Source organism: Pyrus communis, chromosome 1 (assembly GCF_963583255.1).
Source record: "Pyrus communis chromosome 1, drPyrComm1.1, whole genome shotgun sequence".
NCBI lineage: Eukaryota > Viridiplantae > Streptophyta > Magnoliopsida > Rosales > Rosaceae > Pyrus > Pyrus communis.
In genome coordinates, this window is record NC_084803.1 from 5,162,955 (window position 1) to 5,232,875 (window position 69,921).

At 37.3% G+C, this 69,921-nt stretch overlaps 6 protein-coding genes and 1 pseudogene across 13 annotated transcripts; 4 read left to right on the top strand and 3 right to left on the bottom strand.

Moving 5' to 3' along the window:
• Window positions 1-3,226: 3,226 nt before the first annotated feature.
• Window positions 3,227-4,870, bottom strand: LOC137715812 (patatin-like protein 2; annotated as a pseudogene).
• Window positions 4,871-10,182: 5,312 nt separating this feature from the next.
• On the top strand, window positions 10,183-16,448 carry LOC137711529 (uncharacterized). 4 transcript variants are annotated; one of them, XM_068451051.1, is made up of 10 exons: window positions 10,183-11,117; window positions 11,453-12,610; window positions 12,762-13,901; window positions 13,997-14,038; window positions 14,274-14,350; window positions 14,980-15,064; window positions 15,172-15,255; window positions 15,392-15,493; window positions 15,575-15,673; window positions 15,878-16,448. In XM_068451051.1, exons 1-10 carry the CDS (start codon window positions 10,362-10,364, stop codon window positions 15,986-15,988), a joined length of 3,654 nt encoding a protein of 1,217 aa, XP_068307152.1. In that variant the 5' UTR covers window positions 10,183-10,361; the 3' UTR covers window positions 15,989-16,448. The 4 variants fall into 4 exon arrangements, 1 of the variants encoding a protein (XP_068307152.1); XR_011065219.1 differs by lacking the exons at window positions 15,575-15,673; window positions 15,878-16,448 and having other exon boundaries at window positions 14,274-14,313; window positions 15,392-15,448; XR_011065266.1 differs by lacking the exons at window positions 15,172-15,255; window positions 15,392-15,493; window positions 15,575-15,673; window positions 15,878-16,448 and having other exon boundaries at window positions 12,762-13,845; window positions 14,274-14,313; window positions 14,980-15,053.
• A 479-nt stretch (window positions 16,449-16,927) lies between these two features.
• On the top strand, window positions 16,928-18,876 carry LOC137715423 (probable inactive heme oxygenase 2, chloroplastic). The gene is made up of 5 exons (XM_068455051.1): window positions 16,928-17,532; window positions 17,643-17,866; window positions 18,169-18,276; window positions 18,381-18,516; window positions 18,621-18,876. The coding sequence occupies exons 1-4, from the start codon at window positions 16,965-16,967 to the stop codon at window positions 18,480-18,482; spliced, it is 1,002 nt and encodes a 333-aa protein (XP_068311152.1). The 5' UTR covers window positions 16,928-16,964; the 3' UTR covers window positions 18,483-18,516; window positions 18,621-18,876.
• A 414-nt stretch (window positions 18,877-19,290) lies between these two features.
• Window positions 19,291-27,001, bottom strand: LOC137713311 (uncharacterized). 3 transcript variants are annotated; one of them, XM_068453532.1, is made up of 16 exons: window positions 26,653-27,001; window positions 25,643-26,031; window positions 25,272-25,497; window positions 24,899-25,141; window positions 24,613-24,728; window positions 24,359-24,457; window positions 24,162-24,249; window positions 23,342-23,571; window positions 22,188-22,372; window positions 21,896-22,095; window positions 21,037-21,369; window positions 20,815-20,916; window positions 20,335-20,632; window positions 20,042-20,190; window positions 19,685-19,969; window positions 19,291-19,597 (listed from the first exon to the last, which is right to left on the bottom strand). In XM_068453532.1, exons 2-16 carry the CDS (start codon window positions 25,939-25,941, stop codon window positions 19,388-19,390), a joined length of 3,063 nt encoding a protein of 1,020 aa, XP_068309633.1. In that variant the 5' UTR covers window positions 25,942-26,031; window positions 26,653-27,001; the 3' UTR covers window positions 19,291-19,387. The 3 variants fall into 3 exon arrangements, with proteins under 3 accessions (XP_068309633.1, XP_068309028.1, XP_068310117.1); XM_068452927.1 differs by having other exon boundaries at window positions 26,620-27,001; XM_068454016.1 differs by lacking the exon at window positions 26,653-27,001 and having other exon boundaries at window positions 25,888-26,017.
• Window positions 27,002-43,396: 16,395 nt separating this feature from the next.
• LOC137746822 (polyadenylate-binding protein RBP47-like) lies at window positions 43,397-47,339 on the top strand. Of its 2 annotated transcripts, none has more exons than XM_068486844.1 (6): window positions 43,397-44,019; window positions 45,313-45,793; window positions 46,299-46,366; window positions 46,453-46,583; window positions 46,683-46,779; window positions 46,937-47,339. In XM_068486844.1, the coding sequence occupies exons 1-6, from the start codon at window positions 43,633-43,635 to the stop codon at window positions 47,108-47,110; spliced, it is 1,338 nt and encodes a 445-aa protein (XP_068342945.1). In that variant the 5' UTR covers window positions 43,397-43,632; the 3' UTR covers window positions 47,111-47,339. The 2 variants fall into 2 exon arrangements, with proteins under 2 accessions (XP_068342945.1, XP_068342938.1); XM_068486837.1 differs by having other exon boundaries at window positions 43,398-44,019; window positions 46,934-47,339.
• Window positions 47,340-53,780: 6,441 nt separating this feature from the next.
• LOC137713337 (uroporphyrinogen-III synthase, chloroplastic-like) lies at window positions 53,781-57,510 on the top strand. 2 transcript variants are annotated; one of them, XM_068452629.1, is made up of 10 exons: window positions 53,781-54,025; window positions 54,635-54,722; window positions 55,000-55,069; window positions 55,160-55,278; window positions 55,610-55,705; window positions 55,949-56,004; window positions 56,488-56,573; window positions 56,673-56,807; window positions 57,017-57,090; window positions 57,189-57,510. In XM_068452629.1, the coding sequence occupies exons 1-9, from the start codon at window positions 53,828-53,830 to the stop codon at window positions 57,063-57,065; spliced, it is 897 nt and encodes a 298-aa protein (XP_068308730.1). In that variant the 5' UTR covers window positions 53,781-53,827; the 3' UTR covers window positions 57,066-57,090; window positions 57,189-57,510. The 2 variants fall into 2 exon arrangements, with proteins under 2 accessions (XP_068308730.1, XP_068308737.1); XM_068452636.1 differs by having other exon boundaries at window positions 55,003-55,069.
• Window positions 57,511-65,376: 7,866 nt separating this feature from the next.
• Window positions 65,377-69,185, bottom strand: LOC137726622 (serine carboxypeptidase 1-like). Its single transcript, XM_068465563.1, has 8 exons — window positions 68,795-69,185; window positions 68,395-68,505; window positions 68,003-68,277; window positions 67,077-67,349; window positions 66,317-66,426; window positions 66,042-66,128; window positions 65,825-65,933; window positions 65,377-65,535 (listed from the first exon to the last, which is right to left on the bottom strand). The coding sequence occupies exons 1-8, from the start codon at window positions 69,183-69,185 to the stop codon at window positions 65,377-65,379; spliced, it is 1,515 nt and encodes a 504-aa protein (XP_068321664.1).
• Window positions 69,186-69,921: the final 736 nt, after the last annotated feature.

Genomic DNA, 69,921 nt, shown 5'->3' on the forward strand with positions numbered 1-69,921 from the left:
AAGATACATAGGACGACACGTAATTGATGGTTTTATCCAATCATACTATATTTATTTATTTAAGGTGAGATGAACTATCTCTCTTCGTTTGGAAGTTTTGAATCACCCTCCCGCTGTTGAATTAGGACTTTCATCTCTTTATGTTTTTATTTTTATTTTTTTTACATTCACAAGAATTAAAATTGTGACATCTTACATCACTCAGGGGAGTGATCCTTATATATATATATATATATATATATATATATATATATATATATATATATATATATATATATATTTTCTCATCCCTACCTAGCACGAGGTCTTTTGGAAGCTCACTGGCTTCGGGTTCCGTAGGAACTCCGAAGTTAAGCGAGAAGGGGGGCTAGAGCAATCCGGGTGACCCACTAGGAAGTTGCTCGTGAGTTCCCAAAAACAAAACCGTGAGGGAATGGTAAGCCCAAAGCGGACAATATTGTGCTACGGTGGTGGAGCGGGCCTGGGAAGCCCCGGGCCGGGATGTGACATTTGGTATCAAAGCCTAACCCTGGTCGTGATGTGCCGACGAGGACGTCGGGCCCCTAAGGGGGGTGGATTGTGACATCCCACATCGCCCAGGGGAGTGATCCTTATATGTATATTCACATCCCTACCTAACACGAGGCCTTTTGGGAGCTCACTGGCTTCGGGTTCCGTAGGAACTCCGAAGTTAAACGAGAAGGGGGCTAGAGCAATCCCATGATGGGTGACCCACTAGGAAGTTGCTCGTGAGTTCCCAAAAACAAAACCGTGAGGGAATGGTAAGCCCAAAACGAACAATATCGTGCTACGGTGGTGGAGCGGGCCCGGAAAGTGATCCGTCCCGGGCGGGGATGTGACAAAAATTAACCAAATGTCCGGTATGTTGTGAAGGGGAGAGACAATATTTATTTTAGTTTCAAAAAACAATGGCTTGAAGTTTGAACTGCTATAATCTCCAAACAGTAAATTTGAGTCTAAAAGGGAATGCACACTATCTTGCCTAACCCAACATCAGCGAAAAGTTAACCAAATGTCCGGTATGTTGTAATGCATTCTTTCTTAAATGCATTCTTTACATTCACAAGAATTAAAATTAACCAAATGTCCGGTATGTTGTAATGCATTCTTTCTTAAATGGAAACGTGGAAACATTTCATTGTATAGTGTAAGAATGAAATTCATAATCAACTAAAAACCCTTATTTGGATTAGAACCGCGATTTGTTGAGCAATCTTTTGAGTATCTACATCTCTCCTTGTATCATGACAACTCCATAGCAAAAACAAATGATCTTCTACTCTCTTTCACTCATCTTATCACAACTCTATTCAATGGGGCTAGAAGGGTTATTTCTGGGTGCCGAATGTGAGAGCAGTGACCCTTGTTATATAGTAATAGAGGTAGAATCCGAGTAGGGAACTTCCCATCATGTAATTCTACTCAAACAAGACTTTATCGCCTAAACTTTAGATTCATATCTAATTAGGTTTACTAATCGTATCAGGACTTCTATAGTTATAAAAACCTAGTAATACACTCTCCTCATTAGCGTACAAGTATTATTAAAATCAATATCTGCAATCCTTAATCTATAAGAGACGTTACATACAAGTGTGCAGCTCTAATATAGTCTCACATATAAACATTATAACCAGAACCCTTCATTTTCATATCTAGAAAAATTCATTCAATTTAAAGACCGTTTAATCATTCATAAGTGTTGAACAAATCAATGGTTATGGTGATAATTAAGCAACGTACTTATGATAAACGGTCAATTTGTATGATCTATATATATGAATGCTAACAGTCTTCAAATTGAATGATTTTTTTCTTCTAAAGATGATCTTTAGATAATGATTATCAAAGAGAATGAACGGCTATGATTATGACGTTTATACGACAAAATGATGTTTATGTCATCATGTATGGAGGAGTAGCTTGATGTAAACTAGAAGAATGGAGAGACGTTCAATGAAGGTTATTTGTTGTTGCATATCCCGAAAGTCAAGGTTTTTTATTTTTCGGCTTGTTGGAGTTAACATAGCTTTAGTATGGCATGTCAATTTTGGACCCACATAACACACCTACGCTTTTTGAATTGATGTGCAGCCAAACTACAACAAACATCGTATTCATGCCATTTTTTCCACTTCACGCTAATCCATATCTTTAAGGTCTGTGTTCTGCCACAAAATAAGAGGTGATTACCGTGATTTGCACTGAATTAAGGAAGCTCGAAAATTTCAAAAATAAATAAAAAGAAAAGAAGAAGAAAGAAAAAGCTGTATGTGGGAGTTCAGGAAATTAATCCCAAAATCTCATCATTTCACTCTGCATATTCGGTTTAATATCCTCCAAATATATACGTAATGTTGCGTGACTAGGATGCCTGCTTCTTGTAATCGTATTTTTGATACTCTTGCGTACATGATGAAGAACTATAGTGTGGAGCCAAAAGTGATCAAAATAGGTATTTATTCAGAATCTATTTCATCCATCCTCATCAAATCCCCCCACAAGGTAACCTCCAAATATTCATTCAAAATAGGATTAATTACCTAAATTAATTAATTGATTTTCTAATTAATCAATCAATTTTCTAATTAATTGCAAGATATTATAATTACACCCTAAAACCACTAAATGTGGCCAGTTCCCACCTCTCCAAAAGGGGTCGGCCACACCCCTATCAATACCACTCCATTTTTTCCAAAAACCTAAGTGGAATCCTCTTGTAAAATTCTCTAAATTCTCCAAACACTTTATCCTAAAAAATTCTAACTTTGGCATCGGAGGTTCTTCGGCCAAGGTCCCCCCCCCCACCCAATTCATCGTGGGCGCGTGAGGCTCTTAGCCTTGACCTAAAGTGTTAATTGTTTTTGTAGGTGCATTTTCGTCCAAGAATAAGAATGAAGAAATTTGCATCCACATATAGACGGTAGTCCATGTTTTTAAAATGAAAGCTTAATTTTATTGAGGAACCAACAAACAAGCAACAAATTAACAAAAAGAGTGAATATATCGAATACAAAGAGATCTATTACAGTGATATCCCAACAGGATTTATTCGAACACAAACAAATATTGAAAGAGAGTGAAGTATATATGGTGGCCATTTGCCCCCATACCCTCGAACTATCAATAATATATTGTAATTTACATTTCCAAACAGTATAACTTAAAGAATTACAACTTGTTATCGTCTTAGGGTAACAATCAATCAGTAAGTATTTTCAGCATGCCCGTTAGTTGACCCTGCTTGACGACTCCTCTTCTCTTTAGTAGTTTAGCAAACCTGAAAATTATAGTTAATTATATAGTTAATTAAGTTACAACTTCCCACTGATCATCATTTACATAAATAAATCTGCAAGTTTAACGATAAATGTTCTACCTTATAAGAGCCTCTGCATTTGTCTCATGATTAGAAGCCTCAAATTTGCCGCTGTCCAAATTAACCCAAGAAACTTGTTGTTTCAATAGCCTTTCACCAACTTTCACAAGATTGGCCAAATTCTTCTTTGTGGCTATATCCACAGAAGATATGGTCCCATGAACGGTATCATCAATTGGCCAAAACTGTTTTTGCTGTGCTGTGAGAATAAGCTCATTTTTGCTGCTTCACGTTTTCAATTTTTTTCATCCAAAACTGTGAAAAAAAGTTCTTTTTAAGTATTTACCAAACACATTTTTGAGATCAGCTTTTTTTTATACCCACTATTTATAAATGCATTTCGTATGACAAGTTTAGTACCTGAATTCTAAGATAGTTTTTTTTTTTTTTTTTTTTTCTTCAGAAGGAAGGGCTTGGAAAACTCCAGAAAGGTGAAGATCAACCATGTCTGTGCTTGCTTGACTAAAAACATCAATGATTGGGGTGGAGCCACCGCTGGTTAACCAATTCAACAAGCTCAATTTTGCTGCAGAACGTGCATGGTATTTCAGTTCAGCTTTTGATGAGCCAATTCCTAATGATATCACTAGAAATCTCTCATAGTCCACAGGTTTCACGGGAAAGACGTCTGGATTCTCCTTCTTTATTTCGTTTGTCATTTCAAAAATAGCAAGTCTGCAAGACAAAGTATTTTAAGTTATTCTAAACGCTAAGTTTACTTTTAAAAGCAATGTTGTAGATTGAGAGTCTCTGGCAATATATATAACTCCTCCTCTAATATTATACATATCGGATTATTTGCAGCCACGCCACCATCTATAAGGTTGAATTCTTTATCTCTGCCTGCAACATCCTTGGTTTTAAAATAATGAGCTGGAAGATAAGTTGGTGCTGCTGAGGTTGCAATGCATATGTCAAAGAGTAAGGCATCGTAGAATGGCTTCCTTTTCACGTGTCAATCAAAATAATAAGCATATCATATTAAATTACAACCATATAAGTAATTTTCTTAAATAGTTTTTGGACATGAACAAATTTTACAGTGCTTCCACATACAATTCTGGCATATACTAAAAAATCTGGAAATAGTGAATATATCATAAAGAAGGTGAAGTACCCTATGGTTGGAGAAGACAGTTGGCTGGAGATTCTTGATGTCAAACGTGGGAATGACAACATTAGTCAATGTGTCGTGCAGTTTTTTGTTGCCCAGTTTTTCTCTGATCAAGCCATGCAGATATTTTCCTTTGTATTTTGGTCCTGCTAGAGCTTTGATAATCTTTATCGTATAACGAAAAATTGGCCTGTTTTCCAACTTGATGTGAAATCGGCCTTCCTTAATGGTGAACTACTTGAGCAAGTCTACATTGAGCAACCTCCTGGTTATGTGATAAAAGGTAATGAACATAAGACTGAAATAGACACCTCAAGCCGTGTACAGTTGTATAGAAGCACACTTTGAAAATGCATGTTTCAGCAAATGTCCATATGAGCACACTCTATTCATCAAGTATGGAGAAAGAGGTAAAATCCTGATAGTTTGCTTATATGTTGATGATCTCATTTTCACGGGCAATGATGAGGCTATGTTTGTTGATTTTAAGAATTCTATGATAGCTGAATTTGACATGACTGATCTGGGAAAGATGAAATATTTTCTTGGTATAGAAGTAATACAAACAGCCACTGGATTTTTTATTGGGCAACAGAACTATGTTCAGGAGGTTTTGGAGAGGTTTCATGTCACATCCCGGCCCAGGGCGGATCACTTCCCAGGCCCGCTCCACCACCGTAGTACGATATTGTCCGCTTTGGGCTTACCATTCCCTCACGGTTTTGTTTTTGGGAACTCACGAGCAACTTCCTAGTGGGTCACCCATCATGGGATTGCTCTAGCCCCCTTCTCGCTTAACTTCGGAGTTCCTATGGAACCCGAAGCCAGTGAGCTCCCAAAAGGCCTCGTGCTAGGTAGGGATGGGAATATACATTTAAGGATCACTCCCCTGGGCGATGTGGGATGCCACAATCCACCCCCCCTTAGGGGCCCGACGTCCTCATCGGCACACCACGACCAGGGTTAGGCTCTGATACCAAATTGTCACATCCTGGCCCGGGGCGGATCACTTCCCAGGCCCGCTCCACCACCGTAGCACGATATTGTCCGCTTTGGGCTTACCATTCCCTCACGGTTTTGTTTTTGGGAACTCACGAGCAACTTCCCAGTGGGTCACCCATCATGAGATTGCTCTAGCCCCCTTCTCGCTTAACTTCGGAGTTCCTACGGAACCCGAAGCCAGTGAGCTCCCAAAAGGTCTCGTGCTAGGTAGGGATGAGAATATACATTTAAGGATCACTCCCCTGGGCGATCTGGGATGCCACAATCCACCCCCCTTAGTGGCCCTACGTCCTTGTCGGCACACCACAACCAGGGTTAGGCTCTGATACCAATCTGACACTCCCCAACCCCGATATTCCCTGAGAATGCACGTTGTAGAGTACAAAACTGCTTCATATCTTCCAATTTTATCGGATGTCCTCATTTCACATGGAGAATTGTAATCCAGTTGGGACTCCAACTAAACCGGGATTGAAGCTCACAAGTGATCTTGATGGAGAGAGGGTTGATAGTACTTACTTCAAACAAATTGTTGGAAGTTTAATGTACTTGACAGCCACTGAGCCCGATATTATGTATGCAGTGTGTCTGATTAGCAGGTATATGGAAAGACCAACGGAGCTGCATCTTAGAGCTGCTAAAAGAGTGTTTCGTTACTTGAAGGGAACAACGGATTTCGGTATTTTCTACAAGAAAAATAGAGGATCTCTTTTGACTGGTTTCACTGACAACGATTATGTTGGTGATTTGGATGATAGGCGGAGTACATCCGGCCATGTGTTTATGATGGGTTCAGGTGCCACATCATGGGCATCCAAGAAGCAACAGGTTGTTACTTTGTCCACAACTGAAGCAAAGTTCATAGCTGCAGCAACTTCTACATGTCAAGTAATTTGGTTGGGAAGGATTCTTGAAGAGTTACATTTTTATCAACATGGGCCTATTGTGATTCATTGTGATAATAGTTCAATTATCAAACTATCCAGGAATCCAATTTTACATGGAAGAAGCAAACATATAGATGTGAGGTATCATTTTCTTCGTGATCTTACAATTGAAAAAACCATTGATTTGGTTTATTGTCGAAGTGAAGACCAAGTTGCAGATATCCTGACCAAACCTCTAAAGCTGGAGGCATTTGAGAAGCTGCGTGGATTACTTGGAGTTTGTTCAAGTTCCTTTTTAAACTGATTGCGTAGATGGCATTCAGTTTAAGGGAGGGTGTTAAGATATTTAGTTGTTTGTTTTTCAATAAATTCCTATTTGTTAGGAAGTATGTTGCTTTTACCTATTCCATAGGAGAATCCCAAATTAGTAGGAGTTGTTAGTTGTGGGATTAGATGTTGCTTTATTTTCTAGCTTTCAGTTATTGGCATTTGTATTTAATTAGACTTCAAGTCAATAATTCAGTATCGCATTCCATTTACTCATTCTGCAGCAAACTCAGTTTTTAGTCATGCCGGAATGAGGCCTCTTATTCCGCCCCCATCGATACTCAGAACTCGGACTATCTTTCCTAAGACTGGGGGGCGCTCTACGCTACCGCTTCTTTCCATCAGATGAGAGAGAGAGAGAGAGAGACAGAGAGAGATTTTTGAGTTATGCTTTGAGAGAAGTAGTCTTGGTATTTATAGACTGGAACTTTCCTGCATGCGTGTTTCTGCTTTGTAACCCATCTTCCAGGAAATATGCAACCTCCCTGAATTGCCGAGCTTTAACTTCAGAAATTAGGCGAATTAACTAATGTATAGCTATATTTAATTGACTCTTTAATTATAGGTGGGACTGACAATTAATTCTAGTCTTTATAGATTGAGTAACCAAACGTTACACAACAATCCGGCAAGCTCCCATATACGATTAGAGAGATACTTGACTCCAGAAGAATTATACAGAAATTTCCACACAAATTACATCATAGCTAATTCAAGGAATTTTTCTTTATGATCAGTAATTGTTTATATTATTTAACACTGTATAATAATCTCTATAAGGAATTTTTATTTCAGCCTCCCCCAGACTTGTGGTCAGGGGAATGCTTAAATGTCTCTGTAAGTTTTTCCGGCCCCTGGAATAGGTGGATAATCATGGCTTGCCACCAGTTATCCTCTTTCTTTTTTCTTTTTTTTTTAAGCAAAAAACTATAATAAATAAATAGATGGTTCGTATTACTTTTCTCGATTCCGATCATGTGGCATTATACATTTCGATGACCAGAATCTCCTACCAAATTTTATGGAGCCAATGTCCAGCTTGATGAGGCTCTTGCGTATGTAATATACTCCTGCATGCAACATTGACTTGTAAATGTTCATGTAGTGCCTCAAGGGCTTATTTATAGGGTAATGCAAGGTAAACCAAATTTATAAACTAAATGGTGTGCCCCAATAGTAAAATAAGTACATTAATCAACACTTAAGTAACAATCCAATTATCAACAACCATATCATTTAATTTACAAAATTAAGTTTCAAAATTTGGTCTCTCTAGCATCACCTTACCTTTATATATATGCTCATGCATAAATGGGAATAACTATTGACATAAAATTTGGGAATAACTATTCTAAAGCAAAAAATAATCCGAAAATTTTTAGAGTTGATACATACATTTTTACCAACGAATGACGATAATGCTCTTATTCAATTGGTGACGCCATATTTATTACGCACGCAATTCAACTTTGTTGAAGACTTGAACTGCTTGCAAGTGGCCCTTTACCACGGTGGTGGAGAGAAGTGCACCACGGGCGTGGGTTCAACCCTGTTGGCTTCCTAATATAACAAATCTATTGTTTGACGACCAAAAAAAAAAAAAAAAAAACTTGAACTACTCACTACAATCTCATCAAGCTCCCCAAGAAAAGTCAAACATATTAAAGATAAGATTAATCACCAAATCTTATCTTTAATTAAATGAAGACCACTCCCTCAAAAAAGTCAAGTAAAAAATCACAACCAAAATTCAGTTAGAGCCAGACTCTACAAAATATTATTATTCAATAATATCTTCGTGATAATTATTTTCTACTCCATCCAATAAATGATACGGCTTGGCGAATTAGACAATGACACGTGCATGACAAACCCTACACATATGGTGGGCCCTATAATCTATAAATACCTCAGTCTCCGCCAATTTCTGATAAGCAAGACATCAAATTTTTGTACCACAACTATACATTTCATTTATTCAATGTCATGCAGCCGTGTTTCATTAATTCAGTTCAACAAACAGAAAAAGCGATTGAATTTATTCCATGTCATTGTCAACCAATTGGTGTTACATATGCCAGTAAGCAGTAGCCAATTCAACAATATCAGGTTGACACATAGGTTAATATGTAATTTTATCCAATAGGACTTCAAAATCTTCTTTTTAAAGAGTGAAGAATGTCATCTCTTAGCTCGTAAATAATTAGACTCTAACACGTGCCCTAAAAAGGAACCAAAACAGTCAGATGTTGGTTTTAAATCAAACTATTGAAGTAAGCCAAACCCTAAATTCAATTCGGGGTTTGGAAAAAAGGAACAAATGAATTATTCTGTTGTAATTGAAGGATACTTTTTTTTTGGGTAAAACAATTGAAGGATACTTTCATCTTCTTGTTTAATTATTGGGTTTTTTTTTTCATTGAAAAAGACAGGTTTAAACTTATTATTGGTCTATATCAATTAGGGTGGAAATGAAGGTGCTCCTTAGGGTGAGGACATATTCTCTCTTACCCTCAAGACATAGTTTGAGCTGCGTCACCGGTCCAATAAATGTTAGCCGTGTATTTATTTAAACCGTCTATTAAATGATAATTATCTTTCTTAAGGTAAACCTAAGTATTTGTCATGTTTAAATAGATTAATGCATGCTACTAACCACACCAATATTATTCTCAGCTTACATAACGATAATCCGTGGGATTGATGGACTTCGTATTCTTTTCGAAATTGAAATCAAAATCCATATGACTTCTACATAAAATAAAATAAATGAGTTCCTTTCATTTTTGCCCTTCAACCTCAGAAGTTGCTCTAGCGACCCAAAAATCAAAAGGCAAGTGGTGGGCCAAGTCAAGCTTGACCAAATGCCTGTGCAAGATCTGCCCAATTTTTTGCAAATTGGCTTGGCTAACGTGAACCACGTTTGTTGTATTTTATGTCAAGCGTATGTATTACGCACGCATTAGAGAGAAAGGATCGACAACATCTATTGTTGTGGGCTCCCCAGATGTTGTTAAAGAAACCCAGACCCCCAACGGCTATGCACGTGGCGTTTATCGCCCATTGGATTTGAAACAGTCATAAGCACCAACTTCCGAAATTAAGTCGGTTTTAAAATTTTATTTAAAAAAAAATCATAAAATGGTTTTAAAAAATAGAAAATTTAATAATAATAAAATATATTTTATAAAATAAAAAAATAATTTTGCAATTTGATGTTCATGTTTTACGGGTGGAGTTCCCAAAGACAATTCCCTTTGCAAGGTGAAAATTCTGACTTAGCAAAGGGCATAAACTTGGGCTTCAAGAAAATAAAGAGAAAATTCTGACAAAAAAAAAAAAAAAAGGAAAAACCAAGCGTAGCCGAGGCCCATCAGGCCCAGTTTAGCAGCCCATACCGTTACTTGAGGCAGAGGTTCGCATATCCCCCAAGAAAATTCCTCTCTCCGTAGACCCTTGTTTTATACTGAAGAGTTCCCCGTATAAATCGCCAAATTTCCTCCCGCCATGGAAAGCCTCCCTCCCCAACGCCACCACCTTCACTCCCCTTCTCTTCTCCCCGTTTTCTTTTCTTTTCCCCCAAACTTAAAATAATCATTTTCCCACAATCCCCAAATTCCCAATTCCCCAAATGTTGCTCCGCCTCTGTTACACAACCCGCCGCTACTGCCACCACCTCTTCCCCCACCACCGCCGTCATCACAATCGCGCCCTTTTATTTTCCTCATCCGCTTCCAGAAACCACAACGAGCCCCTCAGCAATCTCAAGAATTCCAATCAAGTCCAGCATCCTCCTTCTGTTCTCCGCCGCCGCTTAAACCCTCTATATCCTATCCCTCTCTCTTCCTCTCTCCCTCGCACCGCCGCCATCGCGCTCTCTGGCACTCTCGCCTCCGCCCTGATCGCCTCGTACGTCTTCGTTTCGACGGACTCCGACGACAAGTCGTCAAATTCTCTATATGACGGCGTACGACACGCCGTCCTCAATTCCACCGAGTCATTTAGGAAGCTTCTCCACCACGCCAAACAGACCGGCGTCGCCGCCTCCGTTTTGTTGCACTCTCTCAGCTCCGTCTTGTCCTCTGCCAACCACGAGGTCCGCTCCGGCTTCGAGCTCCGGGTCGCCGCGCTCCTTGCCGATATCGCCGCTGCCAATGCCAGCCGAAGGTCCGCCCTTGTTGGGGCTGGAGGTGGCGTCGTTGTCGATTGGCTGCTCGAGTCGGTGGCGGTCCCAAGAGATGGCTGTGGGACCCAGGCCGAGTCGGCTAGAGCTCTGGCCTTCTTGATCGCCGATCCTAATGTGTCCGCCGCCGTGCTCGGCAGGCCCGGTGCCGTTCCCAATCTCTTAAAGTTCATTTTCTCCTGCCAGCCTCAGCCGTCTAAGAAGGTGAGATTTCTCCATTCTTCTCTTGAATTTCGTTAAATTCTTCAAATTAGGAAAATTTTGTGCCTTTAGCATTTGCGCATTGAGTTCGTTTTTCGTTATGAACGTTGGCATTGTCTTTCTATTGTGAATTCGGAGCACTAGAATAGTAACTGAGATCAACATGATAAAGACGATAACTTTCAATAGGGAAATGCTTTGAGGCAATTTCCAGTGAGTGAGTATCGGTAGGATCCTTTGAGCCCCATTTTAATTAAAATCACTCGAGCTTCATAACCGAGTTTGTTGATGCGTTTGGTTTTGTTTTAATATAATCAATGGAATTTCTGTCCGAGCAGCGTGCAAGACGCAGTTCACTCGATGTTTATGAAAACCTGAAAGGCAGGAGCATGCTTGTAGCTGCCATTATGGATATCGTCACAGCCAACTGTGATAGTTTAGGAAAAGTGTCCTTTAAACCATCCCTGTCAGCGAATGCTGAAACACGGGATATAGCAGCTGCCATTCAAGTTATTGAAGATGGTGGCATGTGTTTGGACGAGTCACGTGAAAATGATGACGAAGATGGGGACACTGGAATCAAGGGGATTGGTATTAAGGTTCTTGGGGGTACATCGGTTTTAGGCCTTTCAAGAACAAATAGAGTTATGAAGCTGGGAAGTGTTGAAACGAGTGAGGTGGGATCAGGAAGGGTTACTCCTCATAATCTTGTCCTGCAAAATACGCATGAAAGTTCGATTGCACAAAGTAATCGGTCTTCTGCTGTTGTTCCTGGCCTCTGGGATGATTTGAATTGTCAACATGTTGCTGTTCCTTTTGCTACTTGGGCATTGGCTAACTGGGCGATGGCATCGGAAGTGAATAGATCGCGAATACAGGAACTGGATGCTGATGGGGAAGCTATCATGACTGCTTTAATGGCGCCTGAGAGATCAGTTAAATGGCACGGAAGTTTGGTGGCTCGCTTGCTATTAGAGGATCAGAAACTACCCCTGATTGATTCAGTTTCTGATTGGAGTTCCAGTCTTCTTTCTACTGTTTATCAGGCAACTAAAAATGAAGACATTCCTTTGGCTCGGGTGGCTTTGTCAGCATTCTTGATTTCTGTTGAGAGGAGCCCTGAAGCACAAAAGATTGTGATGGAGAAGGGTCTTCATCTGATGAGAGACACTGCGAAGCGGACGATGAAGCATGATCATGTGCAAGAAGCATTGTCAAAGGCATTGGAATTGCTTTGTTCTGGGGACTTGCATTTACCTCTTGAAGAAGGCCAAAGGTGGTCTGCTGTTTTGCTTCCTTGGGTGTTTGGAAAATCTTCCTCTGACACTATACGTTTGTCAGCGATAAAAATCCTTTCTCGCATTCTCGAAGATTATGGACCATACTCTGTACCCATTTCTCAGGGATGGTTAGCTATTCTTCTTACTGAAATTCTGACTGAGAAAAAGGCATCATCAGTTAAAGGAACACCTCAGGCTAGATCTGTCAAAGTGAAGGTCAGCATTTTTATTTCCAGTTTGCAAATTCTTTTGTACCTTTAAGAGGGTTGCTTCCAATTTTGCATTATGCTTAAACCAATTAAAGTTTCATATCTCTCATCTAGTTTTGTTTAGAATGTACATAGTAACCTTAATTTTTCTTTTGCAGACTCAAATTGATCAGTCAAACATGCTTTCAGCTGCACAGACTTCTAATCAGTTAGTGGTAGCTGTTGTTAATCTAGCAGGAAATCAGCTAGGAACAACCACTGATTCTACTGATACATTTCCACTGGCAGATCTTCTTTCCGCTGAACCTTTTTCCGGGCCATTTAAAACTCTAGAGAAAGATAGTTTGCCTAAGGTTAATGCGGCAGATTCTGCAGTGGCAACTCTGAAGGGAATCAAAGCACTGACTGAAGTTTGTGCTGACGATTCTTTATATCAGGAGAAACTAACAGATTTTGGAGTCTTAAGTTTGCTGAGACGGTTTTTGTTACGTGATGATTATGAGAAACTTGCTGCCATAGAAGCGTATGATGCTTCTAAGACGCTTGAGGCACAAGAGCGAACCTCAATTGTTCCTAAAGAGTCATCTATTCCAGATAGTAATGGTCCATCTAGTGTCCAAGTTCCACCTACAGCTCACATCCGTAGGCATGCAGCTAGGCTGTTAACAATTCTCTCGATACATCCAAAAGTCCAGAGAGTCATAATAGCAGATAAAACTTGGTGTAAATGGCTCGAGGATTGCGCTAACGGTAAAATCTCAGGTTGTAGTGATCTTAAAATTCAAAGTTATGCTAGAAAAACACTCATAAATGTATTTTGTGGTCGCCAAATTAATAAAGATTCTGCAAATGGTGACGTTGCAAACGGAAACAAAAATTGTCCCCGTTATGATGACATGATATTCTTAATCAATCCTGAACTTCCCCATTGGAATTGCCCTGAAAAAGGTGACCAGGACACAAGTCCAAGCGATGCATCCTCTTCGGATGAGGCAATTTCTGTTGAGGGTGTGGATAAATCTGTGACCAGAATTTCAGATGATGTTAACATATCCAGTTCTGTGAATGGATCTCAAAGTAGTGCAGACACAAGGGAGCCTCTTCTGGATATTGTTTTTGTCCATGGCCTCCGTGGAGGCCCTTATAAGACTTGGCGCATATCCGAGGACAAGTCATCCACCAAGTCTGGCTTAGTAGAGAAGATTGACCAGGAAGCAGGAAAGCTAGGTACATTCTGGCCAGGTGAATGGCTTTCATCTGACTTCCCTCGAGCTCGTATGTTTACCCTTAAATACAAGGTTTGGTCTGGTGATGGTTGTAATAAATTTATTATTTCTTTTATAGGCTGGCCCCCTCATTGGCATCTAACTCTATATCTGAATGCTATATGCAGACAAATTTAACACAGTGGTCTGGTGCTAGCCTGCCTCTTCAGGTTAGTGTTTTTGGTTGATGAAAATTGGTTTCTATAGGGTGTTAAGGGCGCTAGTGCTTCAGATTCTATTGACTTTGGGAGTGTATTGATTTGTAGAACATATGAATCTGTGCATGAGTTAATTTTAGGCAATGATCTTTGGTTTCGCCAACAACTCATGTTTGAGTCTAGCTGATGGAGATGTTTTTAGCTCCTTCCAGTTTCCAATTGTCTTCTTTTGTTTTGGATTGTGCAGGAAGTTAGCTCAATGCTGTTAGAGAAGCTTGTTTCTGCAGGTATTGGGAATCGACCTGTTGTTTTCGTGACTCACAGGTCTGTACAGTGTTGCTTGTGTGTTTCAATCTATCCCACTGATGTCCCATTTTCGGTTTTCTCACACTGTGGCCATAAGATAGAGATATATATATATATAGGAAAGTGTTATTAGCACTCCAAAAATCTCATTCTACACTCCTCACAAGTGTATTTTTTTTTTCCAAATATAGAAAGTTTGGAGTGGAGAATGAGAATTTTGGAGTGCCAATAACAATTCCCTATATATATATATTTCACTCATCACACACACATATAAAAATAAACTCCTCTTTGTTTTTTCAATTTCGAGTTCTAACTTTGACCAATTTAAGGATGTCTTTGAGGTCTTGTGTGTTGTCATAGAGTTTTTTGTATCCCAAAAGAAAAACGAAACGAAAGTAAAGGGAGCAGGTGCTGCGGATGTTTTTTCTTTTAAATGAACTTTCTGGTAAAAACCAAATGTGGTGGACAGTCTAACAACTAAAGGATATAGTCTTTTAAAGTGTCTTCCTTTTCCCCCTTCAAATTTTAGTGCAGTAATTAATGCAATCTTTCTCTTTTTTTTATGAACGGTTTATTACTAAGGTTTTATACATTATATTTTATAGATGATTTTAAATAATGTACTAGCTTCCTCTTGTTTGCAGCATGGGAGGTCTGGTCGTCAAGCAGATATTACATAAAGCAAGAGCAGATAATATTGATAACCTTGTGAAAAACACCGCTGGAGTTGTATGCACCTCTCTATAATTGAATATTTCACTTACAGTGCAGTTCTTCTCCCACCTGTGTATTATTACTCTTTATGTGATAACTCTTGTGTTTTATGCTGGCTTCAGGTTTTCTATAGCTGCCCGCATTTTGGAAGCAAACTTGCAGACATGCCTTGGAGGATGGGACTGGTGTTTCGCCCAGCACCAACTGTTAGTATATGATCTTTACAACCACAAAGTTTTCCATTCCAATAGTATCACATCGCTGGTTCTCAATGTTACAACCAGCAAATCTTGTCGTATTAATGTTACTAGAATTATTTAATTATCTCTTGATGTTTCCTAGATAGGGGAGCTAAGAAGTGGATCTCCAAGATTAGTAGAGCTTAATGACTATATCCGCCGCCTTCACAAGAAGGGGACGCTTCAAGTCCTTAGTTTCTGTGAGGTAGTCTAAAGTTGTGAGGCTGTGCTTGTGTCTATTTGCGTCTTTGTGAACTTGTTAATCATGTAATGACTCCTTTTGCAGACCAAGGTAACTCCAATCGTTGAAGGCTATGGCGGATGGGCCTTCCGGATGGAAATTGTATCAATCGAATCAGCATATCCTGGATTTGGTGATCTCGTTGTAAGTATGATTGTGAACAAGTATAGATCACTTAAAGAATGATTAGGTTTAGGGTTGACTAACTTGCTTAAAACCAAATAAATAAATCGATTAGGTCATCCCCTAAAAATGATATATAACGAACTAGAATATCTTAATTTCGTTAGTGTTCCATACTCGACATGTCTTTTTATTTTCAGCATTAATTTTGTAACTTTGGGACAGGTATTAGACTCAACAGATCACATAAACTCATGCAAACCACTCAGCCGCACCGATCCCTCATATACAGAGATATTACAGTTTTTGCGGAAGCTGAAAGCAAGCCAGAAATGAACAGGCAATAGTGCAAAGAAAGCATGCCTCAGAAATTGTGTTCATGAATCGTCCAAATCCAACACCACCAGGCGTCCCTGGTGGTTTCTGATCCAACAGGGATCAGGTCACCGCAAGTCACGCCTGGGCGGAAGCGGAACCAAAAAGCATATTTTTGACACATGAGAGTTAAAGTCAGGTATCCTGTATGTATAACAGAAACCAATCCGCTCCAACCCGTAAGCGGACTTGTTACGTGAAACTGCAATTGCCATCCGACAGAAGCGGAAAGACGGCAGATTGTTTTGTACATTCTCCGGAATCGCTGCCGTTCTTGACTGTACCCATTAGCATTGTTTTATTTTTTGTAGAATAGCACCATAAACAAAGCAGTTGTATGATATCATATCCATGTAAAACTCCCTGTTAGTGAAGATTTGATTTATACGAAACGAAATGAATAAAAGTTGCAATTGTTTGTCTGGTTTACTTAGACAAGTAATTATTCCGATTGGAAAAGAAACTCTCAACTCAGACTATTCTCTCAACTTTCATACTTGATTTTCTTTTTCAAGGTTTATTTCTTCTTGTGATTATCCAAAACTCAACTATTTGTTCTTGTGAAATTACGATTATTGTGCCCCTTGTGAGTTATCGATAATTAAGGTCATTTATCATGTACGGTGGTGCCTGCATCGAAAGTAAATTATGAATAGTGTTACAGTGTAGTATTATTCTTCTTCACTTGTAAGTGAAAAGTTTTAAGTTCGAATCTTAATATCAGCGAGTTCTTAATCAATTTATTTCTTACCCCCTTAGAAGAGACAAACTTACTAACAATTGATACGTCATTCTCCTGATACATGATTAATTTGAAATACCGCCTCACGGCTAGAATCTCCTCATTTTAAGGTTGGGATGAGTTGGTAGATATATAGGTTGGGATGGGTTATAAAGGGTGCTCGTGACACTGTTTGTAACACCATTATCTTCTGCAATGCAAATTATGCAATGCGCAACGATGTCGTTCATGGAGAAAACCGTCTCACCATCAATCGCTAATTTCGTCTTTCCACACCCCCATTCGTCGAATGCCTCAGCAATTTCAACCAGAAAGTTTCGTCGTCGAGCCCCGCCGCTCCGCTGCTCCGACTCGAGCGCCGCCGCTTCCATGTCTCTTTCTCCGCCGCCCATTTCGACGGCGAACAACGGTACGGCGCCGCCCGTGGTGAGGAGGAGGATGAGGTACCGGAAGCAGTACCCAGGGGAGAGCAAAGGCATCACTGAGGAGATGAGGTTCGTCGCCATGAAGCTCCGCAACATCAACGGCAAGAAATTGAACATCAACAGTAACAATTCCTCTTCTGATAACGATGACGGTGATGGTGAAAATGACGATAATGCCCCCGTCGAGGACAACACCTCGGAATCGGATGCCGACGGCGACAGGGGTGAAACGGAGACTTGGCGGCCGAGCTTGGAAGGGTTTATCAAGTACTTGGTGGACAGCAAGCTCGTCTTCGACACCGTCGAGCGCATTGTCGATGAATCGAACGACGTCGCTTGTGAGTTTATGGCTGATTTCATTTCATCAAGTTACAGTCTTTTTTTTCTTCAAATTAATTGGGAATTTTAATTACAAATTAATTGGGTATTTTATTTTTCTTCAATCTAGATGCATATTTTAGGAAGACTGGATTGGAGAGATCGGAGAGTCTCTCGGAAGATCTCGAATGGTTTAAGCAGCGGGGCAATGTGATTCCAGAACCCAGTAATCCAGGAGTTTCATATGCTAAGTATTTGGAGGGGCTGGCAGAGGAGTCTGCCCCATTGTTCCTCTGCCACTTCTACAACATCTACTTTTCACATATAGCTGGTGGGCAGGTCATTGGAAGACAGGTACTTTTCGATTTTTCGGTACTTCCAATCTTTGCCCATAGGATTCAAAGTCTTGAATTTTATGTTGATTGTTCCGAATTCTGAGGCGGTGTTGGTGAATTTGCGTAAATTCTAGAGTACATTGCATTGATGTAGAGTAGGACTCCAAGTTGTTGCAACTTCTTTCAGTCTCTTTCGTTAAAGCATGATATTTTTTATCTTTGTGTGGAAAAATGAGGTATTTTTGAGTGTTTTTGCCAGGACCAAATCAACTGACTAGTAGCTACTTTTGCCTTCTGGAAACTGGGATTGGTGAATTTTAGGTATCTGAGAAGTTGCTGGAAGGAAGGGAGTTGGCATTTTGCGCATGGAAAGAGGACGTGCAGGAGTTATTGAAAGGTGTTCGTGAGAAGCTCAACAAGCTCGGAGAGGTTAATGCCCGAGAAACTATTTGTTCTCACTTTGGTTGAGTTTTCAATTGTGTTGAGTTCTTGCTAGTACTTAGAAGGTGGAAATTTTTGTTTTGTGACTACAGCACTGGACGCGAGACGACAAAAACAAATGCTTAAAAGAAACAACAAAATCATTTCGGTATTTGGGGCAGATAGTTCGTTTGATCATCTTGGAGCTCAAGTAATCTGAAATCAAAATGCTCGGGATCTCACTTATTGGTACACCTGGAAGACAGTTCTTTACCCTCCTGTTCTGAATTCCTCTGAAATTAACAGATTCTTTATTATTCAACATCTTGTCAACTAAAAATTTGGTTTTGCAGAAACTGGATGAGGTTCAAGACTTCCTAAGGTTATCACACAGGGAGCTCAAGAGCCGTCAGGTTAAGATACATACAACGCCGGTGTCGAAACAAGTCGAGGACTGGGAAGATGTGGAGAGAACACTCAGAGGGACGTCGTATGAGAGTTTCATGCATGCAAACCATCAACTGCATTCTTCAGTTTCACCCATTAATTTGGTTCATCAGACTCTCATCAGATTGAATTGTACATAGTTAACCACTTAAGTTCAGAAAATCAATTTTTTTCTATTTAAATTTTTTGTTGATTCATATTTTTTTTTTAAAATCCTCCAGCTTTTTTATCCATTTTTTCGTATTTTTCAGCGGAACTTTTTGTTCTTGTAAATTTCATTGTGTTTAGAAGATTGGATCTTGTAAATGCACTTCCTTTGCCCTCCTTGGCCTTCAAAGTAGGGAGACTTTGAACCCTAAATCTCCGTTGTAGATGAGACATTCTGCCGTGTAACCAGTAATATATCTTTTTGTATCTACATCTCTCGTTCCGGGTGTAAACAAGGGGATTTATTGCCGATCGTTGTACCTAAGAATCTGTGTTCATGGCGTGGACGACACGAATCAATCCGGAACCGATGCGCATGACCAAGTTTCTGTGCAAATCGGGCAGGTAAAAAATTTAGGATGCAAAATATCACACCACAAACAAATTTTTTTTCCTATTGCTTTTCATTCATTGCTATCTAAACGAAGGAAGCTACAATAATATTACAAATAGAGCAAAGCGCAGATCAGCTAACTACTGATGCATCACTTGCTCCAACATCAGTTTTATCTGTTTGTCGAATAACAAACTGATCAACGATTTTAACTGTATTTAACGGATCTTGTTGACCAGCTGACGCACTCCATTTGCTCGGAAATTCTCTAAGGTGGCTCATCTGTTCCGGCTGTTTTGGCTCCCGATCCCATTCAGGGTCTAGCTTCCATTTTTTGGGGACCTGCATGTTTTAATTTTGGATGTTAATTTTTAAAAGGCCTGAATATGTTATCGGAAAGAGAACCAGCATTGAGCATTGCTTTCTTACCTTATCGACCGCAAGAGTGTAAACTTCAAGATCGCCGTCACTGTTGATGTGGAATCGGGTGAAAGACTTGTAATTTGCAATTCGGAGAGAGGAAAAGGCTTCATCGAAGTGTATGTGAAGCCAATTAATGCAGATGTATAAATAACTTCCAAACACCAAAGAAACTACTGGAGTCGAGAAGACCCAGAAATAGAGGAACACGGAAGCATAATATATGACACCACCAGCTCTAGATAGTGATTCCATCCCATTCTTGCATATATTGTTTCGGGTGACAGCCATAACCTGATGATATTACTTCATCGTCAATATATAACAAAGAAAAGGAATACCGAGTTTGCAAAGAGTTTTCCATACCTCTGGAACATCAAATGCAGACATGAAATACTTGATGCATGCTGGATAAAGGCCAAAAGTCCATTGTTCTATACGAGCTCGAAGGCCAGTTGGATCTGGAAAGTGCTCACTCTCCACCGATCGGTACCACTGATATAAAGTATGATAGCCTGAAAGTAAAAAGTACATCATACAGCATACAAGATCCAAGAACATGATTTTCATAATGGTAACAATTATCGGATAATTAAAAGTGATCAGATGAACAAATACAACAGATAAGGACAGAAAATAACAGAGAATATAAAGCTCACCTGAAGTTCCCAGTAGTTTATGCTGGATGCACATCTCAACACCCAGTTCCAACAGTAACATAAGAACTAGAGCTGCAGCCAGGTGCGCAGACACATGAAGAACTCCAATCATCAATCGTTTCTTCCGAGATACCTTAGAGGGGACAAATGTAACTGCTACAATTAGCAGCAGCAAGGCACCTGCTAAAGATACATAAGAGCGTGCCAGCATGTACATAAAAGCATTCCACACTGTTTGAAAGAAAGACCCCACGTGACCAGAAAATGAATCTTCTCGCAGGATATGACCAAGCTTACACTACAAAAACAAAAAGGAAAATTACAATTTTCATGTCACAATAACAGAGTACGATCCCATCACTGGATAAGCAAACATAAAAACAATTTTGCAAGCTCCAAGGAAGGAAAAACACTAGTTTAACAAAGATTGGTAAGGCACAAGGTATTTCAATAACAGCGAAGAATCAATCAACGACTTACCTGTGGGAACATAGAACAAACCAATATGAAGTATATAATTCCACCAATAAAATCAAATTGCCAGTTCTTCTTTCGAAACTTTAAAATATTTCCCAGAGCAATCTGAAAGAGAAAACAGAACAAGAAACACACATTAGGACTAAGAATTTGGAGGAAATAAATATAAATGTGAATTTTTATTGACAATCTTGGTCTCATAATAAATTAAAAACCGAAACTAACCCTGCTTGAATCTTCAAATGAAGGATAAGCAGCCTTGGTCTCATAAGAAACTCCACAAAATTTCTTAAAATTACTAAAAGTGTGAGTGGGATGTAGAAAAGCCCCACCGCAACCATTTACAATTAAATGTTGCACGGGAACTGGGCCATCTGTTTTAATAAATGAATGACGCATATAATGATGCAAATCTCCAGCCACTCGAAGCTTACATCTCCCTTTTAAATAATCGCATATCAGGTGCGCAACATTCTTTCCAGAAACATCATTCCAGTACCAATCAAGAAGCCAATTTGGTTCATGCGTCATAATGATTACAGAGTCCCCATCTCTAACCTGAAAGAAACATGATGAGATGGGAATGTTAACTACGATCAGAAAATTTTTGGAACTTGAAAAATTAGAAATAAGCAAACAGTAAAAAGCTCAACAGTGTCCCTGGTAAGCATATACATAGTTTATGTACGTTTACATGCATCAAGCACAGGCGTAGCTATAACATTGGTGAAACTCTCAATTCTAAGACATAATATACGACATTTCTACTTTTATAAACAGGGGACAATATATAGGAACTCATAGCAAGTCTAGTGTGAATACTCTCCAGTTCACTATTAGAAAAACAAAAGCACCAGTCTCATCCTCAACCAACATATGGCTTGTGTAATGTTAACCATAGAAACAATTAAAAAAGCCGTGCGTACAAAAATTGGATCCTTCTATTTACATCTCCAAAAAGTTAAAAGAAAAGGCAAAGGACAAAAGAAACAACTCACAAAATGCAGCACAACTTGATAAGCTATGGGTGCCACTTTAAGTAAACCATATTGAAATTAAAAAGCAAAAGAAAAATAAGAAATACCTTGTTCTTAATAAGTTCTGTAAAGAATTTGAACTGGTACACATCAATATCACCATGGAGTGCGAGATCAAAACCAAATACCCACCATCTTTTAGGGAGTTGAAGAGCGAAATAACTCTTCTTTTGAGGCATAAACCACCCACCCAACCAGTTTTTATGGCATATATACCTCATGAATGTTTGAAGTCCATCAAACCAATCTGTAATTCCATAAAGAAACAAAGAATATGTACTAAACCATATTAACATTATAGGTTTTACAAAGACGTTCATGCTAAGAAGTAAAGCGAACCATGGTTTCCAGGAATGACAAAACACTGAGGTCCATCATATTTCTTCAGTTCAGACACGCCACGAGGTAGTTCAGGCTTATCTACAGCTATATGCTCTTGTTTAGACCATGGAGGAGGCTGGAGAGCATACTCAAAAGGACAAAAGAGGCGCCTTTCATACGTGAAAGATGATGGATTAGGATACCTAAACATATCAAATTCACAGATTATTAGATATTTAACATGATAAACTATCATTATCAGGTATGCTTTTATATTAAAATGCCTACACAAAACAAAAAAACCAATGGAATGAAAGGTTGAAGTGCAAACAAAGGTCCAAATAAAACATGATTGGCATATGCATACGAAGGGAAAGGATGAAAAACATCGGCAAAACTTTAATGGAATCTTCAAATGAAACATCATGGGCATATTCATGTATTTAGGTAATTAACATTATCTTAACCAAGGTTCCAACACGGACTTTCTCTCAAGCAGGGAATAAAGTAGACAGCACCAGCTGAGCAGCTAACCAATGTTCAACTGGTCAGTGAAATGGTGTAAGCAGAGAAAATGGTGGCAATGAAAAGTCAATGTTGGACCAGGGCAGGGCAACGTATGATGCAGACAGCATTGAGGGCAATAGGGTTGTTAGTGGTGGTTTCGTCATAGTGATTGCTCATCAAAGTTTCTGATGAAATTCACATTTCCCACCTCAAACATCGGTTTACGTAGTCCACAAAACTCTAGTTACACTTACAACAGGGATATTCAATCTCAGATCAATCCGGTTCCAGGAGTAGTCATTGAAGAGAACTACCTTCCGTAAAGGTCTATAACAAAAAGAAATAGCCACCAAATCTGAAATCTTAACTACAAATTCCAGTCAAACAACATTTGGATTTTTTCTAGCACTTTTAAACGTAAACAGATATTTGGTCTATAAGGGTTTGGAAATTTGAGACTCAAAAATTAATTAATTTCATTTCATACCATGTCAAGAATACACTACTGATGAACTACTTTAGAGTAATCATTTAAGCCTCATAAAGAAGCTCACAAATCATCACTTATAATTTACGATGAAACAAAAATCTATATAATAAGTTAATAACTGATCGGCCATGCCAATGATGCCATATGTTAATCACAAATAAGAATGTCAACTTACGCAAGATCCCCTCCAATAAGGAGCAAGTCTCCACGTGGTAACTTCAGCATGGAATCATCTCTGTTAATATTAATGGAAGGTTGAGCAAGGAGCCGAGCCACAGAATAAGATGAGTTTCCACCATCGCCAGTATCAGCCATGAAGTCAAACCATAAATCATCCTTCTTGGCAAAGTTATCAAATAAAAGATCCTTTTGTTTGGCTCCATCATGGACCTTGTCCATAGCTGCCTGATCAGTGGAGAGGGAAACATAAATATGTCACTATATCATGGCCCTTATTTAAATTACAGAAGAAATTTCAAAACAAAGTAAATATTGACAAATAAAAAGACAGCTCATTTCAACCAAAGAAAACAAGAGATCAATTTTTGAAATTAGAATATATGTTTCACGATCAACCGATAATCAAACAAACATTTTTCTTCTTTCTATTTATTAATTAATTAGACTTATAAAAGACAACCATACAATAGCGTACCATAGAGATACTACTGACAACAAGGAATATATAGAGACACTACTGTGAACAAGAAACTTCTGACCAATTAGACACTATTTGTAATATATATATATATAATATGTGTATATATATATAATATGTGTATATATATAAGGGAAGTCACAGAAGCATACAAATTAAAATAGTAAATGGAAAAAATGGTTTCTCTGGAAAAGTAAAACAATGAAAAAAAAATTCTTGAATGCTACCATGTATATTGGAAAAATGAAATGATTCAAGTGCATGATAGGCATTCAAAATTTTGAGAGGATAATCTCAAGGCTAAGCTAGAATACAGAACATGAAGCTATGAGATTACCTGCATCATACGCATGTCAAAGCGGCCGACAAAGACGGTTACTGATACCAAGAGGTCAAAGACAGTCTTGAATAAATCAGCTGATGTTCTGCAATACAAACATCAGCAAAGTGAGCACAGCTCCTCCTGTGCACGAGAATAGAAGGGAAGGGAAAGAAGAGAGAGGAGAGACATAGATACACAGAGAAAGCATATACCCTGAATACCAAGGAACCATATCCAAAAAATCTGGCTTCATTTGCTTCTTCTTCGACTTCTGACGTTCTTCAACAGACAGGGGGTGAGTAAGAGCCCACCTATTTATTTAAGAAGCAAATGAGCATGAGGCAATTATAAAAAGAATTGAAAGGCATACGGCCATAAATCATTCCATCTAACAAAATTTTTGTTACATATTTTCCTCATTTTCCATTAGTTTCATTTTTTAATCTGTTTTACAATCACCACTTACCCTGTTGATCTCTCCACTACATAATTAGCAATGTAGAGGCCTATGAATGTGGCCCATAATGAGTATAATGGGGAGATTTCATCCGATGAACCAGTACATGCACCATTGCATGCTAACTGAGAAATTAAAACATTAATAAGTATATAAACATAATAATAACAGAAAAAGAAGAAGCAAACAGTAAAAGTGTTTTTTATTTTTTTTTTTGGGGGGGGGGGGGGGGGGGGGGGGGTGGGGGGGTGGTGGTTTGCGGAAGGGAGGGGACCTTTTCTTGTTCTACATGTACCTCACCATAAATGACCCATTTGGACAAAAGTGGATAATCACTTGCAGATCCAACTGGAGCAAACCAAGATGAGCAGACCTGATCTTTCAACTCATTCATTCGGAGGAACTTCGAAAGCCATGTGTTCCTCTCATCTTTCTTCCAGAAATTAAACCAAGAGTTTCGTCGCACCAGTTGTCTATCTCTCAGAATAGCACGGTTGCCACAATGACTATAAAACACACAGCAGGCTACGCTAAGAACCTACATGAACAAAATGCATGAATATAATACCCAAAGATAATATATTGATGCATAAGCATTTAAGGTTCTCCTGTACTACATCCTGAGTAAACATAAAATCATGAGTAGAGATGGTGTTACTGTAACTTACAGCACAATTTTGGAGAATGGTCAAAATTGCTGGCCTCCTTCCAGCAACACGCGACACGAGACCAATGTACCAAAGGCCAATGAATATAATGTGGAAGAAAAGAAGAAACAAAACAGAAGTGACAAATACATTAAAGCCCAAAGACAGATTCATCCTCATATCAACTCCCATTGATTGAAAACTAGGAAGATGATAGACAGCCGCAACTAGAATCCAGAGTATATACCTACAAAAGCAATTCACAAATTTAAAACTTGTTTCGACTCTTAACGCTTCCATGCAAACTTATATACACTGTATGAGTACAGGTGTACGAATGTGAGACAGTGCAAATGTACTCACATTGATAGGATACAGAGACATGTACTTACCACCTACTGAAATTTGAATAGCTCGGTTTGATAGTCTTCCCTATAAATGGGGACGAAAAGAAATAGAAGAAACCCAGCAAGCATGCATACATAGACCACCATTTAATATTGTTGTCTAACTTTTCTATAAGGTTGTTGATGTTGTCGGATGAGATAAAAAAGAGGCAGCCGACAACAACAGCAATTACGGCATGACGGGAATGTTCATGCGGATAAGGATATGTATGGGTTAGAATTGTCCTAACCCTCTCCATTTTTAAGGTATCTAGAAAACCAACGGACTGCACATCCGACCCCATCGAATGTACACGCACTCCTTCAAGTTATTACAAATAAACCACACTACAGTCGTAATTGCCAGAATCACCACGTAGACCAACTCCGATTTCCTGAGCACAAAGACAGATTATAAAAAAACAGAAGTCAATAAGTGGATCAAAATAAGCAAATTACGAATGTTTCATATTGTTTTACGTAGAACAAAAAGAAACCCAGATAATAAACGTGTGAAGTGATCTGGGCAAGACAGATTATCCTCGTTTCTACTAACATCTTTCGGTCTCTCATCTTATACAAATGCACAAAAAGAACTAGTTCCAAGCTGATAATATTGTCTGCAATGCAAGTTAACATCGATACAAAAATTTCTATCAACCATACCACCAAGTTTGAACTAAAAATCAATACTTTTGAAAATAATTAGAAGTAACCCAATTCATTAAAACTAATAACAAAGCTTGTCACATCGCCCAAAATGCAAAGAGCTCAAACGACACCGTAAAGTTACTCAGAAGAAACTAACAAAGCAGACACCAATACGCGAGCAACCCAGATTTGAAGCAGAAAAACAGAAACCATACAGAGTATTAGGCACTAGGGTTTGATTCCAAAATTCCAGGAAACCCAAAACGAAAAGCAAACCATTGCAGAAAGCACAGAAGCAAATAACAATCAAACTAAATTAATCACAAAATTACCAGAAACCACCGTCGGACGCCGGAAACACCCACCAGAAATTGATCCAAGAATGCTCGGAGACCTCTCAAGATTAAAACTTTTCTAGAGAGAGAGAGAGAGGAGGTGGAGAGGGAATATGGGTATTGCAAGTAGTTGGGAATCCCGGGTATCTTTTTCTATGATTCTGAGAGACTCGACTCAACCGACTTGGCATTTAAGAACGTCTGCGAGGACACAAAAGCATTATTTCAACGGCATATTCTCTTTTTATTTTTGCGCCAAACCGCACCGGCCAGACTCTCACGCCAACGACCGTTGAATCCTTGAATTCAATCATTTGGGCTCTCTCTCTCTCTCTCTCTCTCTCTCTCTCTCTGCATTTTGCTTGCGTTTTCCGTTTTCTTCCACATTTCCCTCGTGCCCTTGCTTTCGTTGCAGAGTCGTTTAGGCCGTTATTGGGCTTGTGATGGTGGGTTGGGCTTATGTTTTGGTGTTTGTTTTTATGGACCTTTTGAGATATTTTTGCTCTATTTTTTACTTGAGCCCAATTTGATGTCTTCTAGTCTTGATTCGATTGACACGAAACCCATTCGGAATTTGGCTCTATTGTCCACCAAGGACTGTTCTACTGGTAGCATGAATTTATCTACCGTGGTTAACAATTACTTCGATCTTAAATCAATTGAAAATTACTAATTTTCTGACAATTACTAATTTGGCTTTTTTTTTTTTTTTTGGAAATGTTTTGAATTGAAAATTGATTAGGAGTTTAATAAGGATGTGAGTATTACAATCCTAAATCAATTACTAATTTTTATTTTAAAAAATTATGTAACTGACATGTAAATTGATTAATACATTAATGCTAGGACTTCGATCAAAATCTGAAAAATGATAAGGTTTTAATCAATAAACATTAGTAATTAGGAACCAGATACTAATTTTTCCTATTTATAAATATGGTTTGTAACTTAGTAAGTTAGAAAAAAAAAATAAAAAAATTTCCTTGACAAGATGCAGTGTTCTTCTTTATTTTAATCCATAAAACAAAAATCATAGTTTGTAAGCAGCCTTTCTTCCTCTCTTGTCTTTGATTTGTTCCACGCATATTTGAGTGGGTAGCTAGATTGAGCTCACTTGTTCATTTTTGGTTTACCTTGGAAGATTTATTAATCATGTGTGACATAAAGCATAAAGCATAGATACTATTAACTTACTTTCTCTTGGCACTCGTAATTTTTCTCCCACCAGAGTTTTTTCCTCCACTCTCCTAAACAACTGCTTCCCATTGACTTTACACTATTTTTATATAGTAGCTCAGCCGTTAAAGCGAAGAGAATCTCTCCCTCTTAAGCTTCCACAAAGTGCTCAATTACCCTTTTCGACAGATTACTCATCTCAGTTACATATCTATGGTTTTCAACGACTTGGTAAGAACTTAAGATTTGTCAGCCTCTTATAATGCTCTCTCAATTTCAACAAAAGTCAGCCTCATTTTAATTGAAGAAGTAGGTACTTAGTCACTCACAGTAATTTTCGTCGACTGAAAGCTTACTCCATTTTGTAGGGTCAAAACAAATTGGATGGTGGGACTTCCATGACTTTAGGAACCAACCAGATGTGGATACCAAGATCTCACAAATTTTGGACAACCCTTTAAATGAGCTTACACCACTTTTCAAGAGTATGGTCATAATTATTCATTCACTAGAGTCAACGTAACTTTTCGAAGGCCTATTGGTACACTAAAGTTGAAGGTAGAGAAAGTTTTTAGAAGTCCAATTTTAAGGTTCGAGCCCACTAAATAGAGCTCTAGACATGTCCAAAGAATAACCTGTTTTGATACAATGATAAACGTTTTAGACCTAATATATATAGTCCACCACCAACATCATTGATATGTGTCCCATCTTACCCATATATTACCAGGCGTTGGATTTTATCACAAAAAAATACTTGGTGTATTAGGTGAGAACTCCCACATATAATAATCCATAAATTATTGTTGTTGTTTTTTTTTTTTTTTTTTTTTTTTTTCCAATGAGAACTTTGTTCTCTAGCATTATCATGTTTCTCTTTTCACATAATGATAAGCGGAAGAGAAATACTAAGAAAATTCTCTTGAAAGAATAATATTCGGACATTACTGAAAGAAAGAGAACATGAAACTTTGTATCCATAGAAGTCAATTTGGATACTTAGAGAATATATATTGGGGGTTGAAAGGCATAGAACATGAATTATTACACGTTTCATTGAGTACTGTAGTTTCTTATTCCTATAGGCTATAAGGGGCTGCTGTGTATCTTTGTGGGGCTTCAAACCTTGATGACCTTTCTTTTACTAGCAAGACTAGTTTTTTAAAATGTTAGTGCGCACTGCGCACGTGGTACCAAGATTGAACACTTGCAGTCGACCACTTTTAGTAATGCTTCAAGATCTTTGGATTATGCTTAGACCAAGTCTTGATTAATTTTGTATTAGCTAGACTAAAATCATTGATATCACCATTTTTTGTTAGGAAAACGATGATTAGAATGACGTTTAACCTCCATTGGTATTTGTTTAACTCGTATATTTTATATCTAGTGGCTTCCCATCTTGTTCATCAATTGTGAGTTGCTTCTCACCCGTGCAAAAAATTTGTCCGTTAATTGAAAGGCGCGACCAAACCACTAATTATGTGTTAACATTTATGAATCACTGGGTAATGCCCTTATGTTATATAACACGTGTATCTATTTGTTAATAAAAAATAATTATTAACACGTAAAAAAGTCATTGCCCTTTGTTTCCTAGTGAAAAAAGTGAGAGAATGAGGAAGGTAGAATGATTTTTCTGATGCTCTAATAATAATTTTTTATTAGCTTTGTACCCTAATTTTATGAATATTAATTTTTTTTCATCTATTCATATTATAATCTATGAATTAATAAAATCACATAACGATGAGATTATTATATTCAAAATCTCTCTCATTCTTAGAAATCAAATCATGATGAAAGCTCTAACTTATTTGTTGTCTATGATTGACATGGCTTGGATAACCTATATTAGATTCAATGAATGTTCAAAAGTGCTACTTCTTACTATATATTTGTATCATCTCTCTAATAGAAATATGACCCACGCACGTTGGCAGGTCCTACCTCTATTAGAAATATGGTACAAATGATATTACAAATAGATGGTAATTGTAGCATTACTCATGAATGTTAGATAAAAATATGGATGTCAACTTGCATAGTTTTGTGTAAGTGGTAGAATGTAGAGAAGTCATGAAAAAAATTCTCTCTTAATCCTTATTTTTGTGGGGATTAGGAAAAGTAAGCTTTCTTCATGGTTTTTCTATGGTCTACCTTCACTTGAACAAAATATAGAAATTGGTATATTTTCATTCAAAACTCAATAATATTGGTGAGTTTTCCAAGCCAAATCAAAATCCAGGACAACCGACATGGCCTAGTGTACTTAATTAGATCGACTTGGGTCGTGGTGATTTCATAATATTGGGTATTTGGAGGGCTTGGAATTGGCGACAGAATCATGGCCAGATGCTTAAGTGCTCAACTGAAAAAAATGGCATTACGTACGTACAGTTCGAAGTATACTCGATCAGGGAATATACTAAAGATTCAGTCAAAAGGAGATTTATAGCCTGTATCCCCAAACAATATCCTATTCCTAGTTTGGTACTTATACACACACACACACACACACACACACACACACACACACACACACACACATATATATATATACACACATATATATAGCCTGTATCCCCAAACAATATCCTATTTCTAGTTTGATACTTATATATATATATATATATATTAAAAAGAGACTAGTTGGTGGTTTCGTTACGACAGTCTACCCTTTCGGAGACCAAGAAAACTCACAGAGGCATTTTAGCCTCCTCTGGCCACCATCGTGCGATTCACCAGTGGTAGAAATTGAATCCATAACGTATCGTATGAAATAAGGGCCTAAAATTCGTCTTCAACGGCCACCCCTATGATGGTTTTTTTTTAAAAAAAATTTTGGGTCCCCCTGTGATGGTTTGATAATTATCATACATGATTCATGATAACCAGCGCACAAAACGGCCTTTAATTTTCACACCATTTGACTGCACTATATATATATATATATATATTACTATAAAAACTTAGCTAACTCAAATTGTATACAAAATTCAACCGTGAGCATTTAATTAGATGACTTTTTACTAAACCTTAGTGTTAGATTTGATTTTAAAATTTTAATGATGAAATTTTAACTTATTTAATTTGCATCTTTGATTTTCTGCTTAACAATTGCATTATTACTATTAGTACTTGATAGGAATTAAGACATACATTGTAAACCTTTTACTAAACTATAGCAAAGATTAATTAGTTTCTCTTGGGGTATGCGTAGTACTCTATTTCCTTCGACTGAGTTACAAGTTCCAGCAAGATTTTAATGTGCTCACCGATCGTGCATCATCATTCTTATATAGGCTAGATATTTGTTCCATCTTTGATGATTTGTATTACTTCAAAATAGTTGAATATGCATGAATGGTTACAGCACAGTAGGTCAAGTGTTGGATTCATGCCAGAAACGTCTCATCAGGCTCTGGCTAGTGGGTCTGGATGTTTCGCACCATTTAAATTCTTCCTTAATTTGTTGAAGCATTACATACATTTTAATCCCCACAGCTAAACTTGATTAGCCAGGCTAGAAAACATATTTGAAAAACAATGTACGCAAGTTGGAAACATACACATGGTTATGCATGGGACATGCATATTCAGAGAATCTTGAGGAGGGGAGCATATAATCATTTAACCGTTTACTTCTCGATTAATTTACTAAGTACCTCTTTGAATTTGCTCAAATTTCATTTTTCAAGTATTTCACTCCACTACGCCAACTCCCCAGCTCAAACTCTATATATACCCTCCAATGCAGTCAGTTGGAACCACAGCACACCTCTCTCTCTCTCTCTCTCTCTCTCTCTCTCTCTCTCTCTCTCCCGTCAGTTTGTTTTCTAAACTAATCTTATTATCATGGCCAATGGCAAGCTCAGTGTGCTTCTTCTTGTTCTAATTTTCTCTTATGGGATCATTTCAACTGAAGAAAGGTTTCTGAAAACAGATCATACGAACGGAGGATCAACATCAATGATCAGTGACGACAATTATCTCAACTCGCGCCGAAATGTGTTGGGAAATGAATTATCAGACTCTGTGCCACCGGTTCGAACCGATTCTGGTGGCGATTCCCACCGGTCCACAACGCCGGGGCACAGTCCTGGTGCTGGCCATGACGCTGGTCATTCTGCTGGACCTCAAGCAGTAGAGAGCCAAACCAGTAAATTAAATCATTATTAACTTCTTTATTTGTATATGGGTCCAATTAAGTTCATGACTATCATGAACTGCAATCGTTAGCCCAAAAAAGAAAAAAAGAAAAAAAAGAACTGCAGTCGGTCATATACATATTAAGAATATTAGTTAATCGTTCATATATATATATATATATATGTGTGTGTGTGTGTGTGTGTGTGTGTGTGTGTATGTATGTGTGTGTGTAATTTGGTTGTAAAATATTATTCTAGTTTTCATCTATAGTTAGACTGTATAGTGTATTTTATTTTTATCTATGATCTTATATGTAAGTGCTTCCTTTATGTAGTTGGAGAGATAATATAGATGTGTGTCATCCATTGTATCAATTAATATAAATTTGGATTTTATTTGTAAGGAGCTTTTATGTTTGATTCTCAAATAACAAGTTTGATAACAAATTATTATGATTGTACCTTTTGAAGAATACAAACCCACATGGAAACTTGACAAAATATTACTACTTTTACATGAATGGTTACACTACAAATATCATCGAGACCTTTCATTTATGATAAAATTCAACACCTCTCAGGCTGTGCGTGTAATAAAATGAGATAATATCGATATAATTATAGTGGGCCGCAAAATTGACTCTTAAATCATGACAGTATGATTATATAACTTAGCTGAATTACATATTTCGTTCAACCTGTGGTTCTTATCTCAATTCGCTATGTCCTTCAACCTGTGGTTTACTGATTTTCGAATTCAAGGGCCTTTGGCCTCTGCCCTGTGCACAGCGTGACAAAAATAAAGCTATTTGAATCATTTTCTGAGACCATTCACGTCATAATTTATTAAACTGAGACTTATGTATATCGATCAGTTTCACTTTTATTAGATATGTGATTTAATATGTGATTCATGTAAATTTAGGACTACTAGTGAAACTTATGTCATGAACAGAACATAACGTATTATCACACGACTCAAGAAAAATGTTTAATTAAAGGAAATTTGTGATATTTTTTTTTACCAGCTCTGGAAAACAAAGGATGTAACTGCTCTGTCAAACCTAAAATTCTGACAAGTCTTCAGCCTTTTTTCCGGAACGTCAAGCACTTCTTTCCTTCTCCATGCAATGGCAGTTATAAGTTTCTCTTCTTCGTGAGTCTTGAAGAAAGAGTATGTCAGAGCAGTGAAATGTTGCTCATCAAACTTTCCCATATATACCCTTCATAACATTCAGTTTAAAGAACACCTACCTCTCTCTTTCTCTCTCTCTCTCTCTCTCTCTCTCATGGCGCTCGTAGCCAACAGATCCAAGCTTCTGTGGCTAAATATGTTTCTTTTTGCATTGATTCTCTCTTATGGAATCATTGCAGCTGAAGCAAGATTGTTGAACACAGCAGACACAAATTCAGCTGTTTAAGATCCTATGCCGTCTATGCCGGCATCATTACAGGAAGCAAAGCCGCCTGCTTCATCCAAATACAAACCAAACACCCCAGAGCTATGCGGCAGTAGATGAAGACACCTCTCTCCTGCCTACAACACCAGGATCATGTTAAATGTAGTAATATTCCATGGTATATCAATATAATTAAAAATTAATACTCTTCTCCCAATATATTTTTCTGCATGGTTAAGTTTTGCATAGCTTGAATTTAATTATTAAAAATCTATAAATAGTGTATAGTGTGCATAATTTAAAGGGTCCCTCGCACATATGTAACTAGCGCGTAGCGCGCCTGATTCAAAAAAGCCTTGGTACCATATGACATGTGATTTCGATTTAGATAAATATTGTAAGAGGCCTCGGAGCGCCTGTGATAATGAAAAGGCCTCTCGTATGCGCAGAAGCGCATGTCGAGAAGTAGTCTAAATTAAAGGGGAGGGAAGATGGTTTGAACCCAAAACATATTGAGTTGAAAGGAAGATCGTAACCATCAGGACACTCCATTACTTTGTAATTATGATCACTCAAAAGTGATAAACTTTATAGACCCAACATGGTCCACCACCAAAATCATCGATTTGTGTTAACTTAACCATATATTACTAGGTCATAAAAAGTCTTAGTGATATTAGGGGTGAAAACTCCTATATAGTAATTGTATATTATTTGTCATATGCTCGATGTGGGGTCTCATTATCCAACAAGTCCCCTCATGAGTGGCCTCACACAAGGTCACAAGGGAAATTAGTTCCCATATCGAGAACTGGTCAAGTGATTATACCGTAGCTTATGCAACTTTTCAAGAGCCCGATCTTTAGTTAAGAACTAGAGCCAACACAATTTCTGAGGGCCCAGTTATTCAATATCTTTAAGCTGAAACTAGCGCAACTTTTTGAAAGCCCAACCCAAGGAGGCAAATTAGATCCAAGTAAATCGAGTCAAAACGTATCAAAAGAATAATCTGCTCTGAAATCATGATAAACTTTATAAGCCCATCATGATTCACCACCAACATCACCGATATATCGCTCCATCTTTAATGAATATTGTATTACTTAAAAAACATATATTTATGAATAAGAAATAAGGTAAAACATTAACGCTGCATCGCTTTCACATGAAATATGATATGTACTTTTGGTTAAACGAAGATCATGAATCTGCTCGACCATGTTGGCCATGTAAAACAGTTGAATATGCATGAATGGTTACAGGCTTAGTACCGCACATTCCTATAGGTCAAATGTTGGATTCATGCCAGAAACGTCTCATCCGGCTCCGGCTAGTGGGTCTGGATGTTTCGCACCATTTAAATTCTTCCTTAATTTATTGAAACATTAGATACAATTTAATCCCTACAGCTACCCTTAATTAGCCAGGCTAGAAAATACATTTGAAAAACATTGTAAAGCAAGTTAGAAACATACATAAGGCTATGCACGGGACATGAAAATTGAGAGAATCTTGAGGAGAGGAACATATAATCATTTAACCGTTTAAATCTTAATTAATGTACTAAGTACCTCTTTGAATTTGCTCGAATTTCATATTTCAAGAATTTCACTCCACTACGCCAACTCCCCAGCTCAAACTCTATATATACCCTCCATTGCATTCAGTTGGAACCACAGCACACCCCTCTCTCTCTCTCTCTCTCTCTCTCTCTCTCTCTCTTTCATCAGTTGTTTTCTAAACTAATCTTATTATCATGGCCAATGGCAAGCTCAGTGTTCTTCTTGTTGTTCTAATTTCCTCTTATGGGATCATTTCAACTGAAGAAAGATTTCTGAAAACAGATCACACGAACGGAGGATCGACATCAACGTTCAGCCGCGACAATTATCTCAACTGGCGCCGAAACCTGTTCGAAAATGAATTATCAGACTCTGTGCCACCGGTTCTAGGCTATCACAGTACTTCCGATTACCGGCCCACAACACCGGGGCACAGTCCCGGTGCTGGTCATTCTGTAGGACCTAAAGTAGAGCCAAATCAGTAAATTAAGTAATTATTAATGCAATCGTTAGCCAAAAAAATAAAAAATATGAACTGCAATCGATCATACATATATATTAAGAATATTAATTAAGGCTTTATTAGCATGTACCTTAGCTTTCTATATAAATATTTTATTTTCATCTGTGATCTTATATGTAAGTGTTTCCTTTATGTATTTGGATATATATATATATATATATACACGTATGTATGTATATATATGTCCTCCGTTGTATCAATTAGTATAAATTTGAATTTTGTTTCTCAATGTATTACTTGATTTCAAAGCTTGATCGTTTGCATATTTGTAACAAATATTGTGTAACTATACATGTTCTATTGCAAATTAACTTACCAACGACATCTTAAACCATACTGAAGGCTTTACTTTTTTAAAAAAGATACATCAACGTAAAGTTGGACTTTTTTTTTTTTTTTTTTTTAATTTCCCATCCACTTTTATGGGTTAAATTAGCCCTCAGAAATTCCATGATATATAGGAGTTACAGTTTTTAACCGTGTGAACTATAATATGATCATTCAACAACACGCCTACGACATGGACCAGCCATCACTTACGGTCTTATTTAACATTGGTACTTTTGAACCTGTATTTTTAAAAAAAACTTATGGGTAACCATAACATAATAATTGATATCTGCCACTATCAGATGATTTAGTACCACTCAGATTTAGTATTTGTCGTCACTTGTGAGTATGAGTTTTTATGTTCTATTGTCACAAATGATAAATTTAGTAACTAATTATTATGGTGGTATACTTTTTCAAGAATGCAATACCACGTCGAAAACTTGATAAGATATAATACTAATTATACATAATGGTTTCACTACAAATAACACTGAGGCGTTTTGTGATAAAACACAACACCTCACGGGCTATGCATGTGATAAAATTGAGACAATATCGATATAATTAATAGTAGACCGCTAACCGGACTCTCAAATCTTGACATTCCACTATATAACTTAGCTCACTTCTCCATTTCGTTCAAACCTGTGGTTTTCGAATTGAGAGGCCTTTGGCCTCTGCCCTGTGCACAGAGTGACATAAACAAAGCTATTTGAATCATTTTCTCAGACCATGCACATTTTAAACTACTAGTGAAACTTATGCCATGAACAGAACGTAACGTATAATCACACGACTCAAGAAAAAATGTTTAATTAAAGGAAATTTGTGATTTTTTACTGGAAAACAAGGATGTAACTGCTTTGACAAACCTGAAATTCTGACAGGTCTGCAGCCTTTTTTTCCGGAACACCAAGCAATTCTTTCCTTCTCCATGCAATGGCAGATGTAAGTTTCTCTGCCTCGTGAGTCTTGAAGAAAGAGTGTGTGAGAGCAGTAAAATGCTGCTCATCTAACTATCCTATATATACCCTTCATAACATTCAATTGAAAGAACACCTCCATCTCTCTCTCTCTCTCTCTCTCTCTCTCTCTCTCATGGCGCTCGTAGCCAAAAGATCCAAGCTTCTGTGGCCAAATGTGTTTCTTCTTGCATTAATTCTCTCTTATGGAATGATTGCAGCTGAAGCAAGGTTGTTGAACACAGAAGACACAAATTCAGCTGTTCAAGATCCTATGCCGCCCATGCCGGCATCATTGCATGAAGCAAAGCCGCCTGCTTTGTCCAAATACAAACCAAATACCCCAGAGCTATGCGGCAGTAGATGAAGGCACCTTTCCCCTACCTATAACACCAGGATCATGTGAAATGTAATATCCCATGGTGCATAAATAATAAAAAAAAATAATTCTCTTCTCCCTTTATCTTTTTCTGCATTGTTAAATTTATAGTTTGAATTTAATTATTTTCTTTGCTTTTGCCAAGGATCTTTATATATGAATAATACTTGCATCCTCCAATTGAAAATAGGAATAAGTAACGCTTAACGCGTGTTGAAAAAATTAGGTCTAATTACTATATTAAATCACATAGAAAATCAAGAAATAATTCATGCAATTATATATCAAAGTAATGCATGCACATGAGTAACCAATGTTAAATGAACATGACATAATGGACTAAAAAAACCTAGAAATACAGTCCAGGCAAATGTTGGACACTTTGTCCTTAAGACAGTTTATGCTCCACTACGGTGCTCATAGTTGATCGGCGGTTGTCTCCTAAGATACAATGATCACGTCCTTATAATAGTAGCACTCCAAATCACAAGGCTCTATGAACCACGATTGTGTTGAAAACTCTCTTATAGGGACTCAATGAGACTCTCTAATATTTAGTGCACTCTATGTATGATTATGTAAAAATGAAAAGTTTTTTTTATGATTATAGGGGGTTTCTCTATTTATAGAATTTGAGATACCTCTTTGGAAAGTATGTAACTAGTCATGAAGAGTCAAATATTGCAACTCTACATTTGAATAAACACATTTTTCTACCAAAACGCTCCACTTCTAATTTCCATTCAATTATTTAATTGGGTAAAGTACAAAAAACTACCTCACCTATTGGTGTCACGACACTTTCATACCTCATCTTTTAAAATTGACAATGTCATACCTCATTTTTAGAAATTGTGTCACTGTTATACCTTCCGTTAGTTTGGCCGTTTATTTCTCAATAAAATGCTGACGTGGCTTGATCCGAAACCCATTTTTTATTAAAAAATTAATAAAATATTATTAAAAACAAAAAAATCATTTAATATTATTAAAATATTAAAATAATAAAAAAAAGTACATAAAAAAATAAACCTCTCCTTTCGTCCCTCCCTCCTCTCTCTCTCTCTCTTCCCCATCTTCCTGCAACCCAAAAAGAAGAAGGAGGAAGAAGAAGAAGAAGAAGAAGAGAGAGAAAAAAAAAAAACCCCAAACCAAACCCAGTTTGTCCCCCCACCACAAACCCAACCCCCTGCAACCCAAAAAGAAGGAGGAGGAAGAAGAAGGAAAAAAAAAAACCAACCCCAACCCAACCCGAAGGAGGAGGAGGAAGAAGAAGAAGAAGAAAGAAAGAAAGAAGAAGAAAGAAAGAAAGAAGAAGAGGAAGAAGAAGAAGAAGGAATAAAAAATAAAAAAATGAGAAACTATCGTCCTCCCTCCCCCCCCCCCCCCCCATACCCGCCCACCAACCCACCCTGCAAAAGAAAAACAAGAAGAAGAAGAGAGAAGGAAGAAAAAAAAGAAAAGAAACCAACCTCAACCCAACCCGAAGGAAGAAGAAGAAGAAGAAGAAGAAGAAGAAGAAGAAGAAGAAGAAGAAGAAGAAGAAGAAGAAGAAGAAGGAAAAATAAAAAAATAAAAATTGGGAAACTCTCGTCCTCCCCCCCCCCCCCCCCCCAATTTTCTCCGTGCCCAGGTTCTCAACCTTCGAAATCGCCCTGGCGAAGGTTTTCCAATTCCACCTCAACGGGTTGCAGGTTATAGGTGTGAGGTTGGGTGCAAAGAATGGGTGCAAAGGTGGGGAGGTTGGGTGTGGAGAGTGGGTGCGGGGAGAAGAGGGGGTGGGGAGCGAGGAAAACAAATTTTTATTTTTTTTTTCTCTTCTTTTTTTTCTGGGTTGCAGTTGCAGAAAAGGGGGAAGAAGATGAAGATGGGGGGAAGAGAAAGAAGGGGGGAAGGGGACGAACTGATGTTGTGATGTTGGTTCATTTTTTTTAATAACTTTTCTTTATTATTTTAATATTTAAAAAATATTAAATGATTTTTTTAGTTTTTAATAATTTTTTAATAAAAAATGGGTCCCGGATCAAGACACATCAACATTTAACTGAGAAATAAACGGCCAAGCTAACGGAAAGTATAACATTGACACAAATTCGTAAGATGAGGTATGACATTGTCAATTTTAAAAGATGAGGTATGAAAGTGTCGTGATACCAATAATTAAGGTAGTTTTTTGTACTTTACCCTATTTAATTTAATATAATAATAATAATAATAATAATATTAAATTTTCTAACAACGCAGTGATAAAAAAAATCTTTAAGTAATGTATAGATCATGTAATTTAAAATGGTATCTTGCACATATGTAATTGGCGTGTAGTGCGTCTAATTAAAATAAAATAAAATAAAATAAAAAAGCCTTAATACCATATGACACGTGATATCAATTTACATAGATATTTTAAGGCGCGTGTAGTGCCTGTGATAATAAAAATGTCTCTCGCATGCACGTGAAGGTGGGAAGAAGGTTTAAACCCGAAAAATACTAAGTTAAAAAGAAAGACCGTAACCACTAGGATAATTCATTACTTTGTAATCACTTTTTGAGACCATATGCACATTTTAAACCACATCTTAATTTATTAAATTGAGACTTATGCATATAGATCGATAAGTTTCACTTCTATTAGATATGTGATTTAACATGTATAACGTATAATCACACGACTCAAGAAAAATGTTTAATTAAGGAAATTTGTGATTCTTTTTTTATTTGGATCACCTCCTAAGTTCAGGAGGCTGAGCCTCCTGAGCAAAGCACACGGACCGTTGGATCAAAATCCAACGGGTACAATTATTATAACTTTTAGAATGCCTCTCTGTTTATAGCTGTAAGATCAAAATCCAACGATTCATGTGCTTTGCTTATGAGGTTCAGCCGAGAGGATCCAAATCCTCTTTTTACCCAGCACTGGAAAATAAGGAAGTAACTGCTTTGCCAAACTTGAAATTCTGGCAGGTCTTCAGCCTTTTTTCCGGAACACCAAACAAATTTTTCCCTCTCGATGCAATGGCAGTTATAAGTTTCTCTTCCTCGTGAGTCTTGAAGAAAGAGTGTGTGAGAGCAGTAAAATATTGCTCATCTAATTACCATCCCATGCATCCCCTTCATAACATTCAGTTGAAAGCACACACCTCTCTCTCTCACCCATGAGTGTAGCGCCCTTGCTAATAAAAAAAGCTTGTCGCATGAACGGTGTGCATATATCGGTTAGTCTAAATTAAGGGTGAGGGGAAAATGGCGAGGGTTTGAACTCGAAATATAATAAGTTAAAAAAAAAAAAAAAAAAGACCGTAACCATTCGGACATTCCACCACTTTGTAATTATGATCAGTCAACAATGATAAACTTTATGGGTACGTTTGTTGTACCGGACTAACTGGACTGACTTTAGGGACTAACCTAGACTAGCTTAGATTCAACTAAGTTGGACTAACTTAATGAAGCGTTTGATGCAATGTCAGACTAAAAAGTTGGATAATAACAAATTCTAATATTATATTATTTACTCATATTTATATAATACTACTACTGTCTATTTTTTTTCATTCTAGAAACCTCCAATTTCCATTCCCAATTCTTTTCCGCTAATCCCCTTTTTCTTCCTAATTTTGCTCGGTCCCTTTCTCTTTGTTTCTTCCTAATTTTTCTTCACCCTTCTCCCTCTTTCTCTTCGTCTCTCTCTCTCTTTTCATCTCCATCTTTTTCTTCCTATTCTTCTCCATTCATCTCCTTTCTTCCTAATTTTTCTAGGACCCAATTAGCGAATCAAAACCCAAATCAGAGTCTGGGTCACCTGGGTATTAATGGGTTTGCTTCTTTGGCGTCAATGGCGAAGGTCTGGGATTAAGGAGTCTGGACTAGGTGCACTGTGATTAGAGAGACTACTGTGCGTTTCAAATGAAAGGGGTGAAGCAAGGCATAGTTTGTATATGGGACTTGGGTTCCGAATCTTGTGAGGAACAAGTAGATGGGACGGGCGAAGCGAGGAGGGACGAAGCAGGGAGGAGTTGGCTTAGCAGTCCGGCCGCGGGGGGTCTTGCTAAGACCCTTTAGCGAAGTTCTTAGTCCCGTTTAGTCGGGACGAGTCTTAGTAAAGCTTGTCCAGGTTTGTATCAAACATGGGACTAGACTGACACTTAGTCCAGTCCAGTCTAGTGAATGCTAGTGAGTGCAAACAAACGCACCCTTGAGGTCGCTAAAACCTCCTAGTGAGGGATTTAGTCAGGGTGAGTCCTCTTTTATCCTATTAAGCTTAGTCTTGCTTGTAACAAACACATGCTTATACTAATATGTAATCTGGTCCAGTTAAGTGAAACTTAACGAGGCCAAGCACACGCGTCCTATAGGACCAACATGGTCCACCACCAGATCACCGATATTGTCCCAACGTAACGGCCTATTACTAATTGTTGAATTTTGTCACAAAATGCCTTAATGATATTAAAGGTGAAACTCTCATATATGAATTATATATTATTTTGTCTATACCTGATTTGAGATCTTATTATGCAATACGCCCCCTAACAAGTTGCTTCACACAAGGTCACAAGGGGAACCAATTCCCACATCGAGAACTTGTCAAGTCATTGTACAGGAGCTAATGCAACTTTTCGAGAGCCTGGTCATCATGCAGGGATTGGAGTCAACACAACTTTTTGAGCATGAGCTAGCACAATTTTTAGAAAGCCCAACTTAAGAAGGTAAGTTCCACTCCAGTAAATCAAGCGTAGGGCGTGTCGAAAGAATAGCTGCTCTAATACCACGGTAAACTTTACAGTCCTAGCATGGTTGACTACCATCACGGATATTGTCCCAACTTAATCACTTATTATTAGGTGTTGGATTTTATCAACAAAAACCTTATGGGGTGGAAACTCTCATATATTAATTGTATACTATTTTGTCATATGCCTGATTTAAAATCTTATTCTCCAACAAAAAGAATGACATTTTTAAGAATTACATCACAATTCATCCCTTAGTCATAATTTTTGTGACAATTAATGTCTAATTTGGTAATGCATTGTGGTCAAACTCAAACATATTACGCTAAAGCTATTTTTTATTTTTGTGTTAGAGATGACGAAAAATAGTACATAAGGAAAATGAGGAGTATATAAGAGCAAAAATGGTAGGAGAAATGTAGAAGATTAGAGGATAGTACTTGTGTTCGTAAAAACTTAAGGGTTGTGATTTTCACACCCTTAATTACTTTTCTCACACTCCTTTTTAATTTTTAATACTTAATTGGTATCCTACTATTTAATCTTCCATATATACCCTTCTTACTTTTTAATGGTAATTAATGAAAGATTAAATAGAGAGGGGTATATATGGAAGATTAAATAGTAGGATACAAATTAAGTACTAAAAAAATATGAAAGGAGTATGAAAAAAGTAGTTAAGGGTGTGTGAAAATCACAACCCAAAACTTAATTGTCAACTTATTTATGATTTATTTTCACAGTACAACATTTTAATTGGAACAGTATACTTAATGAAAGTTACTATATTAAAAAAAGAAGAAAAAAAAGTGCATGAATTTATTGTGAAATGATTAATCACCGTTGAATCTAGCCCTTAACTCCTAGTTGTTGATTGCGGCTACCATTCTCTCTCCATCTTTCTCTCTCACCCTCAAAATCTAACTCGATTTGAATTGATTTTGATACTTTCCTTCTATTGTCGGCAACCCTTGTGTTCTGCAACCTTGTTCCATCTATAGCTTTCCAGAAGAGGACCCAATCTTCAGTTTGCCAACACAAACACCCTCCTCTGCCCTTTCCCCTGACCTCCGTACTTATCCGCGTTCGGTAAAAAAAGAGAAGGATTTTCTCTTTTTGTTTTTTTTTTGTCCTCATCTTCTTTCATTTTATTTAAACGATCACAGTTAAATCATTAAAAAAAAAATGTGAAAGACGGAGATGAAAAAAATAAAAATAAAATAAAAAAAGAAAGAAAGAAAGAAAAGAATCCTAATCCAATAAAAAAAATAAGGATTTCTTTTCACCTCAATAAATCCTCACTGAAATCCAAGAACAGAGCGTGAAGTCACGCGGTAGATCCAAAAAGCCCCAATAGTATTATAAAAAATAAAAATAAAAAAGGAAATATTTTCGTTACGAGGACAAAGGGCAGCTGGCGGCGGATCAACAAAACAGTATACTTGTGCTTATAACTTATCAGTTGTGTGTGTGATCCAACGGTGGACAACAGACCCCACCGTTTCATCCGTCGGTGGAGAAACCAACCGCATTTTACGAAGCCAACCCATGAATCCGTCGTCCTCACAAATAATAAATCCTCCCCTTCCTCCCGCAGCCCAAGCCCCTCGTCCCTCCCTCTTACTTTCTCTCTCTAAAACCTCCAGATTCGGAAAAGCTTTCTCTCTTTCTCCCTTTAGAACTCCCAGAAGTACTTCTCAGATTCGTTGAATCCATAACTTTCTAAATTTCGAATTTAACTGCGTCGGTTAGCGGAAGGAGAGAGAAGAAAGAGTGTGTTTTTGTGGTGTGAGGATGCAATCGAACGGCTCTGATTCGTCAGTGCAGCAGCAGGAGGAGCAGCAACAGAGTAATAACCAACGGCCGCAGCCGCAACAGGCTCAAGCTCAGACGACGCCGCCGCCGCCGCCGCAGCAGCAGCAGTGGATGGGGATGCAGTACCCGGCGGCGGCGATGGTAATGCAGCACCAGATGATGCCGCCGCAGCATTACGCGACGCCTCCGCCTCCGCCGCAGCACTACATGGCGTACCACCAATACCAGCAGCAGCAGTACGTACAACACCTCCAGCAGCAGCAGTTGGGATCTAGCGGCGGCGAGAATAAGACCATCTGGGTGGGCGATTTGCACCATTGGATGGACGAGAATTACCTCCACACCTGCTTTGCTTCCACCGGCGAGGTCTCTCTCTCTCCTGTCTATATATATATATATGTTCACGTGCACATTTGTATGGGTTTTTTTTTCCTTGTAACGTCGGTATATTAATTCATATTAAAGATGAAAACTTTATTTTGATTTATTTTGAAAATTGATGTTTGAGTTGAAAGTTGGATGCTTTGAGGTTTCTGCTTAATTGGGTTGCAAGCATTTTGCTGGGTTTTAATGACTTTTTGCATGGTTTTATTTGTTCATTTAATTTTGATATAGTTCTGTGTGGGGTTTTATGGGTTGGTATATTTATCTGAGCTGCATTTGGTATACACAGATCCTTTAACAAAAGGGATCTCCATTTTTTTCAAAAAAACAGGGATTAGGTATGGGGTACACTTCACATCGAACTTCAACAATCTATTTTTCAAGTTGCACCTCATAGATCATCCTTGCAAAATATTAGCCAAATCGGAAATGTTTAAGACATCCAATTGGGTTCAAAGAAATTAACGAATACTTTGTTATATAAGAAACAATGAAATTTTATTTTGATAATTAAATAAGCAAATCATTTCGTATTGAATTGAATTTTTGCAAGGATAATCTATGAATCGAGACTTACAAAATAGACGATTCAGATCATTGAAACTCGATGTGGGGTGGGTCCCACACCTAATCCCCATTTTTTGATAAAGGATCTGTTGACTGTTGGTATACATGACAAAAATGGTGCAACTTTTGTGATTTATATAGTCAGTATTATCCGATGCCAAATTAATTTATCCAGTAGACATAGTTATATAGTATAGCGTACCAAACAAGGTCTGAAAATGTTAAGCTAACCCAATTAATGATGGACTAAAGAGGGGATATATAATTATAGTGGTATACTATTGGAAATTTTTGCCCTTGTGGTGGCTAATGCTGGATGGGAAAGGAATGTGCACGAACAACAGTACTTTTTTAGGCTTTTTTTCTCATTTGGGTATTTTGAGGCATTACTAAAAATGTACTGGAAACTGTACATATTTGAGGCACTTGCTGAAAGAAAAGGCCGAAAAGTACAAACCGGAAGAATATATTTTGAGTGCATATTGCTTGTTCTGATTTCTAATTCTGTCAGAAGGTAGATTTTAAAAGTTATGATATTTTGTTTCTCCAGGCATGAAATTGTGTTTATTTGTTTCTTATTTTCTTTCTTCTTTGCAGTCGAAATTTTTTCCGAAACAAACTCGGCTGATTTCTTGAAGAAATTGTTACCTATTGTTTAATTGATCATTACTGCCCTTTTCGATAACATGTATTTCCTATGCCTTGCAGATTGCCTCCATCAAGGTTATTCGCAATAAGCAGACTCTTTTATCAGAGGGCTACGGATTCGTAGAATTTTTTTCACATGCAACAGCTGAGAAGGTTCTACAGAACTACGCTGGCATTCTAATGCCCAACACAGAACAGCCCTTCCGTCTGAACTGGGCTACATTTAGCACGGGTGATAAGCGTTCAGATAATGCTCCTGATCTTTCCATTTTTGTAGGAGATTTAGCTGCAGATGTTACAGATAGTTTATTGCACGAAACTTTTTCTAGTAAATATCCATCTGTTAAAGCTGCAAAAGTTGTCTTTGATGCCAACACTGGCCGTTCAAAGGGTTACGGTTTTGTGAGGTTTGGAGACGAGAATGAAAGGTCACAGGCTATGACTGAAATGAATGGTAGCTTTTGTTCCAGCAGGCCTATGCGCATCGGTGCCGCAACACCTAGGAAATCATCTGCGTATCAGCAGCAATACTCTTCACAAGGTATTTAGTTCTGCTTTTTGATAAGGAGGTGTTTTGTTCTTCTCTTTGGTAAGAAAGGTATTTGCCTCGACTTGCACTCTCTATTTGAAGTTGAGTTTTGGTACTTCAAATCTTTTGTATATATGTAGCAAGGGGTTATATGAATGTCATGCTGTAGTTTTACCTCCATCATGGAATATTTGAATCTACTGCTAGAAGTATTCACTGCTTAGTTAAGGTGTTTAAAGTTCATTTTGGCAAGTAGGAGCCGGTTTTCCCACATATTGCACATAAAATTGATGATATCTTTCTGGAATAGTTGTAATCATCAATCCTCTTCCTTTTGTTGGACTTTTTTTTATTAGCTGTTTGTAGTTTTCTCGTCCTTTGTGATCTATTCACCAGCAAATTAGATTGTTCCGTTTCCAAACGATGGTTTTATATTGTGAAAGAGGCTAATCTCTGCATGACCATGGCTTGAATGTTATGTTCTCTTTTCTCTGCTTATATTTTGTGGTTTGTGCAGGGGGTTATCTTTCAAATGGTACACCAACCCAAGGATTCCAATCTGATGGAGATTCTACAAACACGACAGTGAGTCTTCCAACTTTCATGGTTTTTTAACCAATCGACACTGTGCTTTTCTCTACCCCCTTCGCTGATGTGTATGTCATTTGTAGATATTTGTTGGGGGGCTTGATCCTAATGTTACTGATGAAGATCTCAGGCAGCCCTTCTCTCAGTATGGCGAGATAGTTTCTGTTAAAATACCAGTTGGAAAAGGATGTGGATTTGTACAATTTGCTAACAGGTAAACTGTTCGTCATGATATTGGTCTGCAACACTGGTGGTGGCATAGTTTTTACTTAACAACGAGTTGGGACATGATCCTTTTGACCTCTTGTGACAGAAGTAACGCCGAGGAGGCATTGCCGAAACTGAATGGCACAGTAATTGGCAAGCAAACAGTCCGCCTTTCATGGGGTCGCAATCCAGCAACTAAGCAGGTATATTTCTCCCTTTTCATAACCCCTTCCCAAGTCCACAACGAAACTCGTCTTCTTCGTGTTATGTGAAGAAATACAATTGTAACGCCTCTATCATGTCATTAGTTTTGTTTATTCTCACCACTCTCTTGTTTTCCTTGATTTTGATTTTCAGCAGTTCAGATCGGATTTTGGCAACCAATGGGGAGGTGCCGCCTACTATGGAGGACCTGTTTATGAAGGTTACGGCTATGCTCTACCACCACATCATGACCCAAGCATGTATGCTGCAGCTGCGGCCGCATATGGAGCTTATCCGGTGTATGGCACCCACCAACAACAAGTAAGTTGAGGCAGCAGCTCCTGTGTACGGTAGCAACCTACCAACAGTGAGTAAGCAGCATGAGTAGTTTAGAAATCAGACTTAATGGATCTGTAATTTGCTCAGTTCTCTAGAATTCTTATAAATCCCTCTAATTGTGGAGTGGAACTGAATTTTGACAACTTAAGGTAGTTATGCAAGGGATTTCGTTGATCATTTCTTCACATTTACCTAATTTTTAGGGAAACTATTATTCGATCAGTACCTGGCCTCCATGAATTGACAATATGCGATGCTAGTGCAAAGTTGCCCTTGTGTTATGTTTTACACCGGACTGCAGTCTACTTTAGGGTGAAGACCTGAACAAGTGCTGCAGAAGGCCGTGCCAAGCCAATGCACTGGATTTTACGTAGTATTAGACTGTCAATATAGTAAGATAAATGAACTTAGTTTCGCTATTTTAGATAACCAAAAGCGCTCAATGATGTAGCCACCCACAAGGCTAAGGTGGGCTGTAGCCCAAGGAGGTTTTCTGTAAGGGTAGTGCTATTCATGCACTCATTTTTACTTCTTACATACCTCTCTTAATTATCGTTTGTTTGGATCGAATAAATTGAAGATCATTACTAACAAAATATTAATAAGGCTGTGTTGGAAGTAAAATGGGTTTGTGAATAGATCTATTCTTTTGTAAACTCATGCTTATAGCCTACTCAATTTCAATACAGATTATTATTTTGACGTATATTTAGTAGATGAGAGGTAGTGAATAATACGTTTTATGCTAAAAATTATAATTTAGTTCTATCTCTAGTCCCCTTTTATTTACTTATTCTTGATTTAATTAGTAGGTTAATTATTTATATGGTCCTTGAATTTATCAGTTAGGATTATGATTTTGAGAATAGTTTATATTATATTGTTGTTCTTTTATATTGATTATTATATAATTTTATATAAGCAAAATAATAAATATATAATTTTATGGTACTATTTTTAGCTAGCCCACCCAAGAGTAAAATTCTGACTCCGCCCTTGAAAGCGTTGTAAAATTTCACACGAGTTTTTTTAAATCACACTTTAATTTATTGAAAGTTTAAAAGTGTTTGCATCTACTTATGACATATAAGTTACTTTTAGATAAACATTTGCAAGCGGATCGTTAGAATAATGTGCGTAGAGTGCGCTAGTGATAATTGACAACAACCATCATCATCATTGTGCAGGTCGCAGTCTTATATATATTATACTGCTCACATCGAGGTACGATCAAGTAGCCATAAACATACTCAAATCTGAGCACCATGAATCAAAATTGAGTTGGCGGGTGTTGGAACCTTGGGGCGCAAAACACCCTTGAGTTGGGTTGGGCATTCGGGACACATGGGGAACCAAAATTTAGCACAAACTAAAAAATGATTATGCAGATTTCTACCTTCAACAGACTTAATCCTTGCAATAAAATTAAGAAATTTTGCTACTTGGTTTTAGGATATGAAGTTCAACTTTCTTCATGGCATTACAACATGTTCACCTAAGAGTGAAGCTCTACGATTACACGTCACGTAGTGTGTGAGGATGACATGATGTAAAATGTTTTTCTTTGTTATAAAGTTAAAACATGTAACAAGGGATCATAAAATTTTACAATGTTTAGACCACATTGTTGAATGTGGTCGGATTTTGAAATAAACGAGGACTATATCCTCCACTAATTATGAATTTTGAAGTATGATTCTCTCTCCTCCTAATTTTCCTCTCATTCCCTCTCCTCCTGTTTGAACGTTACGGTTTAGCCACTTCAACATTTTATATATATATATATATATATTTTTTTTTTACAGAGAGAAAGATAAAAAAGAAAGTGTAAGAGAAGAGGAAGGATAGGAAGAGAATTAACAATTAAGAAGGGAGAGAATTCTAATCATGAATTTTTGGCCGTTCTTGGAGATTCGAACGCCCCGCCACGTACAACTTTCCCTTTGCATTTGTCCCTTGGAGATGCCCGCAGGCCGTAAGAGCAGTTCCAGCCCAAGGAAAATGGACCGGCACCAAGTGAAGAAAATGGACCGGGACTCTGTCCATCACCTCCAGCCCAAGAAACAGACCTAGCCCAAGCCAGGCAGCAGCCCAGCCTATTTCGGACGGACCCAGAAGCCGGTCCATTTCCCTGGCGCGTGCACAACACGCGCGAGTCCAGGCGAGTAGCCGACAGGCTTTGCAGGCGGTGGGGCCCGCGTGCAGGGCAACTTGCATTCATCCGGCTGAGGGCTACGTGGCCCTCCTCAGAGCTGTTGGATTTCCAACGACTAGTTTTTGTAGGCCGTTGGATTTCCAACGGTAAAAAAAATTTTAATTTAAATTTTAAATTGGACCGTCCGATCACAGATCAACGGTCCACGTTTTTTTCACCAAAAATTAAAAAAAAAAAAAAAAAAGGCCCAACGGTCAGAAATTTGACCGTTGGGCACGTGGCAGCGTGTTGGCTGTTGGATTTGATTATTTTTCAAATCCAACGGTCCAGATTAATTACAACATTAAAATTTATTAAAAATTGTCAAAAAAATTTTAAAAAATACAGAAAAATTTTAAAAAATTAAAATTTTTTTTTCTATAAATACTTAACCCTGATCTTCCACCTTACACCACATTTCAATATTTTCTACACTTTCTACATTTGAATATTTTGTACACTTTGAGAGAAAAAAATGACTTCGTGGAAGCTCAGTGAAGATGTTATGTTGTGTGAATGTTGGGTTCGCACTACTCATGACCCGATTACGGGTAATGAGATGGATAAGCGAGAAATGTGGAGTAAAATTACGAAATCGTTTTGCGATGTACATGGAAAAGATGTACATGGAAAAGATGCCAGATCTAGTCAAGGTCTTCAAGGTCGTTGGAAAAAACTCAACGCATCCTTTACTTGTTGGAAAAACGCCCTCTCTCATGCTTCTGGTAATCTGCGTAGTGGGACAAGTTTAGCGGATGAGGTAACAATATTTTTATTTATTTATATGCATTCCACCCACATCAATATTTTAATTTATTTAATTTCTTATGTAATTTTTATGTAATATGCATTCCACGCCCATCAATATTTTATGTAATTTCTATGTAATTTCTTATGTAATTTATATGCATTCCATGTCCATCAATATTTTAATTTATTTATTTGTGTTACACCCGTATTTTTTAATACTATCTTATCCCACATTTTTATAGACACTACAAGCACAAGTATTCTACAATGCAAAGAACCATAACAAATCATTCAACAAATGGGAATGTTGGCAAATTGTCAAAGATTGCCCTAGATACAAAATTGTGGCAACCGGTCCAGAAGTTGTCATGCACGGTATGGGTCTACACAGTTCGCCAGAAGCAGACACAGCTGAACAAGAAGCCAACACATTTGAAGACATGGAAGGGACGCCTGAACAAGTGCCAGAGACCCAACCGACTTGTCAGTCCCTCAGGCCTCAAGGTAAAAAGGCATCAAAGAAAAAAGGTAGTTCTTCCAAAAATGACTACACTAAATATATGGAGGAACTTACTCGTCAAGGTGAAATGAACATGGCATGGGAAAAGGCTAGAGATGAGGAAAAAGCTACTGCTATGGCAGCAATTATTGCAGCTACTGAGGCTCGTGATGCGGCGGCTGAGAGACAAAGAGAAATAGTTAATCGAGAGAACGAGATGATTAGAGAAGCACTTCATCAAGAGAATGAGATGCTTAGAGAAGAAATGATGGCTCAAACAGATTGTGACACTATGAACAAGTCTCTAGTAGGACTGTCTACGAATTCAAAATATTTTTGGACATCAGAAAAAAGAGATGTCGTGCGAAGGAGGCGTGCAAGAGATGCCGAAACAAGTCAAGGGGGTTCCAGCTACAGAAATCTTAGCAACCAAGATCCTAGCACCACATATCCTAAGTCCACAGACTTTGTTTAATTTCTTATTTATTTTTAGAACTTTATTTAATTTTTTATGTAATTTCTTATTTACTTTTAGATCTTTATTTAATTTCTTATGTAATTTCTTATTTACTTTTAGAACTTTATTTAATTTCTTATGTAATTTCTTATTTATTTTTAGAACTTTATTTAATTTCTTATGTAATTTCTTATTTACTTTTAGAACTTTATTTAATTTCTTATTTATTTTTAGAACTTTATTTAATTTCTTATGTAATTTTTGTACTTTATTTAAATATTTGAATAAGATTACATAAACTCACCAAATAAACATTTAAAAAAAAAACACCAAAAAAAATGACATAACCTCACCATTTAAACTTAAAAAAAACAAACACACTAAATAAGATTACTTAAAAAACAATACACTTTATTCTTCAACCACAAGCCTTATTTTAATTATCTTTGCCTTCGTGCAATCTCCAATGATGGTCAATCAAGTCATTATGGCGGGCTATGTGCCAGTATGGCTCTTGTAATGAAGTGTATCGTTGAACGATCAATTCATTGTAACGTCCATCCCGTTCCAACGGCTCGTGTTGCACGGGATCTTCGGTCCGGTCATGAGCATAATAGATTTGTGTTCTTGAGTTGTTCATCGGATCCGGCTCATATTCATCGACGGCATCATAATCATACTCGTCTTCAACAATCATGTTGTGGAGAATAATACACGTCATCATGATGGATCGAAGAGCCTCGACATCAAACATTCTAGCTGCAGCCCTGACAATGGCCCAACGAGCTTGCAGGATACCAAAACAACGCTCGACATCCTTCCTACACCCTTCTTGACACTTTGCGAAGTGTTTCTCTTTTACACTCTGCGGGTGTGGCACTGTTTTGACAAATGTTGACCACCTTGGGTAAATACCATCTGCAAGGTAGTATGGTCCCTCGTATTTATTACCATTAACCCAATATGTGCATTTCGGCCCACGCCCTTGTAGCAGTTCGTCAAACACTGGAGATTGGGCAAGGACATTTAGGTCATTCTGAGCTCCTGGAACACCAAAAAAAGCATGCCAAATCCATGTATCAAAAGAAGCCGCCGCTTCCAGAATGATGCTTTTGGCTCATTTTCTGTCTGTATAAGCTCCTTGCCATGCACTTGGACAGTTTTTCCATGTCCAGTGCATGTAGTCGATGCTTCCAATCATGCCAGGGAAGCCTCGCATCTCACCCTTCCTCAGAAGCCTTCGCATGTCCCTTGTCGTGGGTTGCCGAAGGTACTCATTGGTGTAGAGGGCTTCAATTGCAGAGCAAAACCGCATCAGGGACTCCAGAACTGTTGTTTTTCCCATCCTTGCGATCTCATCCACTTGATCTACAGATGCTCCATATGCAAGCATTCGCAAGGCAGCCGTAATTTTTTGCTCAGGAAGAAGACCTAGAACATGAAAAGCATCCTCTTTTTGCACAAAATATGGATCATGGTTGCAAACATCACTCATGATTTTAGCGAACAAACTTCGTTGCATTCTAAAACGACGTCTAAAAACATGATCAGGGAAAACGCTGTTGGGAATAAAATAATCTTCCAAGAGATCTTTACCTCGTCTTTCCCTTCTTCTATCGATGTTTGTCGCACGTCCGGGTTTGGCTATCTGACCCATAGCTTCCATGATACGGCGGGAATGTGAGGCCCTCCGCCTTCTATGGTGATCATCCTCATCCTCCTCCATTGCGAAGGCCTCATCTCCACCTCCACCTTGGTCAAGATTGACCAATTCTTCCTGTTGTGCCAACAACCTTTTCTGCTGCTCTTGCAACTGTTTTTACGCTCTCATTGAAGAAGACATTGTAAGAACTCAAGATTTGAAAACGATAAAGAAGAATTCTGAGCTAAAAAAAAGGATTGAATTTAGTGTGATGATAGATGTAGGGATGTAGGGTTTATATGGACAAAAAAAAAGAAGATGAGGTTCTGGACAATGCCACGTGGCACTACGTGATTGGTTGAAAATCTTAGAGGAAATCTATTCAAAAAATAGTACGTTCGGATAATGACACGTGGCGTGACGAGATTGGTTAAAAATCTTATCGAAATCTTGCCTAAATTATTGTAAACAGGAAGTGACACGTGGGTTGTCGGGATTGGTTGAAAATCTTGCGGAAATCTATTCAAAAAATAGTACGTTCGGATAATGACATGTGGCGTGACGAGATTGGTTAAAAATCCTATCCGAAATTAAAACTATTTTTTTATTTATTATTTTATAAAAAAATTATTTAATATTTTAAATGGACTGGGTGCCAGCGCATTTTGTAGGGGTGGAGATCGTTTGTGCCAGCGCATTTTTAGACTGGGTGCCAGCACAATTTTTTTGGGGTGAAGATGCTTTGACCTATTACTGTTCATTGGGTCTATTACTGTTCAATTAAGTGGATAAATGGGCTGGGTGCTGGCGCAAAGTGGATAGGGGTGGAGTTGCTCTAAGGTGAGGTGAAAAAGGAAACCATATCCTACGTGCAGCACAATGATAGCTCCAAAGACAAGCACATGACAGGAAGCTGATTGGTTGGATGCCTGGAGGGCAGTCCATAGCCATGTGACACATCCCACCGAGAACTACCACGTGTCCACTAACCCCACGCTACACGTGTCATCCGACCATTCTGGTCCGTCGTAGTGGACTAATCTATAATTTTCATAGCCTAATCAGATGATTGATGGAAAAGTAATTAATTAATTAATAGAGATTTTGTATACTTGACATGGCAATGGGCTGGCCTGCTGCAATCCTGCCTGTGCAACACGTTTCGAATGGCACACCTTTCTCTCTTCTCTCTCTCTCCTCCTATTTCCTACCCACCTTCTTGTCCGCCACTTCAACGGCGAAACTTCGTGGTTGCTTCCAGAATCCAAGTGGCCTCCGTAACTTCCACCTCCAATTCACACGCGCCGCCGAGAGTCATCGTGACTAGAGAGCACGGCAAGAACAGCAAGCTCATCGCCTCCCTGGTACGCATTGCTCTCCGCCTCTCGCTTTCCCTGTCTCTGCCATTTGTTTACCTGCGATTTTGTTGGGGGACTGGAAATTTAGCTGTTTGTGCTGTGTTGGATTTCTAGGGTTCTACATTTTGGAAATGTACTCTGGGGACGCCCTCTTTCTTGCATTTTCGAATTTGATCTTGTGAAATGTGAAATACTCTGCATGTACTGTTGATTGGTTGTCAAATTTCTAAAAGTATATTTTGAAATGTTTTCGGGCTGCAGTTTAGCCTTGGATTACCAGCCAGGTGTTTGATGATATGTGACAGTGATTGGCAGTTTACAGCATTTTGTTCTTCAGCAATTTGCAATTTTCCCATTTCCACCGTTTTTCGAAAGTTTAATTTTTTGATATTCTCCAACACATTCACATTTGAAAGTTTAGTTCTTTCATATTCAGTTGACTTATTTTTCGGCACCTAAACACGAAATTTGAAAATGCTTGCCTTTTTGCGTCAATACGTATGCGTACGCGTATGCCTGTTTATGTCTATACGGATGTATGTGTGTGTTTATGTGTATTTGTAGAATAGGTCGCTCTGGTGGCAGTGTGATTGAATTTTCGAATTTTGAGTGCAGGCCAAGCAGGGAATCAGCTGTTTGGAGCTTCCGCTCATTCAGCATACACGGGGGCCTGATCTGGATAGGCTTTCTACAGTGTTAAGTGGTAAATTCTTCAACTTTCTTTTCTAATCTGTCGATGTCGTTGAGTAATTTCACAGATAATGCAACCAAGTTGACTTGACCCATTTTGTCATTTGGCCTTCAAACTTCAGCTCGATGTTTCCAAATTTCTCTTCACAAAGTTCAAGTTATGTCCCGTGTGTATGAAAATAATTTGTGATGGATTGTGTTTATTTGATTACATGCTCACTTAGCATAGTCCAAACAAATGTACAACTATTTTCTAACAACGTTCTTCATTTAATGGCCCTTGTTGGCAGCAGATACTACATTTGATTGGATTGTCATCACTTCCCCTGAAGCGGGTTCAGTCTTCTTAGAGGCCTGGAAGTAAGGGAGAAAACTCAATAAACAAAACCTGGCGTATTTTACATTTAAAGACTTGTTCATACAAATTGTTACTTTATTATTGACCTTTAGGGCTGCTGGAAGTCCAAATGTTACAGTAGGGGTTGTGGGGGCTGGTACAGCAAGCATATTTGAGGAGGTAGTACAGTCCTCAAAGCGATCCCTCAACATTGCCTTTGTGCCATCCAAAGGTACTTATGAAACCGTGTAGGCAATAATTTAGTTTGTACAATCTGTACTATTGCATGTTATGCTTCCTTCAATCAATGTGAGGTCCAAGAAAGGCGAACTTCATCTTAAAAAACATTATGAAACCACTGGAAAGTACTAATTAAATTAGAAACTCTCCAAATGTAGATGCATTGAAGAATGAATATCTGAACAAAAGTTTTCTAGATTGCTGAGCTTGATTTTATTATCGTTTTCTTTTGTTTAAATTAAGACTCAATATTGTGGGTATGCTCTCCATGCCATTCCTGGATTCTGATTCTTGCTCTTATTTTAATAACTGCGACTCTTCAGCAACAGGCAAGGTTTTGGCTTCAGAGCTTCCTAAGAATGGGATTGAAAAATGCACTGTTTTATATCCTGCTTCTGCGAAGGCCAGCAATGAGATTGGTACGTGGATGTTTCAATCTGGATGCCTGCTTCTTTTGGATAGAGTTTTTATTGCTTTCACCATTTTAGGATTAGGCATATTCATGATTGCAATCTTTTGCGATTCTTATTTTTGGGATAAGTAGGGTATGTCACGTGATGAAGCCTGCAGTTTGGTCAATTTAGAGTTGTAGTGGCATTTAAGATTATGTGCGCTGTCACATATCTTTGATTCATCATTTTCATCTTTTATATTTGTTTCAGAGGAAGGCCTGTCCAATCGTGGGTTTGAGGTCACAAGGCTAAATACATACACAACGGTGTGCTTACTCAACTTTGGCATGCAAGTGTGGTCTCCTTATATTGGTTTTAAGTGATCTATAATTTCGACTTTTTATTAACGGTTCCATGAAAAATTTCTTGTAGATTAACGACAATATATTTACACTTCTCTTTTCTATATTTGTTGTCATCGATTGGTCATCTTTTCTGTGTTGCTGTTGGATTCCATCAAAGATAATTTCTCTTTCCAGGTTTTTGGTTTTGGAAATTATAGTTGTCCACCATAAAAGTTAGTACGTCATTCAGGATCAATAGGCGTCCCTGCTCCTCTTCTCAATCATTGCCTTGCTACAGTGTAATGTGGACATTTGGAGTTTGATATGTTTGTCTGAACCTTTTTGTTATAGGTTGCAGGTCGACAGTTGATGTTATATTAGCACTAATTGAATAGGATTACTTGTGATAGCTAATGACTTATTCCCGTCATAACTTATCATGTTTCTTGGGATACTTCCTTCTAGGGACCTGTCCATCATGTCGACCAAACAGTTTTAAAGCAGGCACTCACCGCTCCTGTCATAGCAGTTGCTTCTCCTTCAGCTATTCGGTCAGTAACTGGTTGCTTTTTTATCATATGTAACATGTAGATACTTTCCTGAAGCTACTTAAGAGTTATTTGTTTTTCACTATCTGTTTTCTCCAACAGTGCCTGGGTCGGTCTTATTTCAGAGCCAGAGAAATGGAGCAATTCAGTTGCCTGCATTGGTCAGACAACTGCTAAGGCTGCTAAGAAATTAGGCCTGAGAAATGTTTACTACCCGGCAAACCCAGGTCTTGAAGGGTAATATTGACCTTTCATTACTGTATATTATCCTTTTCATCCGATGTGAAGAGATGGTGAATTCAAATATACTCTATGGTTTTCATTGTTCAGATTTTGTTATATCTGATATTTCCCCTGACGATCGTTGTAGTAGGCTACTATGAGATGCCTTCTTATATCCATTTTCTTTTCTTTTTCCTTCTGAACCCTTTTGTTTTGGACAACAGGTGGGTGGGTAGCATACTAGAAGCGTTGCAAGCAAATGTACATTTGTAAATTTGTAGGCAGTCTATTTTTTCGGGTAGAGTTTCTCTTCTGCTACGGTTTAGCAACTTCCATCCTCTTTTTTCCTGTGGTTGTATGGATTAAATAAGCCGCGTGTCTTCAATTCTCTCCCAGGCCCAGGCAGGCTGACCAGGAGATAACCGGAGCAGAAATGGAAAGTTGAGTTTCCTAGTTTCTGCATAAATGCAGAACGAGGATGAAATATTTGCAAAGAGTATGAATGGAAGACGTCAAGATATTCAACACCCTGAGGGGATCATGTTCATTAGGCAAAGCTTCTTCCTGGTCCGTGAAGAGATTATTGTATCATATGTGGAAAGGAAGCTTACTCTTGTATATGTAAATTTCGTTTACTCAATTACGCTATGTATATATCATCAGTTTTGGTGCCATGTTTGACTGCTAGTTCATGTGTAGTAACGAGATACGAGTATAATTATTTGTACAATTTTTTTTGAACAAATTCTTTGTATATTTTATTCTTAATTTTTCGAGAGTTCTTGTCATTGTTGGTGTTGAATGCATCATATCATTTAGTGCATGAAAAAAAACCTTGACAAAGAAAAAAATATTTTTAAATGAGACAAATCTTCCTCTTATCTGTAAGCTTTGTAAAAGAAAAATTTATAACGTGAACATTTTCGTCCAACACAAATTTCTAAACAACAAAAAACCCAATAAATGATATTATACGATCATCTTGGTCATTGTTATAATTATTTAATTTATATATACTAGTATTTGCATACACATTTTGTATGTATGAAAACATTTTTTTAGAAAATGAGAAGGAGAGAGGAAGAGAGAATGAGAGAACGTTGGGGGGGGGGGGGGGACGGGGGGAGGTTTTTGTTTTTGGTTTTTTTTTTTTTTTTTTATTAAAGGTATTTTAATATCACCTGTATGTGAGGTTTCAATAAAAAATAGTAAAATTTGAACATATAAAATTACATTATTGCCCATCATTCTTTTTTGTGTGATAGAAAACTAATTTGTCTTTTCTCTCTTTTGGTTGACAAAGAGAGTTTCATTAATTAGTAGAGATATATGGTTATCATATATACTTTTTTGAATATTTGATCGTAAATATCTGGATATTCAGATAATTAACTTAGGATTAATCAAGGGGGGTTCGGAAATTGATATGATTCAATTAGAAGGAAGGTGGAAGCTTCCCCTGAAGAAGAGATGAGATGAAGGTAAGTGATCGCTGCGGTTGATATGACCTGTCCTCTTATGGTGATGAATGCCAACCCCTTGTACCCAGCTACATATCCTCCAACCTGCCAGCCAATTACACCAGAATTAAGGAAAATATGTCATCCCATCTTGGATTGACATGTATAAATTAGTGTATGGATTTACGCTTTTGTATCATATCTACTGGTATTATAGTTTACTCTTGTTATAACACGTGTTTATCTGTTAATACTAAACATACTCTAACAGGATGTGGATGTTTAAGCACCTGTCCATTTCAACACCAGGGTCGCATATTTAACAAAAAAAATCTCGGGTGCTACTGATTACTAAAATATAATTATAATATGCATGTGTTTATATCTATGTAACATATATCCTGATATAATATAGCCTTAACGAATTAGTGAAAGAAAATTGAGAAGTGCTAAGAAGACTCTCAAAAGTAAAATTTTTCATGGACCATCTATTATCTCATTTTTTTTTTTTTTTTTACATAATATTTTATAATATTAGTATTGAAATTAATGCTAATGGTGATGTGGTAGAGATTCTCACTTTAAGATTGTATCCTTAGCATTTCTCATGAAAATTAATCTTCTCAAGTGGAAGGGGAACTTTGGGATCATTAAACTTAGCTTAATCAACTGAAGGGTTTCACCCGTATATCCATAAACGTATCCCCCTTGCTATCAGCTGCTTTATCGTGGGTAGAATGGTGGTTGGGCTGTCCGTCCATCCAACTCCACTAGAGTGAGTTAGTTATAAGTAAAACGTCTTTCTCTTTCCCTGTCTGACAATTTAAAATAATTTATCAGTGGCGAAGCCACATCAGGCCAGAATTGCCCTAGCCTACGTGCCGCTTTTCTCTTTTATTAGACAAATTTTCTCTTGTTTTCTATAAAATTAGAGTGCAGAATGACATTTTTAAGGTGTTAAAATTAGCTCCCAGCAACCCTTGTTGTAGTGCATATTTAATGTACCGTTAAGGAACAAAGTTGTCCAAAAATATATATACCCGCAAGATGACCACTGGAAGATGAACGAGATTTGGCTAACTTGGACATGTGTCCAATCGTGATTGGTTGGCAGCAAGAGTGGCTGCTGAATCTTTCAGTAGCCAAGTCTTTTCCCTAGAAGATTTAGATAGGTCTCCACATAATTGTCAGAGCATGGATCAAAAGAACTGGACCTGGCTTCTGCAAATTTAGCAGCAGGTCCTGCTCACACCCAATCCCGGTTGAACACGTGTTAAAGTTTTGATTAAAAAAATCAAAAACTTGGACATGTGTTCAACCGGAATTGGGTGTGAGCAGGACCTGCTGCTGAATTCTTCAGCAGAGAAGCCTTTTCCGGATCAAAATCATCATCCTGCACCATGATATATAACATCGGATCCCAGTTAATCATTTAGTTTGGACGCTTGATTAACTCAGTCTAATATAATGTATATTATATTCCTTTGAGCTCTCTAGCTAGCTGCAGATATACTTGCAGAAGATTTTGAGAGAGATTTAGTGGCTTCTGATATTGTTTTGCAGGGATTTCTTCCGCTGTTCTCGTCACCCTCATTTTCATAGTTGGATGTTGTGTTTGAATATGAGAACCCAACTACCGCTGGTGACTCCAAGAAGATCACGTTTGCCACTGCCACATTTTTTGGTTTTTATTATTCTAACGAGTCTAAAGTTGGGGATTGTGTGGATTTAGTGCCCTATAGCACTCAATGCTATGAATGTTTTAGCTGTTGTTTGATTTCTACAACTGATAGGTTTTATATTTTTAATTTCAGCTTTTCATTTTTCGTACCACTAATTGTTATGTTCCATGAAAAAAATTGCTGAAGTTGACTGAATTTTTGTAATTACCGTTGTTCCAAGCATAGTCGTTTCTGAATAGTGTCATTCTATCACTGTTGACTCTAAAGGGTCCAAGTTCTTCCATGGCTCCATATCCAAAAGATGAGCATCCTGGTCCTGAATATATTTTCACAACAACAGAAATCATGCACATGAATTTATTGGAGGTGTGTAGCATGAAACTGTCTTCTGATACTGAGTGACAAGTCAGCATTGAGGTGTTAAAAGATTGCATGTCAGCTTTGAGTTGTTGAAGACGGTTTAGCCAGTTAATTATAGTGAGTACTTGGAGCTAAAAAAGTTTTAGCTCTAATTCTGAGACTATATAAGAGATGTGAACTGTTGATGGCATTGTTGTAGCATAAAATTGTGTCATGTAATGGTAGTTAATAACAATTTTATGGTCAAACTGTCATTAGACTTTATAACTTCATAAGTAGTTGTGGCAAAAACATTGAGAACTGGCCAAAATGTACTTCGTTCTTGTCCATTTTTGTTAATTTTGATTGTTTGTTCTCTCTCGTGTGTCTTGTATGTGCTTTCTTTTCATGGAGAGAGAAAATAGTATGGCCTGTACAAGTGGAAATCAGAATATACAACACATTACATGGCTCAAAACCATTCAAACAACTTAGTAACAGTTATTTTTAAACCTTTAGAATCTGCTGGCATGGACATAAAATATCTTCATTTAGTGGTGGATCCTATCATCCTAGCACTTTTTTAAGATTAGACACAATAATTTAGTGGTGGACATAAAATATCTTCATTTAGTGGTGGATCCTATAGTATGAAAAATTTTATTTAAACTCATATAACCTCTTTTCACCTTCAGGTTAAATTTTAAATATTAATTGTCTATTTTACCATGTTGCATAATTACTATTAAGTACTAAATAAAATTAATAATAAAACTCAAATCTATCAATAAACCCACACACTATAATTAAATCCTAGCATCACTCTTTATTTATCCTACAATTATTCCAGCTAAACCCTAATAGTTCTTATAGAGAAAAACAAGTTATTTATTTATTTATTGATAGATGGTGATTTTGAAGTTTTAAATCCTTCAATTAATGTAGAACTCGATTTATAAATATTTTATTCGTTTGATTTAACATTTTTTAGAGGTTAAAAGATGAGTTTTTAGGTTTTAATTTTTTTTTATCAATCCTGCATAGTACCCTTTGTTAAACTTTCTACAACAACAAATTGTTGCAGACATTCTCCCAGTGTCTGTCTGTACCCCAAAACACCATCCAAGACGATTTCTACTACTGCTGCTACTGCTAGTACATGTATGGCTGCTGCTGTCCTGTGTCCATGTGCCCTCCAATACGATTTACATTTTTCTTGTAATTGATCAATGCTTGAAGACACTGATTTAGGAAATGAGTCATCCACAATCACTCCAGATAAAGAATTAAATAGCTAACAAATCCACCTACTGAACCTTGCCTGATACCTTTTCAAAAGCTAAAATCATTGGATGGCTGCACAATGTCATTAATAGAGTTAAGAGTCAAATGGGTGTAAAGATAAATTTGCATATTGAATTAGGTTTGTAAAGGTATTTTAGGTAGTACATGGTTTAAAGGGATATTAATAGTTTAATTAAAAATCAAATGAGTGCAACAAGTAAGTTTGGTGTAGAAAGAAATTACATGAATTTAAATAAAATTTCCCTTATAGTTTTTATATTTTTAATTAAAAATCTAACAATTAAAAAGTTTGAAATATCCTATACTACAAAACACCATAATTTTTTTATTAAAAGGGATGATGTCTCATGATTTTCCACAAGAATTATACCACAAACCGTGTTTGATTTATGTATATTGGAAAACACACTACGTACATACAGGCATAGTTAATTGGTGCTCAAGAGTACAAGATTATTTGGAAAATTCTTGCAACGCGCAAGTGTTGTCCACCTAGCTCGCGGGGTGGCAGGCCAGGAAACATTTGGGATGTAAACCCCCATGCATTCTTTTTTACTTTAAGCACTAGTTACATATATCGTGGCTGTTTATATCAAATTTGGTTGATAGCTAAACAACAAACCGATCGATATCGATCGTTTAATAAGTCTATTATTATAGTAGTGAAATTATCAGAGAAACGGAAAGGTTTACTTTCAACAACATTGATATTGTTTTCAACTTGGTAATTACCATGCATAATCTGTCAAGTGTGAGGTTTTATCACAAAAAACCTCGATATTAGTTGAAAGGGTTAAGATATTTTTTTCTCATAAATACAATCAATGTGAGATATTTCAACAATTTTATCTAATTTCTAAGTATTATTTTCCCTTAACGTAGTACTGCTGTCACAAATGATGTTATCCATCAATCCAACGATTTGTTGTTTTCCTAGAAAAAAACCTACAACTTGCTCCCAGTGGTTATATAGTTTTTTGTTACAAATAAATGTTTTATTAGGAATGACCCAGAGTAGAAGGATTCGAAAATTCAAATTATTCAATTTTTAAATTTTGTAGTTTTTATCAGCCCATCTCATTAACCCCCTCACACACAGATTCGCCCTCATCTCTCTCGATCGATTGAAGAATATTAATACGCATATATACCTCCACGATAACATAATTAAAAAGGTGAGGAACTTATAGGATAGATGAATAATTGTATAGTAACACTTCAAAGCAATATTTACCTCCATTTAACCATAGCACCAATGGTTTAATTAGTTGATGAATCCTGCGGCGACTCTACAAAGTAGTAGAACAATGCTCTCCCAGCTTTCTGGTCCACAGTAATATACCCTGCATATTGATCAAAGTTTACACCTTGAGGTTGTCCTGGCAAAGAACCAATCTTATCAGCTTCCTTCAACCCATGTTGGAGTCCAATATAAACCGGAGAAAATTGGTCTTCTGCAACATTGAAGACATCCCACAAGTCTGTCCGAGTAGGATTCGCAGATTTGCAAGATTTAATAAACTTGTTGACGTTGTCGATCGATTTGGTTGCCGTTGCATGATATTATAAGAAAGGCTAATAGGTAGCTTGACAGGAGAAGCAAATGTGTAAGCAGTGAAAGCTTCATGATCTCCACTATTTATGTTGTCTGAATATGCTGGTGAACTAGTATCAAACACTAGCTTATACCATTTGTAGAAATAAATTTCAAGAACTGAAAGTTTGGGATGAGAATGCTAAGGCCTTAGCTTTAGGGACAACATAAAGCATACTAGGAATGAAATACATACAATGGCTAGAGACAATGGCTAGGTACAATGGCTAAAACAGGAATACAAACAATGGCTAGAAAATTATGAAAAATATTATTATTTAACACATCCTATCATTGTCTCGAGAAGATTTTCTTTGGACCCATATATGCGGAAACAATTGAATTTGATAGTTTGAGTATTTTCTTGATTGGTTATTTTCAAAAGTTACAATATACAAATATTAATAGGAAAGAATCCTATAATTGATTCTTATTATTGGTACAATTGATACAAAGCTAAAAAGTAAATATCTAGCTAATTGATACAACCAACACTAAGTAGGAAGGTACTCATTCCAACATATTTACTTAAGTCAACGTTGATTGGATGCTAATCTATGCAAATATCTTGTACGTGATTGACTTTCTCAATACTGTCCATCAAATTGGAGAGTAAACATCGTAAATACTAAACTTGTCTAACAAAAAACAAAAGCATTCCTTGCCTATGGCCTTGGTAAAATGTCTGCCAACTGGGATTTGGATGGAACGAATCCAGTGACAATCTTCCCTTTCATAATCTTATCTTGAACAAAATGGTAATCAATCTTAATGTGTCTTGTTCGTTTATAAAACAAGGGATTTACAACAATATGGAGAGTTGTTTCATTGATATCACAAAATGGGGTGGCCGGCCAATGATTTTTATTCTCAAATCATGAAATACCTTTCATGAAGCACTCCACTTCTATGCCAAAAAATACTTTAAACTACCAAGATCTTTGATACGAAACTTCGTATTTAAAGAACTTTTAAGACTATCAATGGCATGCAAATCATTTCATGTAATCAAAATGTGGTCAACATAAATGAGAAAGACTGTAGAGCACTTTCCTTGTTGCTTGGTAAATAAGGAATAATCGGCCTTGGACTAAACATATCCCGCAACTGTATTTTCATCGTAGCTTTGTGCTAAATGAGAATACAGTTGTTTATTCATTTATAGTTTTGTTTTTTTTTTTAGTACATCGATATTTTTTACACTAAGAAGAATGAGAGCTCGGCAAAGCCACACAATGGACAATCTAATTTGGTATCAAATTCGTTATCTACGAGATTCGAATCTAAAACCTCTCACTTCTAAGTGAAGAAGAATACCACCAGACCATAGTACTGAGTAGCTTTATAGTTCATATTAAAATGCCACATCTAAAGATTCTAAGCTACGACTCATGTGTCCATTATATCGTAGAACAAGTGTACTTGTGCTTTGAATGCCGCAGTTCCAATCATTTGATTGGATAATTAGTTTAGCAAGCTTGGATCTTTTTTTTTTTTTTTTTTTGGTAAACTCAAGTTTGGATCTTTTTATTATTTAAAGGAACTGGTAAACCGTGGACAAGTTTTTTAGTCCGACGGTCACAATTATTTAATTCTACTATCTTATGTGTTATAATATAGATAAATAGTCAAGTTTATATGTCATGGTTCTAGAATTATAATATTAATAAGTAGATCTACTTATTATAATATGAATTGATAAATAATATTTCATGATTGTATAACAATTATATTGATATGTTTTCTAATGTACAATAATCTTTTTTAAAAGAGAATCAAAAGATAAAAAATAAATCAAATGAGAATCAAATAATAAAAAATAACAAAGGTGTAATATCAAAGAGAAAAATAGTGTGCGAAAATCGTCGCTTTTCTATTTCATGTAGATACATATGTGAATTGTGACATATTGCTCCTCTTCAACCCCACTTTCAATCGTTTTTCAACTTTTACTTCATATTATTAAGTAGGAATGTGAAGCTTGTATTATTTTCTAAATAAAAGAGATAATAAACATCGATGTAGGATATGAAAACCCTAGAGCTCCGGAAAAGTAAATATTATTGAAACTGAAGTCTAAAGCCTATTAAATTGGGCTTATATTATTGAAAACACCTCATAAACCAAATGACTATCTGGCCGAGTGAATAGCTCCACATTCCATACGACGGCAGCGGTGCCGGCGGAAAATGATGTTCTTGGAATTAGGGAGAGGGAGGGGGAGGGAGAGGAGGAAGCTGTCCTTGAAGGAAAGATGAGATCAAGGTGAGTGCTCGCTCTGGTTGGTAGGTGGGAACCATGAGCCCAGCTCCCCTCACCGTAGCAAATGTCAGCCCTTCGTACCCAACCACATATCCTCCGACCTGGATTACCATATGTGCCAATAGGCCAAACATGATCGTGGGGAAATTAATTAATTAATTAATTTATCAATGTACTTGGACATTGTCTTCTCTAATTATTATTTTATTCAAATTATAATATGTATTTTTTTTAGTAATATATATCTTAGAATTAGGATATATATTGACTAAATCATCACTTATAACATAATACATAAACGATACACCACTTAACAAGCGTTCCAAATAAACATATAAAAATTTCATTGGGCATCCTACCATCCTTATCAACAAAAGAATTAAGTGTTACCTCTTCAGTACTAGAGTGCCATGGCCTCCAGGGTGTCTGGATTGGTAAGTTGAGGATGTGTAGGGCGTATCTAGAAGATGTGACTGAAAAGTACCCATCGGTGTCTCCACTGCGAATTGCATTCAACATAAAAACTAATTAGTTCCCATTCCATCTGTGATCATACAATTTAGCAAATATTATAGAAGCTTAACAATTCAAGCTCAAGGTGCCTCACCTATATATCCACAAGCTTATCCCACTTTCTATGAGCTGTTGTATTGTGGGTAGCATGGTTGTTGGGCTGTCCGTCCAATCAGTATCACTAGTGACCACAAGAAAAGGTTAGATGTGTGTGTGTGTGTGTGTGTATTTATTCTCGATGGTCCAGCACTATACATTTCAATTAAGTTGATTTGTAGTTGTGAACCAAGGTGTGAAATCTTGCTGCTTTTTTTCTTGGTGAAAGTGAAAATTTGCTGCAGAACAAACAGAACTTTCTTATATATTTACCTGCAAGCAGTCCACTTTGTAGGTCTTGCATGAAGAGCAGATTGCACCTCGGCAAGGTTTAGATAGGCCTCCACATAGTTGTCAGAACATGGATCAAAATCAGCAGCAACCTGATAATGCATGTAACATAAAATCCAAGTCATAATTAAGTCCTTGCAATTGATTCATAGTGTATGTAACCTAATGGGAAACAGCTCTCCCTTCAAACAGTGTTGACAACAGGAAAAATGTTAAAAGGATTATATTTTCTGGTCAAATAATTAGCTCAAGACAGCCAGGGGATGTTTGGGACTAAATCTAGAAAGACTAAAAGTGTTTTTTGGCAATCAAAAGTGTTATGACTGAGTATGGCAAAAAAAATTAAAAAAGGTACTATTAGATCATGGAAATGTTTCACGGAGAAGCACTTGTGATATGCTTCTTTATGTTGCAGAGATGCTTCCCATAACATCTCTAAGTGTTTTTCAAGAATTGCATGTCTTTTTGGTAAAATTCAAACATGCATATTTCTAATAAAAGCACTCCTTATGAGCATAAGTGTTATATAAAAAACAGAGCCAAGGCCTTATTGCCATTTGATCACATCAGCCAGCTTCATGCCAAACTGTTAATAACACATCAACTATCAAATTATATACGGTCAACAAATATGCTCAGAAGAAGATTTTATGTATCTTTTAATTAATAACCTCTGATCAGATTATTTTTTTTTTGTTCTTTTTTCATGCATTATTTTGTTAAAATCAGTTTAGAGACTTACAGAACCAGTTGAGGCAGATTTGGGTTCTGAATCGTCCTCTGATGTTGGGCAAACTGGAGCATATATGTTGGCAATATCAATATATCCTCCTAGCTCCATGCTTGCTTGAGACAGATATTTACTACACTCTTCGGAGGGATTATCACCTAAATTAGTAAGGTTACAATATTTGTGTATTCCTGCATTGGTTTCGTCAGAGTTGAGAGCATGCGTCCACAAATTATCGAAAATGGCTAGTAGAGCGGTATTATCATCGATATAAGGATTCCCAATCTGCAAGTATAAAATAATTAACCATGCATTAATATCATCGGTATATTGAGTGATGTTAATTTGAAAGACTTGTATTACCATGCAAATCCTTATGTTGCCAGTAAATTATTGTGGACCACACCCATGCGTTCAGGTGAGAAGACTCCATTATGAAATAGATTAGCAATGTGGAGAGTAGGTTAACTTTTTGTAAATACATGCAATGCAAGGTCCTTTAATATCCTAGCATGGAATTTCTACTCTCAAACATCACTTACATGTGGCGTTACTTAAGTCAAACACATAAACAACACATAGGCCATTGGCCTCAACAGTACTACTCCACCTATGAAGCACAATGCACACACGTACTCCATGTCACCCACCAATCCGTGTTGTCTTTGTGTTAGGCTTGAATATTCAGCACACATAAGAATGTGAGAGGAAGTGAAGAAATGTCCCAGTTTGAAAGTATACCAACATTGCAGGTGCAAATAAAGAATTAGACTACTACCTATATTAACTACCAATTAGTTTTATGATAAAACCTCAACTTCTTATACTGTATTACTATAATACTATAAGAGTAGAATAACATAAGCATTTTTGTGATAAAAAAAATCTCATGGTTTAGCATTAGGACGCAAATAAATCCAAATTAATCGAGTACTCACTGCAATTCCTTTGAGATTGATTTGTGTTTGATTGGTGACATTGTTGTTAGAGAGAATGGTGTAAGCAAGTTCAGGTGCGTAATGGCCTGCATTACTCTCTCCAGTGATGAACAAATCCCTGGTTTTATATTGGGGAAATCTCTCCAACCAGTTTACAAGGAAAACGTAGTTGTCCTCAGCTGTGCTCTGATCACCCACAGTTTTATAGTCAGACGATGTATTTGAATATGAGAACCCAGTCCCTAACGGAGTCTCCAAGAAGAGCACGTTTGCCACTGCATGCCATTCATTTGTTCCTTTTATAATCAAATCTACATATCGACTTGAGACGCTATTTTACATTAGTTAATTAAGAAAGAAGATATAATTAAGGTGCTACATGTATGTAATACCGTTGTTCCAAGCATAGTCATTAGAGATTAGTGTTTTGTTGTCACTGCTAACTCTGAATGGTCCTAGTTCTTCCAAGGCTCCATATCCAAAAGGAGAGCATCCTCCAGGTCCTGTGACGGAGACAACAATATTACTTTACCCTATTTACATTTGAAATTACTTGTTTCAGAGATAGAGGAGTAATTGTGAAGACTTCGGATAGACCAGCTAGAAGTCCACTATACTAACCGCACTAACACTGCCCTCAACTTAAATACATGTGTAATCCAATATACATAAGTGTTGAGTTTTATCACAAAATGCTTGAGTACAATTAGAAGTGAAACCATTCAATATAAGTTATATGTTATTTAGTCATGTTTTCGACGTGGGACTTGTTAAAATTTTAGTAACATTTACCTCCATGTAATGACACCACTAGAGGATTGGTTGAAGAATTTTGGGGTGACTCCACAAAATAGTAGAACAATTCTCTCCCAGCTTTAGGGTCCACAGTAACATAGCCTGCATAGTGATTAAAATTTACTCCTTCAGGTTGTCCTGGCAAGGCATCAATCTTATCAGCTTCCATCAACCCTTCTTGTGATCCGACATACACCGGAGAATAGTGGTCTGGTGCGACATCTAAGCGATCCCATGATTTAGAATGAAGAGGATTTCCAGATTTGCGAGACTTGATCAATTTGTTGAGGTTCTTCATTTGGTAAATGGTAGCATTGCATGATAATATGAAAAAGGCCAACTGGTAGCAAGAGAGAAGCAACAAACATGAAAGAAATGAAAGCTTCATTTTTCACGATTTACTGCTAAGAACAGACTTGGGGATCTGATATATTGACTAAACCATAACTTCAATTTATAGACCTAATAAGCCATGCAAGTGCTTAAGACGAGATTACTTAGGCGTTTACGTGTAATTAACTATGTATTCGGATTTGTAAATTTTTTAAATTGGAGAAACCAATGCACTTCACATTGTAAATATAGGCTAATCCTCGAGTCTCATATGTTTGTTTTAAATGTGTGTACAATTACAAAGTAGTTTCATGAGTATGTTCTTCTTGTTCAGTTCTTGCACAAGAGTGCTACTAGCTTCAAATGCTATGGTATATCTCCTAATATGCTTCTAACATATAAATCATCTCAATTCATTTGCTGATACTAGCTTAGCAGCCTACATATCTTTCAATTAAAACTTAGAACGAAAGAACTTTTGCTAATGATGTATATTGGAGAGTGATTTTGTTGGTGTTTGAGAGTGCCAACTTGGGAAGTTGTGGACATATTTGAGAGAATTTTACAGATGTTTCTGGTAGTGACTGGCACAAAGAATTCATATGCATATGGAGTTAGCACTTTAAAAACAAAAATAAAAAAGGAAGATTACAAGATGACTTTTTCGGAGTCATAAACATAACTTTTTTCCTTCTATATTTAAATTACTTTTATTGCAAAGATTTTGTACCGAAATTTAGAGTGATTAATGAAAAGCACTTAGAAGTAATTCCTAAAGTAACTTTAAATGT

What these genes read in the sequence shown, in the direction of transcription:
- LOC137713337 (XM_068452629.1), top strand. Translation starts at nt 53,828, where the DNA reads ATGGCACACCTTTCTCTCTTCTCTCTCTCTCCTCCTATTTCCTACCCA. An exon ending in GCAAGCTCATCGCCTCCCTG is followed by an intron (nt 54,026 to 54,634) that starts GTACGCATTGCT and finishes TTTTGAGTGCAG; the next exon opens with GCCAAGCAGGGAATCAGCTG. An exon ending in GCTTCTCCTTCAGCTATTCG is followed by an intron (nt 56,574 to 56,672) that starts GTCAGTAACTGG and finishes TTTCTCCAACAG; the next exon opens with TGCCTGGGTCGGTCTTATTT.
- LOC137715423 (XM_068455051.1), top strand. Translation starts at nt 16,965, where the DNA reads ATGCAAATTATGCAATGCGCAACGATGTCGTTCATGGAGAAAACCGTC. An exon ending in GGCAGGTCATTGGAAGACAG is followed by an intron (nt 17,867 to 18,168) that starts GTACTTTTCGAT and finishes GGTGAATTTTAG; the next exon opens with GTATCTGAGAAGTTGCTGGA. An exon ending in AGCTCAACAAGCTCGGAGAG is followed by an intron (nt 18,277 to 18,380) that starts GTTAATGCCCGA and finishes TTGTGACTACAG; the next exon opens with CACTGGACGCGAGACGACAA.
- LOC137713311 (XM_068453532.1), bottom strand. Translation starts at nt 25,941, where the DNA reads ATGGGGTCGGATGTGCAGTCCGTTGGTTTTCTAGATACCTTAAAAATG. An exon ending in TTTGTTCTATGTTCCCACAG is followed by an intron (nt 20,633 to 20,814) that starts GTAAGTCGTTGA and finishes TTGTTTTTGTAG; the next exon opens with TGTAAGCTTGGTCATATCCT. An exon ending in ACACTCTTGCGGTCGATAAG is followed by an intron (nt 19,598 to 19,684) that starts GTAAGAAAGCAA and finishes TAAAACATGCAG; the next exon opens with GTCCCCAAAAAATGGAAGCT.
- LOC137746822 (XM_068486837.1), top strand. Translation starts at nt 43,633, where the DNA reads ATGCAATCGAACGGCTCTGATTCGTCAGTGCAGCAGCAGGAGGAGCAG. An exon ending in GCTTTGCTTCCACCGGCGAG is followed by an intron (nt 44,020 to 45,312) that starts GTCTCTCTCTCT and finishes TATGCCTTGCAG; the next exon opens with ATTGCCTCCATCAAGGTTAT. An exon ending in TTTGTACAATTTGCTAACAG is followed by an intron (nt 46,584 to 46,682) that starts GTAAACTGTTCG and finishes CTCTTGTGACAG; the next exon opens with AAGTAACGCCGAGGAGGCAT.
- LOC137711529 (XM_068451051.1), top strand. Translation starts at nt 10,362, where the DNA reads ATGTTGCTCCGCCTCTGTTACACAACCCGCCGCTACTGCCACCACCTC. An exon ending in TGTTTACCCTTAAATACAAG is followed by an intron (nt 13,902 to 13,996) that starts GTTTGGTCTGGT and finishes TGCTATATGCAG; the next exon opens with ACAAATTTAACACAGTGGTC. An exon ending in GTTGTTTTCGTGACTCACAG is followed by an intron (nt 14,351 to 14,979) that starts GTCTGTACAGTG and finishes TCTTGTTTGCAG; the next exon opens with CATGGGAGGTCTGGTCGTCA.
- LOC137726622 (XM_068465563.1), bottom strand. Translation starts at nt 69,185, where the DNA reads ATGAAGCTTTCATTTCTTTCATGTTTGTTGCTTCTCTCTTGCTACCAG. An exon ending in TGACTATGCTTGGAACAACG is followed by an intron (nt 68,278 to 68,394) that starts GTATTACATACA and finishes AATGGCATGCAG; the next exon opens with TGGCAAACGTGCTCTTCTTG. An exon ending in GGCACTCTAGTACTGAAGAG is followed by an intron (nt 65,536 to 65,824) that starts GTAACACTTAAT and finishes ATGGTAATCCAG; the next exon opens with GTCGGAGGATATGTGGTTGG.